General features: G+C 38.5%; 1 non-coding gene across 1 annotated transcript; it reads left to right on the top strand.

Moving 5' to 3' along the window:
- Positions 1-14,491: 14,491 nt before the first annotated feature.
- LOC141636611 (small nucleolar RNA R71) lies at positions 14,492-14,598 on the top strand. The gene has a single exon (XR_012541216.1). It is a non-coding gene; the product is annotated as a small nucleolar RNA R71 (small nucleolar RNA).
- Positions 14,599-72,089: the final 57,491 nt, after the last annotated feature.

Genomic DNA, 72,089 nt, shown 5'->3' on the forward strand with positions numbered 1-72,089 from the left:
TGGATCTTAAGGAGTGAACGGCACATGTGGTGTGGGGTAGGGTGGAATGGGTACGTAAGATGGTGGTGCATCCCCTCATTCTGGCAACTCATGAGGTCAGTGAGGCACTTCTTCCCTCGGTGGTGGGTGGTTAAGGATGTCGATGGGAAAGAGGTAGATTGGCCTTGGCGAGTATCGGCTCAATTGGGGCTCGGTGGGTGGAATGTTCCATCCCATGTAAACAAGTGGTGTGCGCCCCTTAGTGAAGCACTCTACACTCCTGGCACCATTGTATCTACACCACCGGTGGTGGTAGAAGATAGTATGCTCATCAATCAAAGTGCTCCCCTCGAGCTTTTCATATCTTCCGTCAAAGTTGAACCCGGGACAAAGTTCATTGGCCAAAATTGTTGTTACGCCTTCTATCACAAAGGTTTTTATTGGAGAATTTCCCTTTGCAAAGTCATTAAACCTTGTAATCATCTCAAGGGGGGTGTTAAAGTTGTAAGGCCGCGTCCCTTCTACATTCAAGTAAGACTCTAGGAAGGTCAAGTCGAGAAGGGTGCATTTATCTTGTTCTAGCCTCCCATTTATAGTTTCGGCCACGAACCGTTCGCTAATTCTAATCACCGGATGTTGTATTGCAAAAGTATAGCATTGTTTGTAAGAATTAAATTCTCTCCCGAAAATAGCCCTCCAAAGGTGGTTAACAGTGAAGTCGGAGGGCTTGTCGGTGTCACTCCTTGGTACCTCAAGACAAAAGATCCTTGCAAAGTGGTCTAAGGTGATTTTATGATCCGTATTGCAATGGCGGAATTCCATACCGACATTCTTTTGTCGAGTAGTGACAACACGGAGGCTATATAAAAACTCTAGTGTAAGGCTCACGTAAGTGTCCTCATGAGTATAGAACAACTTCTCAAGACCCATACCATTGAAGAATACTTCTGTTTGATGCCTTATACCAAGTGTTTCTAACACCTCAAGATCAATGAATTGAGTGGGTTCATAGGCCTTACCTAGCAATTGCTCAAATCGTTGACGGTGTTCATCCTTGACAAAATATACCTCCGGGAAATGCTCAAGGTTGTTCAACCTCCGGTATCGTCTCGTTCTCTCGGCCCCTTGCCTCCTGTGAGGTGGTTGAAGAAGCACCCTTCGGCACTTGGGTGCGGCCTCGGGGGCTTTATTGCTCTTGCTCCTTAGGTTCATTCTTACTTGATGTGGTTGTAGGGACTTTGATTCAAAAACCTTGGATTGATGAATGTGATGGGATTTTTGTGATGGAGATTGTAAGGAGGATGTTGAGATGTGGTTATGATGTTGATAAGATAAGGGAATAAGGATGGTGGGGGGCATTTATATCGAAGAAAAGATGTTGGGTCGAGCGGGCTGGGAATGGGTTTGGGCGTCCAGTAAAAGAGCCCTGAAATTTTTTTGTTCTGACCCGGGCAACTTGACATCGGGTCGAGCGACTTGTGGTTTGGGTCGGGCGTCCTGGTGAAAGTCCGGGCAGATTCCTATCCAGTGAAATTCTTGCCTTGAGTTGGAGCTCAGGTCGAGCGTCCTGATGAAAGTCCGGGCGACTCAGATATTGAGCCGGGCGTCTTAGGCATAACACGGGCGGATTTTAGTTCATCAAGCTTTTCTTCATTTCTTCCAGGTACGGGCCGAGTGTCTTGCTCTCGGGACGGGCGTCCTGGCCTATAATCATGGATTTTGAAGGCTTTGAGCCAAGCCCCCTTGTACCCTTTTGTGATTCCCCCTTATCTTTCCTTTCCTGAAAAATTGGCTCAAAGAGTAAATAAGATCTCTCCCTCACAACTCTCATATAAAGACTACAGGATATATACACAATGCAAAAATTATGGTACAATGTGGAGATTGGAAAGAATATATTGCAAACGGTGGTTTGAGGTAGGACTCCACCAAACTAAGTTGAAATGACGATTTTCATTATCCATAGTGCTCAACGCTCTCAATAGGCGATCAAAGGCTTGTGAATGGTCCTCAAGTAAGCATGAGTAGGTTTTGAACCATTTCAAGATAGAGTATGGCCAATTTATGAAGAGCCTCTCTTTAAACTTTTTCCCTTTCTCCTTTGCTTTGTCATGATGGCCTTCCCGATTCTTGTAACTAGCAAACTTAGAATTCTTAACGGGAGGCTTCCATTCTCTCCTGTTCCCCTCAATTATGGTGGTGATGATAGCATTTAGGTTTATCAATCCTTCAAGAATAGAAGGAGAATTATCATAGCATTGATGACTGGATAGCTTCGGAATTGAGATTCTGGGTGCCAAGTCTCCATAAGTAAGCTTATTCATAGCTTTGTTCTTGAGCTTCTCCACGAAGTACCTTTTGTATGACAATTTGACCACTTGGAGAAGGTTTACCATATCATCTCCAACAATCATAGGTTCCATGGTGGATGCGAAAAGGTCTTCATAGTCAATAGGAAAGAGACATTTATCTTCTCCATGGAAGCATGCCTCAAACTTCTGAAGGATAGGCTCCTCAAGTGAGGCAATCTCACAACTCCATTCCTCTTCTTTATTCCATAAGTCCTTGTAAGAAACATATTCCGCATAAGCTTCTTCCATAGGCTTGTCATCATCGCTATCTCCATACGAATCATAGATAGGGGCTTCACTCCTCTTCATTAACTCTTTCTCCAACACCTTAATGTTCACATCAAATGATACACCCTCATACTCACAAAGGCTAAGAGTACTTGGCTTACTCAACCTCATGTCTTCTTCATCAAATACCAAACTTTCATACTCATAAGAGCTCAAGAAGATTGGCTCTTCCCATTTCACATATTCTTCATCAAAGGTCATTACCTCAAATTCACATTCATGGTCAATGCTTAAGAATTCGTGAGGAGTGGTTGGTTGGGTTGCCTTCATTTGGGAAATTTGAATTTCCAACTCCTCACCTTGGGTAACAATGCTTTAAAGAACATTGTTTCTATTTTGGCTCTCTTCTAGCATTTGCGTGAAGAAATTTTGTTGGTCTTCCATCATTTGGAGAACCACATTTTGAATGTTAAAGTCGGTCTCATCTTCTTATTGTGGGTGGGTGTGAGAGTGGTTGTATTGTGGCATTTGGAATTGGTTGTAAAGTGGGTATTGGGAAGGTGGTTGTTGTGGATATTGGGAGTGGTGATTTTGGTGGGAAAAGTTGGGGTAGTAGTTTGGATTTTCATTGTATGAGTTGTAAGGTAGTTTTGTGCTGAGTTGCTCCTCTAACTCCCCATACTCAAAGTTATACTCAAAAGATCTACCACATACTCCATATGTCAAGACTTGAGCCATCATAGCCAAGACAAGGAAACAACTACAAGCATGGAAACTACAACAAAACGGTAAGAACGACCTTGAGGAACAAGTTTTTTAAGGTTAAAGCAAAATTAAAATAGACAAACAAACAAGAACTTAATCACAAAACACCATCCCCGGAAACGGCGCCATTTTGATGAGTGTGTCGTTGTCCGCTCTCAAACACATTTATATTCTCAACAAACAACTAGTTAGTGGTTAATTTGAGATCGATCCACGTGACGGTGTGCTTTGGGTTCTAAGTCTATCTATCTCAATTTATGCTAGTGTCACAATTTATTTGGGTTGAAGTTGTGTTCTAAGCTACAACAAGAAAATATAAACAAGACAAGTAAATAGAAATAAGGGTGTAAACAAATGATAAACAATACTAGGGTGTCATGGGTTTATAGGGGATTCATGGTGGAGATCATACAAACATGTTTACATAGTTGCAAGCAAATTATTGTTGTAGTGGAATCGAGTTAGTTTATGTCTTACGATTCCTAGGAAGATTTGGGTCCTGGAGTTGAGTCGGTCAAGACTGTACAACACCTACAAGTCAACTTACTTTCTTCCTATTCAGTTTAATGCATGGTCTAACAAGACTCAAGTTAGTTTATAACTTATAAGTCTTGTTGAATAGATAAGAGATCTATAAATGCAAGGTTTCATAGTCAAGAATTTTATCATAGATAACATGTGCATAGGTTCACACTTCAACAAGCAAGCATTCTTATGATAACATATTAGAGTAAGTATGGATCTACCCCCATGTTATAGTTACCCTAATCTCCCATTAACCCTAGCTAAGAGACTACTCACTCATGATCATGGAAAACATGCTAACAAGGGTGTCAATCATATTAACAAGTCTAAACATGATGAATGAGTAAGACAATAAACAATAAAGAATAAAGAGTAAAGGGATTATACCATTATTACGATGAACAAATGGAAAGGAAACAATAATAAAAGAAAACTTGATTGATTGATGAAGAGTTGTCAATTCTCCAATAATCTTCAATTACCCAATAATAAATCTTGAACAATAATTAAGGAAAGATTAATATGTAATTTGTGGAATGATTAAGTTCTAATCTATTCTAATCTACTCCTAATGAAAGCTTTGCCTCTACTAAGAGGGCTTAATCTCCTCTAAATACAAGAGGGGTATATATAGTATACAAGGATTACGTTAACTAAGGGCCTAAATGACGATTAGTTCCCTTAAAAGAAGATTTGAGCGTTGCAAGTCTCAGGAGGAGCCTTACGTATTGTGCAGGGGGGAGACGCTCGTCCTATGCTCGAGCCGCTCGAATTCGCTACTGAGTTGCTTGGATTAGGCTTGAGCCGCTCAGATTGTGAGCCATCACGATTTCTCCTTCGTTGACTGCCTCAAGATCCATGGGGATCGTTGAGGGGGTTGTTGGGGGTCTTCATCATTGCACCTTTTCTTTGCTTTATTAACTTAGGTTTTTGGTATTAATCTCCTCTTTGATGCTGTGTCGTTAGATATCATCAATTTAGCTCCGCTTTACTCCATTTAGGCAAGGTTTATGCTCTTCTCCTACAAAGGACCCCAAACCTCATAGAATACGCATAGAAGGAGGCTAAAGACAAGAAACGACCTTAATATATACATACTAAAAAGCATAGGAACTAGGCTAGTTATGAGACTAAATGTGCGTAATAGGAGTCACATCAACCAGTAGCTATGCTTAGATCTGTTTGGATAATGTTAGCGATTGCTGCATTTCATGATTATGAGATATGGCATATGGATGTCAAGACCGCATTCCTGATTGGGTTTCTGGAAGATGAAGTGTATATGACACAACCTGAAGGTTTTGTGGATCTTAAAAATCCTAACAAAGTATTCAAACTTAAGAGATCCATTTATGGTCTTAAGCAAGCATCAAGGAGTTAGAATCATCATTTTTATCATGTTATTAAACAGAATGGTTTTTCTCGAAGTGTTGAGGAACCATGTTTATACATGAAGTTTAGTAGGAGTAATGTTGTTTTCTTACTTTTATATGTGGACGACATATTAATCATTGGGAATGATGTAGATATGCTTGCTTCTGTCAAGGAGTGGTTAGGAAATCACATTCAAATGAAAGATTTCGGAGAAGCTCGGCGCATCTTGGGTATCCGGATCTATAGAGATAGATCTAAAAGGATATTAGCTTTGGTCAAGAAGCTTATATCGACAAGATTCTTGACCAATTCAATATGAAAAACTTCAATAGAAGTTTTCTGCCTATAGGCAGAGGGATTACTTTGAGTAACTCACAGTGTCCTAGACGCATGAAATCAATTCCCTATGCTTCCGCTGTTGGATCGATCATGTATGATATGATGTGCTCTCGTCCTGACGTCTCGTATGCTTTGAGTATGACGAGTCATTATCAGAAAACTCCAGGTGAGAGTCACTGGATAGCCGTCAAGAATATTCTTAAGTACTTAAGAAGGACTAAGGATTCATTCTTGGTATTTGGAGGAGAATCTTAATTACGTGTAAAAGGCTATACGGATGCCAGTTTCCAAACCGATAGGTTCACACTTCAACAAGCAAGCATTATTATGATAACATATTACATTAAGTATGGATCTACCCCTATGTTATAGTTCCCCTAATCTCCCATTAACCCTAACTAAGAGACTACTCACTCATGATCAAGGAAAACATGCTAACAAGGGTGTCAATCATATTAACAAGTCTAAACATGATGAATGAGTAAGACAATAAACAATAAAGGATAAAGAGTAAAGAGATTATACCAATATTAAGATAAACAAATGGAAAGGAAATAATAATAGAAGAAAACTTGATTGATTGATGAAGAGTTGTCAATTCTCCAATAATCTTCAATTACCCAATAATAAATCTTGAACAATAATTAAGGAAAGATTAATATGTAATTTGTAGAAAGATTAAGTTCTAATCTATTCTAATCTACTCCTAATGAAAGCTTAGCCTCTACTAAGAGGGCTTAATCTTCTCTAAATACAAGAGGGGTATATATAGTAGTACAAGGATTAGGTTAACTAAGGGCTTAAATGACGATTAGACCCCTTAGAAGAAGATTAGAGCCTTTTAAGTCTTAGGAGGCGCCTTACGTCTTGTGCAGGGGGAGACGCTCGTCCAATGCTTGGGCCGCTCGAATTGGCTGCTGAGTCGCCCGGATTAGGGTTGGCCGCTCGGATTGTGAGCCAGCACGGTTTCTCCTTCGTTGACTGCCTCAAGATCCATGGGGATCGTTGAGGGGTTGGTTGGGGTTTTCATCATTGCAACTTTTCTTTCCTTTATTAACTTAGGTCTTTGGTATTAATCTCCTCTTTGATGCTTGGTCGTTAGATATCATCAATTTAGCTCCGCTTTTCTCCATTTAGGCAAGGTTAATGCTCTTCTCCTACAAAGGACACCAAACCTCCTAGAATACACATAGAAGGAGGCTAAAGATAAGAAACGACCTTAATATATACATACTAAAAAGCATAGGCACTAGGCTAGTTATGGGACTAAATGTGCGTAAATAGGAGTCACATCAACCAGTAGCTATGCTTAGATCTGTTCGGATAATGTTAGCGATTGCTGCATTTCATGATTATGAGATATGGCATATGGATGTCAAGACCGCATTCCTGAATGGTTTTCTGGAAGATGAAGTGTATATGACACAACCTGAAGGTTTTGTGGATCCTAAAAATCCAAACAAAGTATGCAAAGTTAAGAGATCCATTTATGGTCTTAAGCAAGCGTCAAATAGTTGGAATCATCGTTTTGATCATGCCATTAAACAGAATGGTTTTTCTCGAAGTGTTGAGGAACCATGTTTATACATGAAGTTTAGTGGGAGTAAAGTTGTTTTCTTACTTTTATATGTGGATGACATATTACTCAATGGGAATGATGTAGATATGCTTGCTTCTGTCAAGGATTGGTTAGGAAATCACTTTCAAATGAAATATTTGGGAAAATCTCAGCGCATCTTGGGTATCCGGATCTATAGAGATATATCTAAAAAGATATTAGCTTTGAGTCAAGAAGCTTATATCGACAAGATTCTTGACCGATTCAATATGAAAAACTCCAATAGAGGTTTTCTGCCTATAGGCAGTGGGATTACTTTGAGTAAGTCATGGTGTCCTACTGAGCCTAAGGATATTGAAAGCATGAAATCAATTCCCTATGCTTCCGCTGTTGGATCGATCATGTATGCTATGATGTGCTCTCGTCCTGACGTCTCTTATGCCTTGAGTATGATGAGTCATTATCAGAAAACTCCAGGTGAGAGTCACTAGATAGCCGTCAAGAATATTCTTAAGTACTTGAGAAGGACTAAGGATTCATTCTTCGTATTTGGAGGAGAATCTGAATTACATGTAAAAGGTTATACGGATGCCAGTTCCAAACCGATAGGGATGATTTGAAATCCCAGGCTGTTTTTGTCTTTTTGATGAACAGAAGCGCGGTTTGCTGGAGAAGTTTTAAGGAGTCTGTGACTATTGATTTTACAATGGAAGCTGAGTACATTGCAGCCTCTGAAGCTGCAAAGGAAGCTGTTTGGATTAGGCAATTCTTAGAGGGACTGAAAGTAGTTCCAACCGCCAAGGATCCTATCACTTTATATTGTGATAATAGTGAGGCAATTTTCTAGGCAAAAGAGCCCAAGTCTAGTAACAAGTCTAGACACGTACTTAGAAAATTTCATGTAATTAGAGATTTAATTGAAAGGAAGGAAATTACAGTCTATAAGGTTGGGACAGCTGACAACATCGCTGATCCTTTAACCAAGTCATTGTCTCAAGCTAAACATGATAGTCATGTAGTTATTATGGTATTGAGATGAATGCCAAAACGGTTCTAAATTATGAGATATGTAATAATTAAGATATTGTATTTATTATTTCATATATGATAATTGCAGTTATCGTTTAACTCTTATCTTCAATTTTATCTGAATTTAAATACTTTGTTTTGTCCAAATAGGTTGTATTGACAATGTCGAACCCTTTTAAATTCAACTGGATTAACATTGTATTTTGTCCCTAGTTACTTAATGAGGTGACGTCTCAGAGTGACTAGATTGTAAGGCGATTGATGACAAGTTCGACTGTCATTTGGTTATAGTGATGGCTGGTCGATTACATAGGCAGATTGTGAGACGATTTGTTGGATAGTGACTATTTATATAGTCCTTTTGTTGCTGGGTCGTGGCGAGGATTTCTATTTATTCTTTCGAGTCAATTCTTTAGACTGGTGACTATTCGTCTGAGTTGGTGCGGTTTTTCGGTGGCTTAGGTTTTTGCTCTAGGTCGCGCCGTAAAAGAAGGCCAATGAGCATTTACTGGGTCATTGTGATCTGCGTCGAACAAAGAAAATAGGTCAACGTGATTGTCCATTCATGTCATATTTTATCTCAAGGCCACTCGAGGAGAGGTGACTGGAAATGCGTAGCCATACTCGGATGAGATCTGATACCGTCGTTTAGTATCAAAATTAAATTTATAAAACCGAACTAAACTAACAGAAGCTAGTGGTAGTACGGGTCGAACCACAGAGAGACAAGGTTAATTATGTTTGCTAATTTTTAATCTATAGAAATAACAATTTAAAAGGGGGGGTTTGATTTGGTTTGGAATAAAATTGCAAGTGAAATAAAATGCTGTAAAAAGATGAAAACAATAATAGAGAAATAGCTAGGACGATCGGTTCACTACAGTTTCGACGGCATTAATCTAAAGTAGGTCTGATATGGGTACGGTATTCGGGTAAATGACGAGTCCTCTCGGTCCACTGTCAACAGGGAACACCCTTTCGGTCTAAATTCCCTCCCTGAATCACACTAACTAACTTTCGTTCTGGTCAGTGTAACTAAGTCTGCAACTTCTATCTCCTTTCGGTCTCAAGAAATTCTTATTGCCTTTCGGTCTCAAGGGTAGACTAATTATCACAGTTTTCTAGGTCTATTCTATTCTAATCTCTCGATCTAGGTCTAGAATTCCCAAGTCAATTAATAATTCTCCTTTTGGTCTCCTCATTAAATATAGCAATTAAATAACTATGATAAAGAAATTACCGACCTAAACAATCCTACAACATCCTAAGCCGTCTACACCATAGATCCCCTCACATCCTAGCGAAGGAAATCTAGCTACTCATAATGATAATTGAAATAACAATAAATTGCGAAGTAACTAAATACGAAAACATAATAATTGAACTTAATAACTTGAAAGGCATAACAGAAATTAATCTAGAGTAATATCTAATAACAATAATTAAGTATGTAAGCAAAAGATTAATTATTGAAAGATTAAGAGTAGAAATTACAAAGGAAATTGGAAGAAGAAGAGGAACAAAGAGCCGTCCCTAAGCAACGTCCAGAGCAAACGTAATACCAAAAACTGAGTAAAGGAAAAATTCCTCTTTTAGGTTTTGGAAGTCTCTCTTATATATAATAAGAGATATTATTATTTCCTAAATAAATAAAAGATAAGACTAATTACTAAGTCTCGCGCAAACAAATCTCGCTGCAGCATAAACTGGTCGATAGACCACAAGACCCAGTCGATCGACTGAGCATAGCTGAACAGTAGCTTCTGGAACCCGCGCTCTGGTCGATCGACCAAGTAGGTCAGTCGATCGACCAAAGGTGCTGTACAGTAGTGCATTCTGACGAATCCTGCAGCGCGCAACGATCTTAAAACAGCTGCCATTTCTTCGTTACTTGGTCAAATCAGGCGTTCTACGCGGCGTTGGAAAGCTAAGAGGATAAGCTTTCACCTCCAATTAGAATCACTCGATTATCTGCTCTAGAACTCGAGATATAGCCATCTGAAGCAGGCTGCAACATCGTGAAGTGCTTACTTGCTTGTTAAACTCGTACGCACCCATGCTTTTGCTATCTTTAGGCCTTGAAACGCGCACCAAGCTCATTCCTCGAGTCACTACTCCATGTAAAATCCTATGCTAAACACTTTGGGACGGATTTGGCTCATTATCTACTAAAGTCCGCGATAATCTGCAATATTACATAAAAAGGCGGAAGTCGACGAAAAAGGGGGCAAATAGTAGAATAAACTACTAATAATAGACATAAAATGCGTGGAAATAAAGATGTAAAACATCATATTATAGACACGCATCAAACTTCCCCAAACCAAACCTTTGCTTGTCCCCAAGCAAACTAATGCAACTAATATGAACTAAAATAGAAAGGAGCAAACATGGACAAACTGAAAACCGTCTACTTAAACCAATTTAATGCAACAGATCAACTACTAACAAAGACAATGTCAAGCAAACGGATTTATACATATTTCAAAAAGATGTTGAACTTTCGACCTTGCAAGACTTTCAAAATCGGACTCTCACGGGTCGCTCAATCACACAATACAGCACAAGGTGAGTAAATTATGTAAGGATAGAAAGAAGTAAATTTTGTAGTGACACTCACCTAACTACGACCTATAAGAACATGCCTGCAGTCTAACATGAAAATGATCTCTACAACCGTACATATGCATTCCAACCAACAAATGACCATGACACATGCCGAGGTATATATATGGGATATGTGAGGTAATGGGTAAGAAGGGGCTAAAACGATTTGGATATGTGGAGTTAATAGGCCGAGCTAGCAACAACGGGATCCAAATAATACGCACTTTCCAACTTCAAACTCAATGTGAACGATACAAAACAGTGCCAAATTGACGCACAAAACTCACAATCTCCAACAAACTTCAACTCCCCAAAAGATATAATAACAACATGGGAGTACAAATCGCCATATAATGAAATTCCAATTCATGCGATTTTTTCAATTCTGCAGAACCTGGTCGACCGACCAGAGGGTGAGGTCGATCGATCAATATCGAATCGGTTTTCATTTTTTCATTTTCTGTTTCTCATTTTTTCTCTTTTTTTTTTTTCTTTTTTTTTTTTTCTTTTTTTTTTCTTTCAATTCTTTTCTTTCTTTCTTCCCCTTCAACATTTCACCACTCATCTCACATAGAGCAATATAACCAAAATGCAATAAAAACATTCCCAAAACCACAAGTACTAGCTCGGATAAGGTGGCTAATTTCGATGTAGGCTGATGGGACAAGAAGGCAATTTTGGCTATGTGGGGCTTATGGGTAAAATGAGAAAAGGAGACCTCTCCCACATGTGTCAACAAACCACAAACCGAATGCATACAGGCACTAAGCAGATCAAATTTATGTTTATGCAAATTAATGTAACATGTCAAATAAGGAGAACTACTCACATCCTACATGAAATCGGTCATGAATGTCACCGATTTATAAGGCTCTATTTCCTTAGAAAGATTTTGTAGTTTGCCAAAATTTTCAAGTCAAGTCTACTAGTTCAACAGATTTTGAAACGAAATTCGAGATATTGCAACAGACTTTTGCTAAAAGAGGTGATAAAGTGCAAGGCTTAAGCAAATAACAGTTTCAGCAATGAAATACTCCAATCAGACTCAACCTAAAATGCAAAAGAAACGTGAATTTTTTTTTGAATTTTATGACATTTTTCAATTTGTATGAATTTTTGAATATATAAGAAATAAATACAATGCAAACAGAAATGTGTAAACGTGAATGCAAAACAAATGCAAATGCAGACGCAAGTGTGCATTACCCTCCCCAAACCAAATCGGACAATGTCCTCATTGGACCAACTACTACCTAACAAAGAAAGAACCAAAGAAGAAAGATAAAAAGAGTTGGGACAAATGCAAACCGAAAATGCAAACTAGACTAAAGAGAGGAAATGAAATGGAGCAGGAAACTTACAAAATGTAACCTCCCCATACCAACCATGAAACGGGGGAGAGAAAAGCAATCGTGATACAGCAGGGATCACGAGCATACGTCGTCGCGGCAATGAAATAGGGCCACAACAGAATAGGTGCACTAGCGGAATCGCGTCAATCCAACCTCCTCTATCTCTAATTGCACAAATGGCAAGAAGAACTCGATCAAGAATCAGCAGGGCTCGATCGTGGCAACCTCCATGGAACGATTTCCTATTCTCTATCAACTCCATATTACCTGAAAATTTCACAAATATGCAAAATACAAAAATACCAATACCAAAACTTGTCCAAAGTCAACGCAAATAAACTAAACTAAAGCTAAAACTAAACGTCCTAATAAAAGCAGTAAATAGTTCAACAAAAACCCAAAATTACAAAATAATTACAGCCGAATAGCACTACGGCTCAAAAACAAGCTACCCCAAAGCAGGGCACTTGACCAAAAGAGGTCCCTTCAGCAGTATGGACCGCTACTCTAGGCTTCCAGACAACCGGCATGATCGGAGGAAGGGTATCTGGTGTCGCAAAATCAATGATACGCTTCTTCACTTTGCCCGGCCTCTCTCTCTCAGCAGCTTGCTCGAATTCCGTCTCACTAGTGTCACCAGGATCTCCTATGCCCTCTCTGCCATGACCTGCAGCAACAGAAATAACAGTATGGTCCTCCAATTTGCTCCCAAGTCAGCGGAGGTGTCGCATGTGAGAATATAACTCAATAATAGCACTAGGAGGATCCGTAATAGGATCTATAGAGGATATGGCGTCACAAGGTTTGACTTGCATCGGTACCTTATGAACGCCGTCCTGTAAAGGGTCAAATTTTTATCCCCTACCCGCATCATGGTCCTATCCCCCGAAATTTATCATCGCACCAACAACGGTGCGCAGAATGGTCGTCCTAAAATGATAGGAGTGTGTCGGTCTTCGGGAATATCCAAAACCAAAAAGTCAACGGAATAAAGAATTTCCCTATCTGCACGCACGTATGTCCTCTAAAATACCTATTGGCCGTGATTGGGTACGGTCGGCCATCCGCACGGTAATATCGATAATCGAAATTTAGTGAAACCAAGTCTCCTAGCAAGAGACAACGGCATAACACGACACTAGCCCCGTATCACATAGGGCGTTATCGACCAAGTGGGTCCCAATACAGCAAGATATGGAGAAACTACCCGGTCAAATTTTTTATTTGGCAAATTATTTTGAAGATGAGCAAAGGTCGCCGCAGTGAAGGCTACTACATGATGATCCTCTATATGTCGTTTACGTGATAAAATATCTTTCATAAACTTCATATAAGACGGTACTTGGGTAATTAAATCAGTGAAAGGAATAGTTACCTCAAGACTCTTGACGATCTCCAAAAATTTGTCGAACTGACGCTCCAACTTTGCATTCTCTAAACGCTCCGGATACGGGATTGCAACATTGGCCATAGGATCAGCGACCTTCGGCTTCCGTAAGTTTAAAACCTCCGTCAAATCATCAATAAGTATAGAATCATGCAAACTAGTTGGCGGAATTGCGTCTTGCGCTGAAGACCCAGTCGATCGACTGGTATTGGTGGTCGATCGACCATCTTGGCTGGACGTGAACAGTTTCTGTCCAGAATTGTCGTCATCAGGTATCTCAGTCGATCGACTGAGGATGTTGGTCGATCGACTGGATGTGCTGGGTGTGAATAGTTTCTGATCAGAAACTATTTTGTCCCAACGATTGATCGATCGATCGGGAATGCAGTCGATCGATCGACTCAATTATCGCATTCGACTCGTTTTGCATCAGAATTCAAACGAGCCTCTTCATCAATTCCCGAGTCTTCCTTTTGCTCGTCGGGGCTTTCATAAGAAAGGCCACTTCTGAGATTTATGGCATTGATCGTCTCAACTGGCCCTTCACATTTAATTGAAGAATTAGCGGCTTGCTTAGCCTCCATATTCTCCAATTGCTTCACAAAATTCTTTGAGGACTCAATTCCAGCTGCTTCCATATTCGCCACTTGAATCAAAAGAGTTTGGACCATTTCTCTCAACTTCGCGGTCTCATCTGAATTATGGATAGGAATTTCAACTCTTTCCTTGGAAGCTTCAGAGGCCTCGAGCTTCTCGAGACGGGCAGTAATAGAAGTAATAAGTGTCATAACGGCACTCATTTCATCACTTTGTTTTGGCGAATTTCCACGCGAACTACCAAACTCAGCTCTATGGACTGCCATCTCCTCAATAGTGTTCCAACCTTTACTTTGACCGGTGTTATTTTGGAACCTACCATTCGCAGCTGCATCCAAAATGACCTTGTGATCATCATATAAAGCATTATAAAATAGGTTGCAGAGATACCATTGCTGGAAACCATGGTGAGGGACAGCTCGGACCAAATGTTTGAAACGTCCCCATGCTTCACAAAAATCTTCGTCGGCCCCTTGCTGAAAACTCGTGATTTTACTCTTCAAGGCCTCAGTCTTCGAAGGCGGGAAGTACTTCTTGTAGAAGGCTAGTGCTAAAGATGTCCAATCCGTGACTCCAGCTGCTACCCTATCGAGGTAGCGATACCAATCTCGCGCCGAATCCTTCAAGGAGTATAAGAACATGAACCCCTTTACTTCATCTTGAGTTACCCCCTCCGGTATAGGTATTGAACAGCAATAGTCCGTGAAAATTTCCATATGTTTCAAGGGGTCTTCATCCGGTAGACCCGCTGAACGATTCCGTTCCACTAAATCAATATAAGAGGAACGAAACTCGAATTTACCGGTAGAAGGGGTAGGTAACTGTTGCCCCTTTGGAAGGTGGTGCTCCTTTGGCTGAAAGTTATCATATATCGTAGCCATGACCTCCAAAATGAGAGTACTCAAGTCTTCCTCTCAAAAACCTGTCCTCTAACTGTGCAAAAGCAAAACTAGAAGCAAAGGTAAGCAACGGCCTCAAGGAACAAAAGTTCCCTGAGACAAGGAAAATAAACTAAAATAGAGCAAACAGAATTACACCGTCTCCCCGGCAACGGCGCCAAAATTTGATACCCGTCGCTGTGAGTACCAAAGATAAAATTTATAAACTCCTATTAAGACTAACCTAGGCTAGTGGTAACAGGGTCGATCCACAAGGAGGCAGTTGTAAATTCTAGTTGTTCTATGATCAGTCTAAGGTAACTATTATGGGGGTTGATTGAATTTGTCTATAACTAATAACAATAAGAAGGAAATGAACTAAAGATAAGATTTAAACAGGTAGAAGAAAGGTACTAGGATGGTCGGGTCATTACAGCTTCGGCGGCAGCAAACTAGGTCGGTCTGAATTAAACACAAGTAAGGCGGGAAATAAGAGGTCCTCTCGGTCCACTCCTAGCAATTAGCATCTCTCGATCTCGCTAAAGGTCCCTAATGTCACTAATACTGACTCTCGTCCTGAAAAGCGACTAATGGTCTAAACTATACCTATCTTTCGATCTTAGCACAGTTTAGTCGAATTAATTGACGGTCAAGCAACCTACCCTACCTTTCGGTCTAATGGGTCAGTCACAAAAGAGGTATCTAACTGGTCGCATGCATTCGATTTGTTAAATACAAGTTTAAAAGCAATTAAAACGAGGGTAACCTTACAAGGTCAGTCGATCGACCAACTATGTCAGTCGATCGACTGACACGCGGGTTCAGTCCGTGTCTAACCTATTGCCGCCTAGCCATAAATCGCCTACATCCTAGCACAAGCTATTTAGCTACTCATGGTGAATGTAAAAACAACAATAAAACTAATGACTATTACGGAATTCATACTTGATGTAAACAACAATAAAGATGAAGCGATAATTGGCTTGGGATCGCTAACTATCAATTCTATACTAACAATGAAAGCAAAACAATGAACTTAAGATTAGGGCAGAACAATACCGAAAATTCCAGAGGAAACGATTAAGAATAAAGGCAGAATTCCAAAGCAAAAGTCGATATATCAAACCCTAATTACTCGGAAAATAATCTAAAACTATTGTGATCTGAAACTTAATGTATTCTCTGATTTAAGCTTGATGCCTATTCTGAATATCTCTGTTACGTTATATAGGAAATCAACGTAACAACTTATTCCAAAACCTAAAACTTCACGGGCTTTCTAAATCTCGTCTGGAATCGAAGTCCGTCGATCGATCAAGAGGCTGGTCGATCGATCGAATGTCGCAAAACAAGAGCTTCGGGAACCGAGCCTTGGTCGATCGACAATAAGCTGGTCGGTCGATCGCTAAGCTTTCGCTTGACTTCTTTTAACTCGTGGACTTGTCCTTTAGCCCTTGGATCGCGCACCAAGCTTGTTCCTTAAGCAGTTCCTTTACGTCATTTGCAATGCAGATTACTCGGGAACAGATTTGGCTTGATTTCCCGCTAAATTCTCCACATTTCTGCAATAAAGTATAAAAGCACGAAAGTAGAGGAAAATAGAGAAATATGGGCATATATGGCACAATTGAGCTCTGAAATGCGTGTAAAAAGAGATGTAAAACATCATATAAATGGCACGCATCACGGGTCTCAGATTATGGCCAATGTCATCGACTGCTGGTCTATACTACTCAATCAGCTTACGCATGCGAACACCGCAGCTGTTGCAAGTTCGCTGTTTCTTTGGCCTAGGTTACGCTGTAAGTGTGCTCGAACTCCGCAAGTTATTTTGGGACAAAATGTACGTAACTTGTGATATAAGCTGCCAACCCATGTCTATCATTTTTATAGGACCTAGCAATTGCAATTTGGCATAGCAGAAAAAAAAAACTTGGTTGTTGATCATTCTGAAGGCTTTTGTGCCTCGTGAGACATGTGGCAAGAGTCATGTTCTAGTCCATTCCAATTGGACTCTGATATGGTGAGCTCAGATATCAATATAGAGACATTTCCATACTGAAGTTATACATTATTTGCCTAGAGTTATACAGTATATGCTTAGAGTTATACAATATATACTTTGGAGTTATACATTAGATGCTTGGAGTTATACCTAGAGTTATACCTGGAGTTATTCCTGGAGTTATACACTATACTGTATATGCTTACAGTTATACATTTTATGGCTAGAGTTATACATTCTATGGCTAGAGTTATACATTATATAACTTTAGTTTTCAGAATGGCTAGAGTTATATATTCTATGGCTAGAGTTATACATTATTTGCCTAGAGTTATACAGTATATGCTTAGAGTTTTGATGAGTGACTAACTTCACTCCATAACTCTAGGCATAGAATGTATAACTCACTGCACATAATGTGCAACTGTAAGCATATGCCTAGAGTTATACACTATATGCTTACAGTTGTACATTATGTGCAGTGAGTTATACATTCTATGGTTAGAGTTATATATTTTATGCCTAGAGTTATGGAGTGAAGTTAGCCACTCATCAAAACCCTGAGCATAAATTGTACAACTCTAGGCATATAATGTATAGCTCTAGAAATAGAATGTACAACTCTAGACATATAATGTATAACTCTAACCATAAAATGTATAATTCCAATTATGCACAATATGTATACCTCTAAGCTTCTAATTATGTTTTATAACTCTTAGACTTTTGGTGCATGTTTGTAGGTTTTCGTCCCGGTAAGCACTGGCGATCAAGATCACTACTCTTGCATTTGCATAAATTTCCTCTCTGAGCAGATCGAGTACCTTGATAATCGTTCTTACGAGGACGGTCTTCTGAAATTACCATATGGAGGGATTGCGCGTATTACTGTAAGACTTATAAAACTGGTGACTAGATTAATTTTCAGCTCCATTGTTTTGTTAATTGGTCTTCCCCTTTTAAACGCCTTGCCTAACTTCTGCCAGGCTGATGCGATGGGAAAGTATATGCTCTCCAAAGGGAAGAAAGTTGAAGGGTTTCCTTTTGTAAACATTAAATTCAACTGGCAGGGAGCAGGGTATACTGACAATGACCGTGGTCTTTACGTCATGGTTCAAATGATGTTGTAGCGTGGAGAGCCATTCGAGTGTACCATAGGGACAAAGGACAGCAATGACCTCATGCGAGCGGAAGTTGCTGCCACCCTTGTCCTCAGTGACATTAACGTGGATAGGGAAGCTGTGTTATCTAGTGTAATAGCTTTTAAGGCGGTTAAATACCGTGAAATGGAGGAGCTGCGTGAGGCACAGAGGTTAGCCGGCAACACAAGTGGAAGGAAAAGAGGTATCGGAGTTGCCGGAGAGAACAGTTCTGCTAAATTCCCTTGCTCCAAAGTCAGTTCAACCTATCGGACTCCACCTTCCCATGTAGCCCTGGGCCGGACGCCATCTAGTCGGGCCCTCTCAGCGGTCAATAGCCGCACCCGGGGTAAGGGCGATGGCCTTGGTTGCACCACATATTGCGGGGAACCGGGCGCGACCTTACAAAGGGTCGCCAAGATGCTGAAGTTAAACAAGGCATTAATTAGGGATATCCCGGTGTATCGCAAACAAGTGGCTGATTACGTTTTCCATGATGACTACAAATTTCCAAATGGGTAAGCTGTCTAAAATCAACAGAACCACTTGAGTACTGTTTTATGCCTTGTATAACTTCAACTATGAAATGTATAACTTTACCAACTAAAGTTATACATATCGTTAATGGAGTTACACATTCCTAATCTTCAGTTATATGTTTCATCACTGAAGTTATGCAGTTATTTTAATAGCAGTTACCTTCCCATTTAGTAGACGTTATAGCCTGACTAACACTTGCTGTTTGAACCACAGTGAACTACTTGTGAACTATTCCCGGCACGCAACAATTAATAGGTTGCAAATGTTGTCCATGCTCCCTGAGACGCCAATGGATGATTCAGTGATTTGAGTGTTGGTCCTTGTTGCTTAATCGTTTGGAGGCAGAGGAGTGTGCGTTTTTTCGTTCGTCTTTCTTCGGTATCCGTCATATGGAATGATTGTAATCAATCCTTTAATATGCTATAAGAGTTTCACATACCCTCTTTAGAGTTATACTTTGAGGGTATGATATTTAAAACTTTCACATTGGAAAATAAGACTAAAGTTATACATACCCTTTATGGAGTTACACATTTTGTTTGGAGAAGTTATTAACAGCCAGTATGAACTTAGGCATACTTCAATATGCGATAAGAGTTACTGTGCAACTCCATTGCACAACCCCTATAACTCCTATGGTATTCTCATACATATACTTCTACTTGAGCAGGAAATAATCTTGAACTTTGTATGAAACCCTGTCCAACAAACACAGAACACCGAAAGGTTGTACAATGTGTGGGACGTCTTCAGAATCGACAGTGGAAAATATTTCAGCTTGAAGGCTGATTTAATCTTTGTACCCATTAAGATTGAAGCCCATTATGCATGTGCGTGTATCAACTTTAATTCACGTACGGTTGATCTTCTTGACAATAAGTACTACTCAAGTCCGGGCCAGTCGGAGATATGCAAAGCGTGTCACGTAATTGTAAATGGAATTAAATTGTAATTACGTTCAACTCAAAAGTGTTGTCACCGCTTTACAATTTCACTTTTTGACGTTTAATTTCTTTTTTGTGCTAGGCGAGCCTCATGAACGACTATCTGGAGTCTAGGGACGAGGACAAGGACAGAGGGAAAGACCTACCGGAGTTCTAGTTTCGTCAGATCCAGTTTGCTTGGCATAAGCAAACGATTAACGATACCGAGTCTGGCTTGTTCACCATGATGCACATGTTAATGTACGAGGGTGATAGTTTTGGTCACGTTGATCTTGAGAGGAAAGTGAACCGTCGATATTTAGTAATCCAGCTGGCAGCGACGCTTGTCCTAGCTGACATGAACATCATCGGGCAAGGAGTTCTGACCAAGGTCAACGGTTTCATTGGCGAGAAAGACCAGATCCTGAAGCAACTAGAAGCCAGACGAAAAATGGCGCGGAAAGCAGATAAAAAATCTGGGAAAAAATAGAATGTATTTCCATTCATTTTGTTTCAACTGTAGTATGTTGTCAAGAAACTCCTTAACAACTTAGACAACTTTTTTGGAATAGATTGTTATTATATCATCTTGGTCTGTCATAATTAAAATCAAGTTATACAGATAAGAATTAGAGTTATACACTCTGTGAAGTAAAGTTATACAAATTGTGTACACGAGTTATACAACACATGACTGCAGTTATGAAAAAGGCAAAATTTATTAGACAGTTATGAGTTATACAAAAAATAACAAGAGTTATACATGTGTACTAGAGTTATACAACACATGACTGCAGTTATGAAAAAGGCAAAATTTTTAGACAGTTATGAGTTATACAAAAAATAACAAGAGTTATACAAATTGTGTACAAGAGTCATACAACACATGACTTTAGTCAAATATATCAACAATTATAGAAACAAAGGCAAAAGATACACATAATTAGAAGTGTTATACAGAGGACAATAAGAGTTATATACTCTGTGAAGTACAGTTATCCATATATGGGTAAGAGTTTTACTTAAACCCACTGAAGTTATAATTCGTTCTTTATCAAACTTTTAAATATTGGATTTTTTTGCCATGAACAAAAGTCATCCAAATTGTGTAAAAGAGTTATACAACATTAGCTTGAAATTTCACACTCATATTACTGAAGTTATACAAGCTGTAAACAAATTAAATTATGAAGTTACTGTCATCTAAATAACGTCTCCATCCTTATAGTAGTCTTATACCTATAATAATAATAAGAGTTAAACATTATCAAGGTAGAGTTATACATATGGCAACAAGAGTTATACATTCTGCAAGTAGAGATATACATATAATAACAAGAGTTATACATTCTGAAAGCTAAAGTTATTCAAAATGTAATCAGATTAATACTACAAATAACTGCAGTTCAGTGAACAATTGAATAACTTCTAAAGTTATTCTGAAAGTAGAGTTATACATATGGCAACAAGAGTTATACATTCTGCAAGTAGAGTTATACATTTGTAGAGTTATACATATGGCAACAAGAGTTATACATTCTGAAGTTATACAATCTGGAAGGTGAAGTTACCAAATTACATCATTTAAGTGCAAACCCCATTCAAAATAGACAAAAGCTAGCTACTGAATACCCCTTCCATCTCACCAGATTTTTTACCTTTTAAAGAAAAAAGATTGTAAATAATTTGTTGAGACGGAGGTATTTTTCTACTGCCTACTACTACAGCATGTTAAGTTTCTCTATTCTTCTTCTTCGTCTTCTTCTTCTTCTTCTTCTTCTTCTTCTTCTTCTTCTTCTTCTTCTTCTTCTTCTTCTTCTTCTTCTTCTTCTTCTTCTTCTTCTTCTTCTTCTTCTTCTTCTTCTTCTTCTACTCCTTCAGATGCTGGTGAAGACGGTGGATGCTCAGAAAATGGGTTAGGGCAATTCCGTTTATCGTGGTGTGCCATTTGTTTACAGTTATTACACATGCGCTTTGGCTTACAAGTAAAGGCAATGGCTTTAGCCTTAGCTGACACCATTCTTTTACCGCTGCCTTTGTTTTTGGATTGTTTTGGTGGAAGTATTGTTACCTCGTCACTGGCGGGGCAACCAAGAATTTGCTCGAATTCCTGCTACTTAGTTAAATCTTTCTTGTACGGTAAAAGTTTCTCCTTGAACTCTCTAATTAAGGAGCTTAAATTCACAACTTCAGTCACACTCATGCCACGAAGTAAACCAATGGTCGCATGAACTTCTGACCACAACTTCACCATCTCAACTTGTTTTCCATCAGCGCTACTATTTGAATTCGTTTGTTCACCATCACATTCTGATAATCTGAATTGAAATGCATCTTTTCTCCATCTTGTAGAAACGTAATCATCTAGAATTGTCTTATTGCCGTTAGCCGACAAAATCCATACTATATATCGGCACAGAATTCCCATCCTTTCAAACATCATACAGCTGCACCGTGTAGCAGTGTCCCTGTAATCAAATTAAATTATGAAGTTACTGTCATCTAAATAACGTCTCCATCCATATAGTAGTCTTATACATATAATAATAAGAGTTAAACATTATCAAGGTAGAGTTATACATATGGCAACAAGAGTTATACATTCTGCAAGTAGAGATATACATATAATAACAAGAGTTATACATTCTGAAAGCTAAAGTTATTCAAAATGTAGTCATATTTATACAGCAGATAACTGCAGTTCAGTGAACAATTGTATAACTTTTATATTCAGACAATGTAACTTTGGCACTATATCTAGAAACTTCAGTCAACTACCACATAGGTAAAGATTATGCCAAAATGTTGTTACCTGGGTTGTACTCTACGTTGAAACTTTTCTCTCTGATTGAATCCTTAACGACAGTCACTTAAACTCCATCGACATCAGCATAGCCCCCGGTCTTACATGTATCGATTGAGCAAATGACCTCTAGTTGGAATTCCTTGAAAACCTCACAGGTATAAACATTTGACGCATATTCCTCTATGGGTAAATGCGTCCCCCTTGCTGGTGTTGAGTGTCGGTTTTCATGGTCAAGTCTCTTCTGCGTATGTCGTTGATGGTCCATAGAGCTTTCAAAACGCATCCAAAACTCCACTAACGTACCTGACTTCTGCTCAAACTTCTTAAAAAAACTATTAATGCTCTCTGATCTCTGGGTTGTCCTCATTACACCACCCATGTTCAAGTCCCTGCAATGCGCCATCACCCATTGGCTCCTTTTATCCTACGCTTCTGTATGTGAGGTAATATCCGTATAAGACCCTTTAAATTTAGGACTATAACGTAAATTTAACATGTGAAATATTGTCATAAACGAAAAACAACAATGAAACGATAAAGATTAAGAATCAACCTCGGGTCCTTTGATGCACGGCGTAAAGAACAGAAATCAACAGAGATTTCCTCCTAATTGTTGCACCCAAGACCGTCTGAGACTATGCCCTTGTGCTAGAAATGCTTTCTAATTGACTTGCAATATTGAGAAAGCTATTGTGAGTTTTGTCGATGTGAGATCTAGGAATTTCAGAGAAAATTGCACTTCAAAACCCTAATTATCATGTAAAATGAATGCTTAGGTCAAAAGGAGAGGGAGTCTCTCCTTTTGTTTGGTTCGGCCAAACCGAGAGCCCTAGGGGAGGGAGTGGGCTTTCACTTCCTCCTTCTTTTAAACTCGTAGTCTGACCAATTCCGCTAAAATGTATATGACGCGATTTTCATTATAAATCGTCATCGGTTATCGGCTATTAAAATATCAACTAATAATACGGGTTAGTTGAATTATTAATACATGTCCGACAAAGACGATATTGTATAATTTATTCAATATACATTAATTAAATATTATCGTTTATATTTAATTTACGAATTAACTGTTTAATTCGCCTTAGCCCATAATATTTAATCTGTATTAAATATAATATCTCAACATCACATTTTGACTAATTACTAGTCAAATAACTCGGACTAACTGGTTAGTCAAAATTGGCATCTATATGACTGTATTTCCATACTGTCACATCTCTCAAACGTATCCTATAGGTGTGACTTTTAGGGACCAGTTGATCACCGCCATCTGTATGACAATAACGTCAAACTTATCTAGCAAGCCAACCGTTATTGATAAACGTGGATCAACTGATAATAATACCAAAAGTATGCCCTTTGATCCTTTTAGAGATTTATAAGTCCTTGCACTAACTGTTAAGGACACCAGCCCCAACAAGCTCCCACTTGTCCGTATAAGTGTATGTGCAATGACGTTATCCGCACTAACTGGAGGACACAAGCTCCAACAAACTCCCACTTGTCCGTACAAGTGTATGTGCGATAACCGATTCTCATATTCATTTAAAATTTCTCCCACTCAATGTAAAACAATTTGCAGATCCGGATCCGCAAAGGTCGTATTTTACAATCGATCTGGATCAAGAGTGGTTTCCCCGACTAGAGAGTAACTTAACTGATAAAACGAATCCGTATCCGAGCATGGCCATGCATTTCGATTCTGACTCCTCGAGTGGCCCCGAGAAATATCGAGTACATGATAAAGGCTGAATATTTCCTTCAACTCGAACTCCTTCCGAACTAAGCGCAGCATGAAATGACCAAAAAAAATCTACTTGGCCCCTGTTACGGATGACCGTGAGAAAGAAACCAAAGTCACCCAAAATCTGCCGTAGTCTCAAGAGACAGTCGATAGTCAAAAGAATCGACTCTTAGGATCACTATGGAGGTCCTATCCACGACCGGGCACCGAATGTTATAAAACATTTAGGACTCCACGTCGATGTCACAATTGTGTCCTACGAGATATCCGTATAACTCGCCTCTGTGATTGGTCAGTCAACCGGTTGACTTATGGCTCGTTGAACCCACCATCAACCAACGTCACAAAATAATTGCCAGAGTTATCAGCTCATGTGGGCAATTAAGGACTAAAGAATATAATGTTTGTTCAGTTCACTTTGTGGTGTTCAAAATTGTCGTACAATTCCACATGAAAAACAAAATGTATAAATATCAAAACGATGATGTTGTATGGAGTACAAAAGGGAATGAATCCGATCCATAAAAGAGTACTACAACTTAGGAACACATTTAATTCCCATGGAATTGACGTGCCCTTCATGCTTATCTTGTCGTAATGGTTTAGTGAGAGGATCTGCTATGTTATCATCTGTAGCAATCTTTTCTATCACTACTTCCTTTTGCTCCACGTAATCTCGGATTAGATAAGCTTTCCGTTGTACATGTCTAGACTTGTTGCTAGACTTAGGCTCCTTAGCTTGGAAGATGGCACCACTATTGTCGCAATAGATGGTAATCGGGTCATTCGAACTAGGCACTACAGATAGCCCATGTAAGAATTGACGCATCCATATCGCTTCCTTTGTAGCTTCAGACGCGGCATAGTACTCGGACTCGTCGTAGAATCTGCTAAATGATTTGTTTCGAACTCTTCCACCGTGACTAGCGGCATTAAGAGTAAAAACGAATCCAGACTGAGATTTCGAGTCATCACGATCCGTTTGGAAGCTAGCATCTGCGTAACCGGTTGCGCATAGCTTTTGTTCGCCTCCATAAGTCAATGCCCAATCTTTAGTCCTCCGGAGGTACTTAAGAATGTTCTTGACAGCCAACCAATGTGATTCACCTGGATGCTGTTGGAATCGACTTGTCATACTCAATGCATATGCCACGTCCGGACGTGTGCATATCATGGCATACATGATTGATCCTATAGCCGAATCATAAGGAATCCGTGTCATGCGCTCTTTCTCTTCCGGTGTCTCTGGTGACTGAGACTTGCTCAAATGCACCCCTGGAGCCATAGGAAGAAACCCCTTCTTGGAGTTAGTCATGCTTTGAATCTCTCTAGGACTTTGTCTATGTAAGACTCTGACCGAGAGATAACATCCGTCGTGATCTATCTCGATAGATACGAATGCCTAGAATTCTTTGTGCCTCTCCCGGATCTTTCATCCTGGAAATGGTTTTTCAACCATACTTTCACCGAAGTTAAGAGAGGTATGTCATTCCCAATCGGGAGTATGTCATCGACATACAAAGATTAGGAAAGACAATCTTGCTCCCACTCGACTTGATATAAAGACATGGTTCCTCGACCGATCGAGTAAATCCATTCTCTTTAATCACTTGGTCGAAGCGATGATTCCAACTCCGAGATGCTTGCTTAAGTCCATAAATGGAACGCTTAAGTTTGCATACTTTCTTAGGATGTTGTGGATCGATGAAACCTTCGGGTTGTACCATGTACAACTCTTCCTCCAAAAAGCCGTTTAAGAAGGCGGTTTTCACATCCATTTGCCAAATTTCATAGTCATGAAAAGCGGCAATCGCTAAGATGATCCGAATGGAACGCAACATGACTACGGGTGCAAGAATTTCATCGTAGTGCAAACCTGGCACTTGGGTGAAACCTTTAGCAACTAGTCGTGCTTTATAGATATCTTGTTGACCTTCCACAGAATGCTTTATCTTGTAAAGCCATTTGCATTGAAGGGGACGAACCTTAGCAGGTAAGTCAACAAGATCCCATACGTTGTTCTCATACATAGAGTCCATCTCGGATCGCATGGCCTCAAGCCATAGCTTTGAGTCAGAACTAGTCATGGCACCTTTATAGGTTGCGGGTTCACTACTCGTTAAGAGTAGAACGTCATCTATGTCATGTTCCTCGACCATACCAATGTATCTGTCCGGAGGAATAGAGACTCTTCCCGACCTCCTAGGTTCCTCAGGAATGTTCACCGCAGCCGGGATTGAAGGAATTAGTTCCTCCAATGGTTGCTCGGTATTTGGTTCTGGAATCTCCGACAGGTCAAAGGTTCTATCACTCTTTGCATTCTCGAGAAATTCCTTCTCTAAGAATGTCGCACTAGCCGCAACAAAAACACGTTGTTCGGTTGGCGAGTAGAAGTAATGACCAAGGGTTCCTTTAGGATAACCTATAAAGTATGTCTTGACCGATCGCGGGCCGAGCTTATCCTCGTGTCTCCACTTGACATAAGCCTCGCAGCCCCAAACCCGTATAAAGGACAAGTTAGGGACCGTTCTCTTCCATAGTTCATATGGAGTCTTGTCAACAGCTTTAGACGGACTTCGGTTAAATATTAGAGCGGCTGACAAAAGAGCATAACCCCACAATGAGTCAGGCAACACGGTGTGACTCATCATGGATCGAACCATATCAAGTAGTGTTCGATTTCTCCGTTCGGACACACCATTCAATTGAGGTGTTCCAGGTGGAGTTAACTGTAGGGCAATCCCACAGTCCTTTAGGTGTTGATCAAACTCGTGAGAAAGATACTCGCCACCACGATCTGAACGTAGTGTTTTAATCTTTCTACCCAATAGGTTCTGTACCTATTCTCGGTATTCTTTGAATTTCTCAAAGGATTCACTTTTGTGTTTCATTAAGTAGACATAGCCATATCTACTTAAATCATCCGTGAAAGTGATGAAATACCTATAGCCTTCTCGTGCGGTGATTGACATAGGTCCACATACATCCGTGTGTATGAGTCCTAATAGGTCAGCAGCGCGCATTCCAACACCTTTGAAGGAAATACGAGTCATCTTACCAATGAGACATGATTCACACGTGCCAAATGATTGAAAATCAAAGGCCGAGATAGCTCCATTCTTGATGAGCTGTTTAACGCGTTTCTCATTAATGTGTCCCATACGGCAGTGCCATAGATACGTTTGATTTTTGTCACCAACCTTTAACTTTTTATTCATTACGTGTAATATTTCGGTGGTCTGATCTAAAACATAAATTCCGTTCATGGAAACTGCCTTGCCATAAATCATATCGTGTAAAGAGAAAATGCAAGTATTATTCTCTATTACAAATGAAAAACCAAGTTTGTCAAGTGCGGCCGAAATAATGTTTTTCGAAAGACTGGGTACATAATAGCAATCATATAATGACAACTCAAATCCGCTAGGAAGCTGGATCACATATGTCCCCTTTGAGATGGCGGCTACTCTTGCTCCATTCCCAACACGCAGTCCACCTCACCCTTTACGAGGGGTTCGATGTTTCGAGCCCCCGCACATGATTACACGGATGAGAACCACAACCAGTATCAAGTACCCAAGTTCCGTAACTTGCGTGGTTAATCTCAATCATATGAATAAAAGTAGAAGAAGAAGACATACCAACGGGTTTAACACGACTGCCTTTAAGTCCTCATGATAAACAGGACATGTACGCCTCCAATGCCCAGTCTTGTGGCAATGATGGCATTCCATGTTTTCATTCTTGCTCTTTGTCGCGCCTGATGAGGTGCTCGACTCACCAGGCCCACTCTTACCTGAACCCGACTTCTTGAACTTCGGTTTACCTACTGCTAGGTTTGCCTGAGCTTTGCCCTTACCTTTCCCCTTGTTTGTCACAACGAGAACATCCTGTTTCAAGCTCCCACTGAACTTCATGTCCTTCTCGGTGCATACGAGAAGGGAGTGCAATTCATGGGGACTTTTCTTCAAATCATTCATATAGTAATTCGCTCTAAATTGCGAAAAACCATCGTGGAGTGAGTGAAGCATGCGGTCGATCACAATGTTCTCGCTGATCTTACAATCAAAGGTCTCCAGCTTCTCGACATTCTCAATCATGCTGAGAATGTGTGGGCTAACTGGTTGGCCCTTCTGGAGTCTCACATCAAAGAAGCGAGTGGTATGCTCATAGGTCACGATTCTCGGTGCTTTCGAGAATTCCTTGGTGAGCGTGGTGAAAATCTTGTTCGCACCATGGGCTATGAAGCGTTTCTGCAAATTGGGTTCCATTGCAAAAATGAGTACGTTTTTAATCGCACCCGCTTCCATACAGAAATCATTAAACTTGGTGATTTCAGCAGCTCTAGCCGTGGGACCTGGGTTTGCCGGGATGGGCTCTAATAGATATTTGAGCTTCCCGTAGCGGCGGCAAGATTCCGTAACGCCGCCTCCCAGTCCGCGAAGTTTGATCCATCATTCTTGATCCGAGTAGACTGATTCATCTGATTCATGAAGATCCGAAGCCGGGACTCACGGTCCAATGTGGCACTTGGCATTGGGTTATCGGTAGAACCACCATTTGTTATTAGCGCTTTAAAAGTTCGTGATCTACACTGAAAAAAAAGGAAAACAAGAACGAAATAAGCAACTCATCGAGGTGATTTAAGTCTATTTTAAAATTCATTTTAACGTGTAGACTCTCGCACTTGCATAATTGATCTCCCTCAAGAATAATACAAGTGATCCCAAGACTCAATTTACGTAAATTGATAAGCCAACTGTTTAGCTAATTCTTCCGTAAGAACTCTTGGTCGATAGATTTCCGTAAATCCTATCTATAGTCCACCATAGTCACAGATCGTTTGTTGACCATAGTGTTGAGATAAAATAGGTCAATCGGTTCCAACTTACCCGACGTAGAAGGGGTCATATTATGCCTACCGACGAAGAAGGGACTCATTGGAGTTTGACCTATAAAGACCGTTCTCAATTTTTGTTTATACGAGGAAGATCCCATCAACTAAATTATAATTCATATTAAGTGAACGAATAACTAGCGTCTGCGTGAATGAATTAATTTGGGTGATGGCTTAAAAAACGTGTGACATGAGAATGTCAAAGAAAACTAACTCGTGACCTCTATATGTGTCAGTTTTCATGCAATAATTAGGTGGTTTTGTTTATAGGCGGAATATGATGCATATTATCGTTACGAAAAATAAATAAAAGAATGCAATACGTAAATAAAAATTCCTAGTGTGGCCTATCCTAATAAAAAGAACATAAAACAACTTTGGAATCCACCGTTGGACCCGAGAAGCTGGTCTTGATGTTCCATCTTGATCCATGTAGCGGGAGTGAGCATCCGGTCTCCATCTTTGGTCTTCTCAAAAATTACAATTTAAAATTTACAAATATAAACCTATTTACATTCTAAATAAAAACTGTAATTAAAAGAAATAAAAATGGAGATACGAGATCTCAAAATACAACCAAGACCGTGTTCCATCATTACGGTAACACGTTCTACTAAGGCCACACTAAGTTACAACCGTTTGCAAAAATAAATAAATACGTAATTAAAAGCATTCAAATTAAACAAGAACGATAAATGAAATGCATCAACTAAAATTTAAATTTATTCGTGACATAATTCCGTAATTATGTTAAATTTATCCAAACCACCAAAGATAATTAAAATTATATGACAAAACCGCTTTAGTCAAGTTAATTTTAATCCGAGATAATCCGTTACTATAAATCGTTTTAAAGTAACTTAATATTACGTGGGTGAACCGTTTCACTATCAAGCGAGTGTACAATATCCGTATAAAGTACATATTAAGGCCAAAAGAAAATTTAAAACAAAAGAATAAATTTTCAAAGCTGCCAGAAACAAAAATCCCTCGATCCAGGGACAATAGTGCTCGATCGAGGAACAAAAGGGCTCGATCGACTGAATTGCGAGTCGATCGAGAGATATGCCAATCAGAAAGTACTCGATCGACAGTACTGGAGGTCGATCGAGAGCTTTTATCAGCAAATCTGCTCGATCGAGTACGAGGACATCTCGATCGAGCAGTGGGGTTTTGAAAGTGGTCGATCGAGCACAACAAGGACTCGATCGAGTGAAAACAAAACAGAAAAACCTCTCGATCGATAAAAAACATGCTCGATCGAGAATCAAAATTTCTGAAAAATCAAAACCCTCGTGAAAATAGTTTTGACGAAACAAAAACTGATGCAATTTTGATCAAAAACGCATAAGAACAATTTTACAATCTGACAAAACTTGACATATTGTTATAATCTCCGTATAAAACAACAATATGCACAAAAACAAAACGAAAATAAGATGAAACAACCGTGTAAAACATGTCACGGTTTCAAAAAAAAATTCAGCCGTGTAAACAAGACACGGTTTTCGAGACAAAAACAACCGTTTCAAAACGTTTTATGAAAAATCACAATGAAAATTTATGTGGCCTCGCTCTGATACCACTTGTGAGGTAATATCCGTATAAGACCCTTTAAATTTAGGACTATAACGTAAATTTAACATGTGAAATATTGTCATAAACGAAAAACAACAATGAAACGATAAAGATTAAGAATCAACCTCGGGTCCTTTGATGCACGGCGTAAAGAACAGAAATCAACAGAGATTTCCTCCTAATTGTTGCACCCAAGACCGTCTGAGACTATGCCCTTGTGCTAGAAATGCTTTCTAATTGACTTGCAATATTGAGAAAGCTATTGTGAGTTTTGTCGATGTGAGATCTAGGAATTTCAGAGAAAATTGCACTTCAAAACCCTAATTATCATGTAAAATGAATGCTTAGGTCAAAAGGAGAGGGAGTCTCTCCTTTTGTTTGGTTCGGCCAAACCGAGAGCCCTAGGGGAGGGAGTGGGCTTTCACTTCCTCCTTCTTTTAAACTCGTAGTCTGACCAATTCCGCTAAAATGTATATGACGCGATTTTCATTATAAATCGTCATCGGTTATCGGCTATTAAAATATCAACTAATAATACGGGTTAGTTGAATTATTAATACATGTCCGACAAAGACGATATTGTATAATTTATTCAATATACATTAATTAAATATAATCGTTTATATTTAATTTACGAATTAACTGTTTAATTCGCCTTAGCCCATAATATTTAATCTGTATTAAATATAATATCTCAACATCACATTTTGACTAATTACTAGTCAAATAACTCGGACTAACTGGTTAGTCAAAATTGGCATCTATATGACTGTATTTCCATACTGTCACATCTCTCAAACGTATCCTATAGGTGTGACTTTTAGGGACCAGTTGATCACCGCCATCTGTATGACAATAACGTCAAACTTATCTAGCAAGCCAACCGTTATTGATAAACGTGGATCAACTGATAATAATACCAAAAGTATGCCCTTTGATCCTTTTAGAGATTTATAAGTCCTTGCACTAACTGTTAAGGACACCAGCCCCAACACTGTAAACCACTCTTCGTTCACAAGACCATGCGCTTCCATTATTTATGCCCACCTAGCATCAAAGTCGTCTGCTTCTAGGTTGTCGTCCCATATAATGTTATTCAATTTCTGAAGGAACTCCTTATAATCCTCCCTTGTCACCCCGAACTTTGATGGCACCTTGTTCATTATATGCCACATGCAAAATCGGTGGCGTGCAATCTTGAAGGCAAGGGGTACGGCCTTAATAATGCCCGCATCCTGATATGTGATAATATACTTGGGTTCCTTTCCACCGATAGCATTCAAAAACCTGTTGAAAACCCACTGGAAGGATTCATGGTCTTCATGGGCAATCAATGCCCCCACAGAATGTTACTGATCGCTTATGGTGATCTATGCTAGTGAATGGCGTGAAAATCATATCGTACTTGTTTGTTTAGTATGTTGGGTCGTACGACACTACATCTCCAAAAACGGAGTAGTTCCTTCTAGCGGTTCTGTCAGCCCAGATTGCCCTTCGAAGGCTATTATCCTTGTCAACTTCATAATCAAAATAAAACCTCTGCCTATTTTTTGCCATATTCTTGAACCGATCTATGAACAATTGACCGTCCCGTTTAAGGATGAAGCATTTCACATCTCGGTGGAAGTTCTTAAAATCAGTTAAGGATGCACCAATGTTCTCGAACCCGTTTACGAGTTCCTTACACATGTTGTACGTCCTAGTTGCTCCTATCCTCAACTGCAGTGGACAACAAATCCTGATCAGTGCTGAGTAATAATCAAGGATTCCTCGACTATAACTCTTACACCTTTTCATATAACTTCATGAAACATATGCATAACTCCATTGATTGATTGTGCAACTTCTTATTATTTATAACTCTTACATATGAAAGTATAACCTTACTGCGAATATGTATAACTCTAACAACTTTCTATATAACTCTAAGGCTGTTATAAATTATTCTAGAAATTTAAAAAATATTTAGAAGTTTCACAATCAATTACTTGAGGTTTCCATAACTCTAAGATCTCGGTGTATAACTTTAGAAGTTTGTCATTCAATTAGTGGAGGTTTGATTAATAGTAAACTAACCCTTGAGTTGTACATTATCAAGTACTTGTGAAAATCTTCTATGTTCCGCGACATCTTTTGAAACTGACGATCCTCACTAGATACAAGCTCGTGATTATGCCCCATGTGGAATCGGTCAATTACTAATACTCCATTCTTCATAAATAGCCTGATATGTGCTTTACACCCTACCCTCTTGACTGTATATTTCCTCTGTTTCGCAGTTGTTAATCCCTATTGCATTTCTTCTTCCCTAATCCCGGTCTCATTTTTTTTAATTACTGCCTCGCCTTTTGGGACATATGTGAATCCCTCTCTGTTGCAAACCAACAACTTTGACTTGATTTCACCGTCGCGCCATGTTTTCGTCGAATACTTCCGAACATCGAACCCGGACGCCAATGCATAAATTTTATAGAATGTCACTGCCTCGTCGATTTCAAAAAATTGTTGTCCTACACAAGGTGTAAACTCCGCTGCGAAATGCTTACAATACTCAGTTTCCGCTTCCTTACGACCATCTGATTAGAATCAAACATCCATGAAATATTTAAGAAATATATAACTCCAAGCTACTTAGCATTTACCCTGTAACTCCAAGCATAGAATGTATAACTCTAGGCATAGACTTTATAACTCTAGTCATATACTGTATAACTCTAGACGCAGACTGTATAACTCTAGGCATATACTGTATAACTCTAGACACAAACTGTATAACTCTAGGCATATAATGTATAACTTTGTGTCTAGAAATATACATTTGTTTATATATTTTCATTATATGCTAAGAGTTATACATTATATGCTAAGAGTTATACATTATAGACTGTATTACTTTAGTTTTCAGAATGTATAACTCTAGTCATACAATGTATAACTCTAGGCAGAGACTCTATAACTCTAGGCATATAATGTATAACTCTTAGCATATAATGTATAACTCTAGACACAGTCTGTATATGCTAAGAGTTATACATTATATGCCTAGAGTTATACATTGTAGACTGTATTACTTTAGTTTTCAGAATGTATAACTCTAGTCATACAATGTATAACTCTAGGCAATGCATCGTATAACTCTAGGCATATAATGTATAACTCTTAGCATATAATGTCTAACTCTAGACACAACAGTATAACTCTAGTCATACAATGTATAACTCTAGGCACAGACTGTATAACTCTAGGCATATAATGTATAACTCTTAGCATATAATGTATAACTCTAGACACAGTCTGTATAACTCTAGATACAGACTGTATAACTCTAGGCATATAATGTATACCTATGTGTCTAGAGTTATACATTATATGCTTATATATTTTCATTATATGCTAAGAGTTATACATTATATGCCTAGAGTTATACATTGTAGCATGTATTACTTTAGTTTTCAGAATGTATAACTCCAGTCATACAATGTATAACTCTTAGCATATAATAAAAACTCTACAACATATAATGTACAACTTTATACACAGATTGTATAACTCTAATTATATAATGTACAACTCTAAGTAGAGAATGTATAACCCTCCACATCCTATAACTTCACTTAATGAATGTATAACTTAAGCTATAACATGAATAATAATATCAAAATTGGTTGTTTAGTAATATTTTTTATGCAAAATTTACGGTTGAATTACTCTGTTACCTGAAGCTGCAGGAAATTGTCAAAGAGTTATACAAAAAACCAAGGGAGTTATAACACGATGAATATAATAACTGCATGAGTACACAAACTGTATTATTGAAGTTATACATATACGGTTAAGAGTTTTACTTAAACCCACTGAAGTTATAATTCATTCTTTATCAAGCTTTTAAATTTCTATCATTTTTTGCCATGAACAACAAACTACCAAAATGAAAGAACAAATCTGATGAACACCATGAAAATACAACACCATTAAGAATAATGAACACAAATGAAATAACAACAAGCTACAACAAGCTACAATAATGAACATCAATCAAAAATTACATATATCACTTTATTCTTGAACATCAAGCTACAACAATAACCAAGACACAAATAAGAAAGCAAATAACTTACCATCGACGACAACTTCAATCTGCATATGATCCATTTCACAAACACTGACTGTCATTTTGAGCGTCTTTCTCTGATGAACAATGAAAATTTATTTATCTTCAACAAAGCGAATGAAATTGAACGGCAACATGAAGTAGTTTTACAGTTGGAATGAAATTTCTCTTATTTTTTTGATGATTTATAATGCATTTTACAGGATTTAGGATCGTTTGTATGGTGATTTTTATGGGTTTTGCTTGTTGAGAGGTTTTGAATGGTGAATGAAGAGGGAAAGCATGCAAAATGAATTATTAGTGTTTGTTTATTCCTTTTGTCCGCGGGATTGTACTGAAAGAAGTACATAAACAGTGATATGTGGACCCTCTCTCATACAACAAGCATTTCCTTTTTTTTTGCTCTAAAAAAGGTGCCCTCTGTCCTTATCTCATCCATTCAATCCCTTCATCCAAGAGTTCTTATAAAGACTTAGGGCCTTATATGATATAATGGCCTTATAAGAACCCTTCTATATATATATATATATATATAGATTTAGGATCCTATAAGAACTCCCTTCCCATGAGAACCGTGAGAACCTCGGGTTCAGAACCTTTGTAACAAAGGTTCAGAACCTTTATACCAAAAATTCAGAACCTTTGTACCAAAAAGATGTATTCACGAGGAATTTCTTGGTCGTTTATTCAGCGACAATATTCATTTTGGTGATACTGATACATACACTAGTATTGCTGAATTAACTTATGCCATCTTACGACACCGAGTTGGATTATGAAGTTTAATGTTTATCCTGCTGTAAACCTGCATGTTCCTGGCGACCTTATTGTAACCACTCATTACTTTATGTCGGTTTTTAGCGGGGATAGTACTGTGTCGATTGATTATTCTTGTGGGGATAATAGTGTGTCGAAGATTATGGGCAGCTCATTACTTATCCGCTTGTTACATCTGATAGAGTTTTATCTAGAAAACAAATTTGGATGCTAGTTTATTGCAGAAATTTAACCCGGCTATGATTTTGGCACGCGCGGAGCTGGTATGGTATTCATTACGAGAACAGGTGAAGACTTGTTCCTTATATGGCTGTACTTGAGCTATTTCTACTTGATTAGATTTTGACTTTCTAATTACTTGATGTCAATTTTTAGTTGGTTTATCCATGGGTGCTAAATCGGTTGGTTGGGTTATTTAAGTATTGGATATTGTGCTCCTTTTATCTGTGGAACATGAGTTAGTCTTCTGCTATTTTATTCACATCTATCTTGCTACTGTTGTTTCATCCTCTCGGGTTTCATTTCCCCCGCAGCAAACATGTTATTTGAGATTGTCTTATCAGATCCGCATGTACCTTTGGCACAAAGGTTCTTAACCTTTAGTTTAATATTGTTGTATTTTTGATACAAAAGTTCTGAACTTGTGGTTCTCACGGTTCTCATGGAAAAGAGGTTCTCATAGGATCTCAACCCTATATATATATATATATATATATATATATATATATATATATTGACTAGTGTGTAGTCGAGTATGTGTTTAAAAGAAAATTAAATATATTTATTGTTAATTATACGATAATTAAGTAATAAATATAATGCCTTATTTGATAAGATAAATTTTAGTAATTAAAGGTTAATTTACTAATATTGTATCATTTATTAATAAAGTATTAATAATAATACGATATGTATTTATAATATGCGAGGCGGAGGTAATCGGTAAATATTAATTACAAGGAGTTGTAATTGAGTCGTATAAGACGAATTGTATACTAGTACAATTGTCTAATCGCCTTAATAGTTAAGTGTATGATATTATATCGGATATAATATCGTATTAAAATTAATAGTTACTTATATAAGATAATTAAATATAAGACTTATAAGCATTTGCGGGACAAATGTCGGAAATTGAAACGTACCCAGAGGGGTCCATTTGGACCGGTTTTTATACACCTACTAATACACTCATTGTGAGCGGAAAAGGTAGGCCACTCCCACTATCATTTGTATGTGAATTGTTTACATTTTCATGTATATAAATACCCCACTCATTCCATCATTTCTAAGGTTGAAAAATTTGAAGAAAAATTGGTCATTGTCTCTTGTCTAAGCCGATTTTCATCAACCATGATTGACCATATTTTCTTCTTATTTTTGTTCATCCTTTTACAGTAAAACACATATAAAAGCAGACTAATAATATTATCAAGGTTATAATATTAATTAGTATCTCAAATATACATACATAATACTCAAATAATATCTAGTTAATATTATTTGTAGTAAGCTTTGGGTGAATTCTTGGGTGCAATCTAGAGGAGACCATCTTTTTGGTGGTTGGGTTTTAGGAGGATCATCCATACACACTAAGCTCAAGAACTACTTAGGCAGGAGACCTAGTAGTGCCCATATTTTGCCTAACAACCAATGTAAGGAATTTTCGTCTTAATTATCTTTGCATGCATGTAGATTTGAGACCGTCTTATAAAATTAGCTAGTAATTTTATTGTCATAAGATGAGTCTAATATGGTCTAAAATACTAACAGCATCTGCAACCATATTGGCCTCCATATCATAGGCCCCAATCAGCTCCCTCCACCGTCTCTGACGCATGTTAAACTCTTTCTGAGTGTAGATGTAATTCAAGCTCTTTTGATCTGAAAACACCTTAAAGGTTGCCCCGTACAGATAGTGCCTCCAAATCTTTAGAGCAAAAACAACCGCACCCAGTTTCAAGTCATGAGTAGGATAGTTCTTCTCATACGGCTTCAATTGCCTCGAAGCATAGGCAAAGACCTTCCTATTCTGCATCAAAACACAACCATCCATTCTTCGAAGCATCGATATAGACCCCAATGTTCTCACTTCTCTCAGGTAAAGCGCCTAGCCAGAATGGGAGCTGTAGTCAAATGCTCCTTTAATGTTTGGAACGCCGTCTCACAACTCTCATATCAACAAAATTTGGTCTCTTTCCTTATTAAAGTTGTCATAGGTCTAGTGATCTTAGAGAAATCCTTCACGAACCTCCTGTAGTACCCAGCTAAACCCAAGAAACTCCGGATCTCAGCAACATTCTCAGCAACCTCCTGTAGTACCCAGAAAAGCCACCTTTTCCAACCAGAACTCACACTTGGATAACATAGCATATAGCTGATTATCTCGTAAGGTTTGCAGTACCAACCTCAGATGCTCCTTGTGTTTTTCCTTAGTCTTAGAATAGACCAAGATGTCATCAATGAAAACCACCAGAAACCTATCCAGAAACGGACTGAAGATTCTGTTCATAAGATCCATGAACACTTCCGGTTCATTAGTCAAAACAAAAGGCATCACCACATACTCATAGTGACCATACCGCGATCATAAAGGCATCTTAGGAATATCCTCATCTGCAATCCTCAGCTGATGATAAACCGATCTCTGATCAATCTTAGAGAACACCCCAGCTCCACTCAACTGGTCAAAAAGATGGTCAATCCTCGACAAAGTATACCTGTTCTTCACGGTAACATGGTTTAGCTCTCTATAATCGATGCACAACCTCATACTACCGTCTTTCTTCTTCACAAATAGAACTGGTGCACCGCAAGGCGATACACTAGGTTGAATGTATCCCTTATCCAATAACTCGTTCATCTGTTTCTTCAATTCCTCCAATTTCTTTAGTTCCATACGGTACGGAGCCTTAGATATAGGTCCCGTCCTGAGTTTAAGTTGAACTCTAAAATCAATGTCCCTCTTACGAGGTAACCCCGGTATCTCCTCCGAAAAGATATTACCGAACTCACTAACCACTGGTATCTCTACTGATGATGACTCCTCTACCCGAGTATCCCTCACATGGCAAAGGATCAACGAACACTTCTTCCTCAAACATGACTTTAAAGTCGTCAATGCAATCAACTTCATCTTGGGCTTTACAACAAACCCACTTTATGACACCTTGACTCCCTTAGGACCCTTTAAAGACATTTTCTTTTGGCTACAGTCTATCTTGGCCCCATACTTACCCAACCAATCCATCCCAACTATGACCTCAAACCCATCCATAGGAAAATCAAGCAAGTTAATAGGTAAATCCACTTGCACAACCACCAAAGACACTCTTTTATACAACTTGTTACAAGACACTAACTCTCCCAACGGTATAAACAAGTTATGTTTTACCAACTCATACTCCCCCAAACCCATGGATAAGGCATGACCCCTAGACACAAACGAATGGGTTGCCCCTGACACAAACAAAATAAAAGTCGGCGTATTATTAACAAAAAAGTACCGGTGATCACATGTGCATCCTCCTCAACCTCTTGCTTGCCCATCATAAAGAGTTTACCACTGTTTTTATGTACTCCTCCCTGAACTGTGGTCACTGACGTACTAGGCTTAACCGCCGCATTCTGAGTCACACTGTTGGTCAGACGCTGATAGGACCCTCTATTATTGCGGTTATAGCCGCCATTGTTGTTACTTTGGCCTCCTTGATTATTCCACGACCTGGCTGGCATGTTACTTGCCAAACTCTGGCTCGGAGTTTGCGAGTAGTTCCCCTGATATGATCTATGGGGAGTTAACGATATTGTGGTGGTTAGTGAGTTTGTGTGCTACACATTGGCACTGCTTTGCATTGATTATATTGAGTATGAAGTCGGGAAGTTTTAAAATTTGGATCCGTTGTTGCTAGCTTGGCTATTAACCCCATATCTCCAAATTTATTTTTGCCCCTTCTTACCCATTACCTTACATACCCAAATATAAGTCCTCGGCATGTGTCTTGGTCATCAGTTGGTTGGACTGCATATGTACGGTTGTAGAGACTTTATTCATGGTAGACTACATGCATGTTCTTATAGGTCGAGTTAGGTGAGTGTTTATACTTCTTTCTATCTCATACTTATATACTCACCTTGTGCTTAATTTGAGTGATGAGCGACCTGTGAGAGTCCGATATTTATGAGTCTGGAAAGTCGACGGTCCAATAGTTTGAGTCATTGATTTAACTCGTTTGCACTTGCTTATTGCCGCTTTGTTAGTTGTTGCATTAAATTGGTTTGGGTGGATAATTTGTAGCTGATGAGTTGGTCCCATTCTATTAGTTGTCTTTAGTTGCATTCATAGTTTGCTTGGGGATAAGCAAAGGTTTGGTTTGGGGAGATTTGATGCGTGTATTTTATATAAGGTTTTTACCTCATTTTTATACGCATTTCTTTATTTTTACGTGGCATCTAGCTACAAATGCCCCCGAATAGTCTAATTTGGTTTGTCTTGTATAAATTGCAGGTATGAACTAGAAAGGAGCGAAATCGAGCCTGAACTTGTCCTAATCTCATGCATTTTGGTGAACAAGGAATCAGAGCTTGGAATCTATCACTTATATATGCATGAAGTGGCTTCGGAAGGTGCCAAGGAGTCCACCCGTGCTTATATAGCTCGATCGATCCATTTTGCTACTCATAATGGTCGATCGAATGCTTTATCCTCCAGGAATCATTCGATCGAGCTCTGCCTTTTCTCGATCGAGATAGCCATCCTCTGAAGTCTTCGATCGAACGCCCTGTGTACTCGATCGAACTGATTGTCGAGCTTTCTCCTCGATTGAGTGGTTTCATTTCACTCGATCGAGAGCCTAGGTGTTTTATGCGGATCTTGAGTTAATTTTCGAGATTTCCTTTTGTAATTATGATAAATAAGTATGACGGCAGTCATGATCCTCTCCTTCTTCTCTTCCTCTCTTCTTCGACTTCTCTGCCCTTGCTCTCCCTTAGGATTGGAAACTTGGAACTTATTTCTCCTTTACTTTTCCTTGTAATCGGTACTCTCTATTCTTTATTAATTAATTTTTCTTATCTTATTGCTTTTGTTCTCTCAATCTCTATTGTTTCTACTCTCCCTTTTAGATCATCAATTATGCTTAATTTGTATAGTTTATGTGTTGTTATTGTTCATTCAATAGTCATGCATAGCTAATTCCCTTTGCTAAGACATAGGGGAGCCATGATTTTAAGGGAATTATGAATAGGTGATTAGAACTTGATGTGAATTAGATCTATGTTGTTAATCGCTGCATATAATTTTTCTTAGTCTACTTGAGTCAACGAAATCAGATAATTAACCTCGGTACACCTTGACCTGGATCGGAAGATTAGAAAAGGTAAGACCTGAAGTGAACATTAGGGCATTCTAATGAGGGCGGAAGCAAAGTTGAAACTGTTTTAGGGCGAATAGTGGACCAGAAGGACCTTTCCACTACCCTGTAGATCGAATTTGCATTGACCTAAGACCCTAGACTACATTTCTTAATAGTCATGGTGAACCAACCGTCTTAGCTATTTCCTCTGTCTGCTTGGTTGTTATTAACTTTCTTCTTTGCTTTTCTCTACTCTATTCTCTGTTTTGACCTCTATAGATCAGAACAAATCTTCAAAACCCCCAAGAAATAGTTACTCAGATGTAATTAGTTTAGCATGCATTTTCCCATCTCCCTGTGGAGATCGACCCTACTTCCGCTAGCTTCTGTAAGTAGTTTTGGTTATTTATTTTTGATACTAAACGACGATATCGTACAGTTTTGAGAATTTCTATCCATACAGGTGGGAGTGTTCGCTTCGATGCGAGATGGTGTGTACCTAGTGACACTCACTTGAAGAAGTTGATCATGACGGAGGCTCATTGCACTCCTTATTCGGTACATCCGGGCGGGGATAAGCTCTATAAGGACTTAAAGAAGACGTTTTGGTGGCCCGGTATAAAGAAAGATGTCGCATAGTTCGTGTCTAGGTGTTTGACTTTCCAGAGGGTAAAGGGAGAGCAACGGAGATCACAAGGTACAATTCAGTCACTTGAGGTACCGGAATAGAAATGGGAATCAATTTCTATGGATTTTGTCGTGGGGTTACTGAGGACTGAGCAGGGTAACAATATGATTTGGGTTATCGTCGATCCTTTGACAAAGACAGGTCATTTTATTCCAATGAAAGATACTTGGAGTAAGATTCAGTTGGCTCTGAGATACAGAAAGCATGTGGTACGGTTACACGCGGTACCAAAGGATATAGTGTTGGATAGAGATGCGAGGTTTATATCACGGTTTTGGCAAGAGTTGCAGGCCGGAATTAATGGGGTCTACCTTGTGTTATGGAATTTGGTGGAGTTGGGAGGATAGACTGGATCTGATAGAGTTTTCATATAATAACAGCTATCACACGAGCATTGGGATGACACCTTTTGAGGCGTTGTATGGGGGAAGTGTAGGAGTCCGGTGTGTTAGGATGATAACGCTGAAGCTGTGGTTTTGGGACTATAGGTGGTACAAGATATGGTTGAAAAAGTGCGCTTGATTCGACAAAAGATGAAAGCAGCCTAAGATTGACAAAAGAGTTATGCGGACTTGCATCGAAGTGACATTAAGTTTGCAGTGGGTGACAAGTTTCTCTTAAAAGTGTCACCTAACTGGGGTGTTATGAGGTTTGGCAAGAGAGGGAAGTTGAGTCAGAAGTTCATCGACCCATATAAGATTTTGGCTCGGGTTGGTGAAGTAGCTTATTGGCTAGCCTTACCACCTGTAGATACCCATTATTTGTTGAATCCCCAACAAACACCTGATGATTATCGGACTACAACATGCTTAGGAATCGCTACGTTTAATAGACAGTTTATATAACTATACGTCGGAAAACTCAAAACGATTTAGAAAACAAAACATTTTTAAAAATTTTCAAAAGTACCTGGAGTGTTTTATGCACGACGACGGCGTCACAATGACGCTAACTAGAGTCAAAATCGACACCGGACCAAAAACCGACTCAAAATTCAAATCCCGACTACAACAACGAGTCAAACCGAGTCAAACACAAAAAGCAAACATCACAAAGCTTCCATGCTAAGTATACACGGTATACTTGTGTTGGAGCTCGTGTCCTCCACAGTTAGTGTGATAACGTGTATAAATCTCTGATAGGTTCACAGGGCATACTTAGTATTTTATCAGTTGATTAACGTTTACTAATAACGGTTGGCTTGCTAGAAGTTTGTCGTTATTATCATACTGATGGCGGTGATCAACTGGTCCCTAAAAGTCACACCAAAAGGATGTGTTTGAGAGATGTGATCATATGAAAATATAATCACATTGATGCCTTATATGACTAAAAGGTTAGTCCATGTATTTGACTAAAAGATTAGTCAATGTGATGATGAGTCGATTATTTAATACAATTAAATAATATCAGCTGAGACGAATTAATTGTTAATTTGTAAATTGAATATAAACAGTTATATTTAATTAATGTATATAATGTTAGCTTAAACTAATTAAGATGTTAATTCGTAATTAAACATAAACGGTTATATTTAATTAACAAATTATAAATATGCGATATTTATAGTTAATGTATATATTATACGAAATTGTCATAATAAATGTTGATGATGGTATTAATAAATCGACTACAAACTATTGTGTGTGAACTTATTAAATACATGACGACATAAATGACAATTGATATATATACACATTTTATAAAATATAAAACCAACCTAAAATAAGAAGATTTCTCTCCTTATTTTTGGCATACACGTTTGAAGGAAAAAAAGGAAGAAAATTTCCTCCTTATTTTTCCTCCCATTTGGACGGTTAAAAGAGGAGAAAAAGGGGATCATTTTCTCACTTGTTTTTTGACCTAATATTTCTCATCACAAAAACCCTAAAAATCAATTAGAAATTAGGGTTCTTATTCTAGCAAAAGAAAGGCATTTCTCGGAGCATTTTGGGTGCAACGATTAGGAGAATATCGATCTCGATATTTGTTCTTAGGCCAAATTTCTAGGACCGAAGGTTAATTCTAATCTCTATTCTTTTGTTTATGCAATTTCGTTTATGACTCTTAATTTCATATTTATAATTTCGTTATAATCCAAATTTTCTTGATGAGCTATACCGATATTTCCCACAAGTGGTATCAGAGCCAGGTTACGAAATTATTTTATATGATATTCATAAATGGATTGAAACAAAAAAATTTTGAAAGAATTTTTTTTTTTTACCATTTTTTTTTTGCCGAGAGTTTTTATTTTTTTGATTCCTTATTTCCATTTTGATTTATTGATATTGTTGTTTTAATATGTTAAGATGATAATATGATAAATTTGTAGATGTTTTTATTTAATAAGAATTAAATTGAAATGTAAATGGAAATTGTTTTTGATTGATGATATTCATTTGTGTTTTTGCTATATAGTTTTGGCATACATGGTTTTAAATTGTTGTTTGGAATCATGATTCATTAATTTAATAATGTTCAAATCAATTGTGATGAATCAAATATTCGAATAATCGATTTAATCATAATTTAGATATTCATTTTAAGAGGTTAAATTGAATCATCTAGTTTGGATCTATGTTTAAATTAAATGTTGATGATTATGCCAATCTTGTTCTAGTAGCAAACATTAAACAAATTTGTTCATATTAAAAGGGTTGTTTTTTAAAAAAAAAAAAACTTTTTTTTCAAATTTTGGGCAAAATGCATAAAGCCATAAATAAAATAAAAATAATAAAAAAAACTGTTTTTCGTTTTTTGGGAATGCCGAGAGTCATTAAATAAAAAAAAAAAAATCTGTATTTCGTTTTTGTTTTGGCCAATAATTATTATACATTATATCAATAATGTATGATTGTTTTGTTGTGAAAAAGTTCACAAATTAAAGATACTCATTTATTTTAAAATGGTTTAAAATAATGTTAGATTAATTCATATGACAAGTTAATGTGTATTAAGATTGGAATTATTGTGAGTAATTGAGGAATTGTCACATAATTTTGATCATTTTAAAATAGGTGGTTTGGATAAATTACTCTATATAATTAAGGAATTATGTCTTGAATGATTAATTTAATGTTGATGCATTTTTATTTAGTTGTATGAATTGTTGAATGGTTTATTTACATATTTTTGCAATCGGTTGTAATTTGTATTACCTAGTGTGGTCTTAATTGATTATGTTTTCTTAATGATGGAAACATAATCTTGATGTAATTTTGAGATCTCGAATCTCCTTTGGTTTTCTTTAGTATTATGTTTTTGAAATTAGAATGTAAATAGGTTTATTTTGTAATTTATTAATTGTAATTTTGAGAAGACTAAAGATGGAGATTGGATTGCTCACTCCCGCTACATGGACCAAGATGAAACATCAAGACAAGCTTCTCGGGTCCTAGGAAGGATTCCAAAGTTGTATTTATATTCATTTTGGTAGATAGGCCACACTAGGACTTTGCTTTTGTTTTACGTTTTTCCATTCTCGTTGCTTTTCTTCGCATGATAATTAGTGCATCATATTCCGCCTAAACCAAACCACCTACTTATATGCATGAAAATTGACTCATATAGTTTGGATGTTAGTTATCATGGACATAAAGATGTCACACAATTTTAACCCATCATCTTAGTTTATTCATTCTCGAATGCTAGATATTAGTTCACTTAAAATGAATTAAAATAAAGTTAATGCGATCTTCCTGTAAAACTAAAATTGAGACTAGTCTTTATAGGCCAAACAACTATGAATCCCTTCTTCGTCGGTAGGCATATAGGACCTTACTCTCCATGTGACCCCTTCTACGTTGGGTAAGTAGTTTGTGTTGACTTATTTTACCTCAACATTATAATCCGAAGAGTTTCTCGTGATTATGATGGACTATAGATAAAATTTAGTGAAATTTATCAACCAAGAATTCTAATAGTAGAATTAGCCAAGAGGTTGGCTTATTAATTTACAGATAATTGAGTCTTGGGATCATTTATATAATTCTTGAGGGAGGTCAATTGTATAAATGCTTGAGTCTTCGCATTATAACAGTTTTTGCATTAGACTTAAATCATAACGATGAGTATGCTTATTATATTTTTCTTCTTCTTTTCGCAGTGTAGAATTCGTTTTATATTGATAATACTGCTTACAACAAATGGCTGGAAATAATGATATCCCTATGCCAAGTGCCACACTTGCACACGAGTCCTGGTTCAAAACTTCCATGTACCACATGAATCAGTCCACACGACTGAAGAATGACGGGTCCAACTTTCGGACTGGGAGGCATCATTAAGGAATGCTGCCATTGCTGACGGTAAGCTCAAGTACTTAACTGAGCCAATACCGCCAAACCCAGGCCCCAATGCAAGAGCTAACGATTCACTTGCTTATAGTGACTTCGTCATGGAAGCGGGTGCGATAAAGAACGTACTCATTTTTGCAATGGAAACCAATTTGCAAAGACGCTTCATTGCCCAAGGTGCAAACAAGATTTTTACCACGCTCACTAATGAGTTCTCAAAAGCACCGAGAATCGTTACTTATGAGCATACCTGTCGCTTCTTTGATGCGAAACTCCAGAAGGACCAACCGGTTAGCCCACACATTCTTAACATGACTGAGAATATCGAGAAACTGGAGGCACTTGATTGCAAAATTAGTGAGAGCATAGTCATTGACCGTATGCTTAATTCACTTCATGATGGTTTTGCCCTTTTCAGGGCAAATTACTACATGAATGACATGAAGAAAAGTCCTCATGAGCTACACTCACTTCTCGTACAGACCAAGAAGGATATGAAATTGAGTGGGAGCATGAAGCAAGATGTTTTCATGATTTCCAACAAGAATAAGGGTAAGGGCAAAGCTCACGGCGACCTAACTGTAGGAAAGCCAAAGTTTAAGAAGTCAGGAAACGGTAAGAGTGGCCCTGGTGAGACTAGTGGCTCGCAAGGCAAGGAAAAGAGCAAGGGCGGTAACGTTGAGTGCCACCATTATCACAAGACTGGGCATTGGAGAAGGAACTGTCCCGTGTATCGTGAGGACATAAAAGCAGGCCGCGTCACTCCTGTTGGTATGTCATCTTATATTCATATGATTGAGGTTAACCATGCAAGTTTCGGAACTTGGGTACTTGATACTGGTTGTGGTTCTCATCTGTGTAATCATTTGCAGGGCCTAAAAAACATCACACCCCTCGCAAAGGGTGATGTGGACCTGCGAGTCGGGAATGGAGAAAGAGTTGCTGCAGTCTCAATGGGAACATACGTAATCCAGCTCCCGAGTGGTTTTGAGTTATATTTATATAACTGTTACTATGTACCCAATTTATCTAAGAATATTATTTCTGTTTCCGAACTTGATAAAGACTGTTTTTCATTTTCAATAAAGGACAATAGCTGTATTTTCTCTTTTAATGAAATGGTTTATGGCAAAGCAGTTTCCATGAATGGAATTTATATCTTAGATCAAACCACAGATATATTACATGTGAATAATAAGAAATTAAAGGTTGGTGACAAAGATCAAACTTATCTATGGCATTGTCGAATGGGACACATAAATGAAAAACGTGTAAAGAAACTCATTGAGAGTGGGACTATCTCCACATTTTATTTCTCATCATTTGGCACGTGTGAATCATGTCTTATCGGCAAAATGACTCGAATTTCCTTCAAAGGTGTTGGAATGCGCGCTAATGACCTATTAGGACTCATACATACTGATGTATGTGGACCTATATCAATCACCGCAAGAGACGGCTATAGATATTTTATCACTTTCACGGATGATTTGAGTAGATACGGATATGTCTACTTAATGAAGCATAAAAGTGAGTCTTTTGAAAAATTCAAGGAATACGAGAATAAGGTTGAGAACCAACTGGGAAGAAAGGTTAAAGCACTCCGTTCAGATCGTGGTGGCGAATATCTTTAAAATGAGTTTGATCAACACCTTAAAGATGGGAATTGTTTTACGATTAACTCCACCTGAACACCTCAATTAAATGGTGTGTCCGAACGGAGAAATCGAAAACTACTTGATATGGTTCGATCCATGATGAGTCACACGGTAGTACCCGATTCATTATGGGGTTTTGCTCTTTGTCACTCCTCTTATACTTAACAAAGTCCGTCTAAAGTTGTCGACATGACTCCGTATGAAATATGGAAGGGAACGGTCCCTAATCTGTCCTTTATTCGGGTTTGGGGCTGCGAGGCTTATGTCAAGTGGAGACACGAGGATAAGCTCGGCTCGTGATCGGTCAAGACATACTTTATTGGTTATCCAAAAGGAATGTTTGGTCATTACTTCTATTCGCCTACCGAACATCGAGTTTTTGTTGCGGCTAGTGCAAAGTTCTTAGAGAAAGAATTTCTCGAGAACAAGTCAAGTAATAGAACCTTCGAGCTGTCGGAGATTCAAGAACCAACAACCGAAGAACAGATGGAGGAAGATGTTCCTTCAACTAATGATACGGTTAACATTCCTCAGGAACCTAGGAGGTCGGGTAGAGTCTCTAATCCTCCCGCATGGATAGGTGCCATGACCTGTTCCGACTCTAAGCTATGGCTTGAAGCCATGCGATCCGAGATGGACTCCATGTATAAGAATGACGTGTGGGATCTTGTTGATTTACCTAACAAGGTACGACCTCTTCAGTGCAAATGGCTTTACGAAATAAAGCATTCTATAGAAGGGCCACCAAATACCTATAAGGCACGACTAGTGGCAAAAGGTTTCACTCAAGTGCACGGATTGCATTATGATGAAATCTTTGCACCCGTAGTTATGCTACGTTCCATTCGGATAATCTTAGCGATTGTCGCTTTTTATGACTATGAAATTTGGAAGATGGATGTGAAAACCGCCTTCTTAAACGGTTATTTGGAGGAGGAATTGTACATGGTACAACCCGAAGGTTTCTTAGATCCTGAAAATCCTAAGAAAGTGTGCAAGCTTAAACGTTCCATTTATGGATTTAAGCAAGCTTCTCGGAGTTGGAATCATCGTTTCGACCAGGTGATAAAAGAGTATGGCTTCACTTGATAAGTGCATTTTATATACATTTTAACCCCTTATATTAGTTTGATTTTACATATCATTTTAGCACTTATCAAAGTGTTTTTAAGCTAATATTGTGTTTCTAGTGCAATTGTGTGTTCAAGTGTGTTTTGTAGGAAAATGAGCTAAATGAGCTAAAGTACTATAAAATGTGCCAACACTAGAAGCAAGGCTAAGTATGAGAGCAAGATTGGACTAAGTGTTGGAAGTGCATGGATTTTGCATGAAGAAAGTGTTGGATCAAAATGAAAATGCAAGCAAGGTCAATATGCAAGTCAAGCCCAAATTCAAAGTCCAAATTATGGTGGAAAATATTGGATGCTAAGAATAGCTTAGGATGCTTGAAAATTATTAAGATGCTCACTTTAATGCTCTTAATCACACCATTAAACAAGGGATTAATGGCTCACATGGGATTCTTTAGGCAATTACTCAAGAAATTAAGAGAAAATATTTGGGGTTGACCCCTTGTATTTGTTCTAAGTTTCACCCCTTATTTCCTATATAAAGGGTGTAGACTTCAACCCTTTTTACCACCATCTTTCTACACAATTTCTCATAATTCTCTCTAAGTTTAGTAGTTAGATTAGTTTAGTTATTAGTTTAGTTTAGTTTAGATTTAATTTATGTTAATTACATTTCCTATTTACATTTCAAGTTATAAAACAATTTACATTTACAAGTTATTTATATTACAAGTATTGTTCTTCCATTTCCATTTCCATTTCCAATTGCAAGGTAATTTCTAATTCATATTTTCATTATGTTTTCATTTATCATTAGTTTAATTTACATTTCCACCATGTTAGAGTAGTTGCATTTGTCTAAGGAGTAAGGGAAACCATGCATGACTAAGTAAATTGTAAATGTTAAAATGAGGCTAAGTTAAATTGATAGATTGTTTCTATCACATGTTTGCATCGTCACGTTTAATCTATGTTTAAAGGCCTTATTCATTGATTAAGTTTGTTCATTCGTTCTAAAAGTCGAGAGGCACGGAATTGAATTAGACTAAGCATGTGTAGTGGGACGACCTAGTCATGGACGAGAGTTTCTCTAGGACCCGGTCTATGGTTGACACTAATATCGTAAGGTGGGTGTCTTTAAGCCTAAACATTTATCGTAAAATCAACTTCCTAACTTGACATGAGCATTTACATAATTAGCATGTGTGACCCGACCTCCCTAGACATTTTCTTTATTATTGTTTTATCATCACATCAAACCAAACCAATCAATAAATCGATAATCCACCAAGGTAAAATTCAATCCATAACAATTAATTAATAACTCCCGTCTCCTTTGGGTTCGACCCCTACGTACTACATTCATTTGTTGTCTAGGGTATAAATATTATCTTTGTATAGGTGTGCGATAGCCTATCAAATTTTGGCGCCGTTGCCGGGGAGACGGTTTTGTTTGCTAATTAGTTGTTGAATTTTATCTTATTTTATTTTGTCTCGAGGAACACTTGTTCCTTGGGATCATCTCACGGTTTCTTTGTAGTTTTAGTGCCTATTTTTGTAGGTGATAAAGCTATTGGCCTTACATAATGAGTTACGAATTCATCCCACAACTCCAAGATGAGCCTTTTCCTGACTATCTTGACCGATTCTACTACTTTTGCGATAGTATCATCTCCTTTGGACATGTCCTTGATGGGGATTACTTGGGTCATTTCGTGCTTGGCGGCATGGATTTCGAGACCCGTGGATTGGCTCTAAAATTGAGTAATGGGAGTCTCTATAATATGATTGGGCCGGAACTTTGGAATTTCTTAAATTTCATGGCTTCCGAATGTAGGGAATTAGCACGCCAATACCATTATTGGCGCATCGAAGAGGAGCTTAGAGTGTTACAGGCTCGTTTGGGAAAAAAATTCTCAAGAGAAACCGAGACGACGTGAGCCTATCTTCTCTCATTTTGCTTTTTCACCTCCCCAATGTGAGTCTTTTCAATCTAATGATTTTGATTTATTGGATGATGATGATGGTCCGATTTTATCTTTTAAAGTCCCCCCTAGTTTCATTCAAATAGAAAATGTAGAGACTCATGTTGATGACATTAACCCCATAGTAGATAAGTCACCTTCTACAAATGAATTTGTCGAGATTCCTTGTGATTCTAATGAGGTTTTTCCCGAGTCTTTTGACCCGCTTGACAATCCATTTGTAGAGGATGTTGTTGATCTATTCGAGAAAGATAGAGGGATAAACAATTTTGATATGGAAATTAAGTGGGATGAACCCCCTATTTTTAAAAATTTTCAAAAGTACCTGGAGTGTTTTATGCACGACGACGGCGTCACAATGACGCTAACTAGAGTCAAAATCGACACCGGACCAAAAACCGACTCAAAATTCAAATCCCGACTACAACAACGAGTCAAACCGAGTCAAACACAAAAAGCAAACATCACAAAGCTTCCATGCTAAGTATACACGGTATACTTGTGTTGGAGCTCGTGTCCTCCACAGTTAGTGTGATAACGTGTATAAATCTCTGATAGGTTCACAGGGCATACTTAGTATTTTATCAGTTGATTAACGTTTACTAATAACGGTTGGCTTGCTAGAAGTTTGTCGTTATTATCATACTGATGGCGGTGATCAACTGGTCCCTAAAAGTCACACCAAAAGGATGTGTTTGAGAGATGTGATCATATGAAAATATAATCACATTGATGCCTTATATGACTAAAAGGTTAGTCCATGTATTTGACTAAAAGATTAGTCAATGTGATGATGAGTCGATTATTTAATACAATTAAATAATATCAGCTGAGACGAATTAATTGTTAATTTGTAAATTGAATATAAACATTTATATTTAATTAATGTATATAATGTTAGCTTAAACTAATTAAGATGTTAATTCGTAATTAAACATAAACGGTTATATTTAATTAACAAATTATAAATATGCGATATTTATAGTTAATGTATATATTATACGAAATTGTCATAATAAATGTTGACAGACTGGTATTAATAAATCGACTACAAACTATTGTGTGTGAACTTATTAAATACATGACGACATAAATGACAATTGATATATATACACATTTTATAAAATATAAAACCAACCTAAAATAAGAAGATTTCTCTCCTTATTTTTGGCATACACGGTTTGAAGGAAAAAAAAGGAAGAAAATTTCCTCCTTATTTTTCCTCCCATTTGGACGGTTAAAAGAGGAGAAAAAGGGGATCATTTTCTCACTTGTTTTTTGACCTAATATTTCTCATCACAAAAACCCTAAAAATCAATTAGAAATTAGGGTTCTTATTCTAGCAAAAGAAAGGCATTTCTCGGAGCATTTTGGGTGCAACGATTAGGAGAATATCGATCTCGATATTTGTTCTTAGGCCAAATTTCTAGGACCGAAGGTTAATTCTAATCTCTATTCTTTTGTTTATGCAATTTCGTTTATGACTCTTAATTTCATATTTATAATTTCGTTATAATCCAAATTTTCTTGATGAGCTATACCGATATTTCCCACAAGTGGTATCAGAGCCAGGTTACGAAATTATTTTATATGATATTCATAAATGGATTGAAACAAAAAAATTTTGAAAGAATTTTTTTTTTTCGGCCGCACCATTTTTTTGCCGAGAGTTTTTATTTTTTTGATTCCTTATTTCCATTTTGATTTATTGATATTGTTGTTTTAATATGTTAAGATGATAATATGATAAATTTGTAGATGTTTTTATTTAATAAGAATTAAATTGAAATGTAAATGGAAATTGTTTTTGATTGATGATATTCATTTGTGTTTTTGCTATATAGTTTTGGCATACATGGTTTTAAATTGTTGTTTGGAATCATGATTCATTAATTTAATAATGTTCAAATCAATTGTGATGAATCAAATATTCGAATAATCGATTTAATAATAATTTAGATATTCATTTTAAGAGGTTAAATTGAATCATCTAGTTTGGATCTATGTTTAAATTAAATGTTGATGATTATGCCAATCTTGTTCTAGTAGCAAACATTAAACAAATTTGTTCATATTAAAAGGGTTGTTTTCGAAAAGAAAAAAAAAACTGTTTTTTTCGAAATTTTGGGCAAAATGCCGCAAGCCATAAATAAAATAAAAATAATAAAAAAAACTGTTTTTCGTTTTTTTGGGAATGCCGAGAGCTGTTAAATAAAAAAAAAATCTGTATTTCGTTTTTGTTTTGGCCAATAATTATTATACATTATATCAATAATGTATGATTGTTTTGTTGTGAAAAAGTTCACAAATTAAAGATACTCATTTATTTTAAAATGGTTTAAAATAATGTTAGATTAATTCATATGACAAGTTAATGTGTATTAAGATTGGAATTATTGTGAGTAATTGAGGAATTGTCACATAATTTTGATCATTTTAAAATAGGTGGTTTGGATAAATTACTCTATATAATTAAGGAATTATGTCTTGAATGATTAATTTAATGTTGATGCATTTTTATTTAGTTGTATGAATTGTTGAATGGTTTATTTACATATTTTTGCAATCGGTTGTAATTTGTATTACCTAGTGTGGTCTTAATTGATTATGTTTTCTTAATGATGGAAACATAATCTTGATGTAATTTTGAGATCTCGAATCTCCTTTGGTTTTCTTTAGTATTATGTTTTTGAAATTAGAATGTAAATAGGTTTATTTTGTAATTTATTAATTGTAATTTTGAGAAGACTAAAGATGGAGATTGGATTGCTCACTCCCGCTACATGGACCAAGATGAAACATCAAGACAAGCTTCTCGGGTCCTAGGAAGGATTCCAAATTTGTATTTATGTTCATTTTGGTAGATAGGCCACACTAGGACTTTGCTTTTGTTTTACGTTTTTCCATTCTCGTTGCTTTTCTTCGCATGATAATTAGTGCATCATATTCCGCCTAAACCAAACCACCTACTTATATGCATGAAAATTGACTCATATAGTTTGGATGTTAGTTATCATGGACATAAAGATGTCACACAATTTTAACCCATCATCTTAGTTTATTCATTCTCGAATGCTAGATATTAGTTCACTTAAAATGAATTAAAATAAAGTTAATGCGATCTTCCTGTAAAACTAAAATTGAGACTAGTCTTTATAGGCCAAACAACTATGAATCCCTTCTTCGTCGGTAGGCATATAGGACCTTACTCTCCATGTGACCCCTTCTACGTTGGGTAAGTAGTTTGTGTTGACTTATTTTACCTCAACATTATAATCCAAAGAGTTTCTCGTGATTATGATGGACTATAGATAAAATTTAGTGAAATTTATCAACCAAGAATTCTAATAGTAGAATTAGCCAAGAGGTTGGCTTATTAATTTACAGATAATTGAGTCTTGGGATCATTTATATAATTCTTGAGGGAGGTCAATTGTATAAATGTATGAGTCTTCGCATTATAACAGTTTTTGCATTAGACTTAAATCATAACGATGAGTATGCTTATTATATTTTTCTTCTTCTTTTCGCAGTGTAGAATTCGTTTTATATTGATAATACTGCTTACAACAAATGGCTGGAAATAATGATATCCCTATGCCAAGTGCCACACTTGCACACGAGTCCTGGTTCAAAACTTCCATGTACCACATGAATCAGTCCACACGACTGAAGAATGACGGGTCCAACTTTGCGGACTGGGAGGCATCATTAAGGAATGCTGCCATTGCTGACGGTAAGCTCAAGTACTTAACTGAGCCAATACCGCCAAACCCAGGCCCCAATGCAAGAGCTAACGATTCACTTGCTTATAGTGACTTCGTCATGGAAGCGGGTGCGATAAAGAACGTACTCATTTTTGCAATGGAAACCAATTTGCAAAGACGCTTCATTGCCCAAGGTGCAAACAAGATTTTTACCACGCTCACTAATGAGTTCTCAAAAGCACCGAGAATCGTTACTTATGAGCATACCTGTCGCTTCTTTGATGCGAAACTCCAGAAGGACCAACCGGTTAGCCCACACATTCTTAACATGACTGAGAATATCGAGAAACTGGAGGCACTTGATTGCAAAATTAGTGAGAGCATAGTCATTGACCGTATGCTTAATTCACTTCATGATGGTTTTGCCCTTTTCAGGGCAAATTACTACATGAATGACATGAAGAAAAGTCCTCATGAGCTACACTCACTTCTCGTACAGACCAAGAAGGATATGAAATTGAGTGGGAGCATGAAGCAAGATGTTTTCATGATTTCCAACAAGAATAAGGGTAAGGGCAAAGCTCACGGCGACCTAACTGTAGGAAAGCCAAAGTTTAAGAAGTCGAGAAAGCGGTAAGAGTGGCCCTGGTGAGACTAGTGGCTCGCAAGGCAAGGAAAAGAGCAAGGGCGGTAACGTTGAGTGCCACCATTATCACAAGACTGGGCATTGGAGAAGGAACTGTCCCGTGTACCGTGAGGACATAAAAGCAGACCGCGTCACTCCTGTTGGTATGTCATCTTATATTCATATGATTGAGATTAACCATGCAAGTTTCAGAACTTGGGTACTTGATATTGGTTGTGGTTCTCATCTGTGTAATCATTTGCGGGGCCTAAAAAACATCACACCCTCGCAAAGGGTGATGTGGACTGCGAGTCGGGAATGGAGAAAGAGTTCTGCCTCAATGGGAACATACGTAATCCAGCTCCCGAGTGGTTTTGAGTTATATTTATATAATCATTACTATGTACCCAATTTATCTAAGAATATTATTTCTGTTTCCGAACTTGATAAAGACTGTTTTTCATTTTCAATAAAGGACAATAGCAGTATTTTCTCTTTTAATGAAATGGTTTATGGCAAAGCGATTTTCATGAATGGAATTTATATCTTAGATCAAACCACAGATATATTACATGTGAATAATAAGAAATTAAAGGTTGGTGACAAAGATCAAACTTATCTATGGCATTGTCGAATGGGACACATAAATGAAAAACGTGTAAAGAAACTCATTGAGAGTGGGACTATCTCCACATTTTATTTCTCATCATTTGGCACGTGTGAATCATGTCTTATCGGCAAAATGACTCGAATTTCCTTCAAAGGTGTTGGAATGCGCGCTAATGACCTATTAGGACTCATACATACTGATGTATGTGGACCTATATCAATCACCGCAAGAGACGGCTATAGATATTTTATCACTTTCACGGATGATTTGAGTAGATACGGATATGTCTACTTAATGAAGCATAAAAGTGAGTCTTTTGAAAAATTCAAGGAATACGAGAATAAGGTTGAGAACCAACTGGGAAGAAAGGTTAAAGCACTCCGTTCAGATCATGGTGGCGAATATCTTTAAAATGAGTTTGATCAACACCTTAAAGACTGTGGAATTGTTTTACAGTTAACTCCACCTGGAACACCTCAATTAAATGGTGTGTCCGAACGGAGAAATCGAAAACTACTTGATATGGTTCGATCCATGATGAGTCACACGGTAGTACCTGATTCATTATGGGGATTTGCTCTTTTGTCAGCTCCTCTTATACTTAACCGAAGTCCGTCTAAAGCTGTCGACAAGACTCCGTATGAAATATGGAAGGGAACGGTCCCTAATCTGTCCTTTATTCGGGTTTGGGGCTGCGAGGCTTATGTCAAGTGGAGACACGAGGATAAGCTCGGCTCGTGATCGGTCAAGACATACTTTATTGGTTATCCAAAAGGAATGTTTGGTCATTACTTCTATTCGCCTACCGAACATCGAGTTTTTGTTGCGGCTAGTGCAAAGTTCTTAGAGAAAGAATTTCTCGAGAACAAGTCAAGTAATAGAACCTTCGAGCTGTCGGAGATTCAAGAACCAACAACCGAGGAACAGATGGAGGAAGAAGTTCCTTCAACTAATGATACGGTTAACATTCCTCAGGAACCTAGGAGGTCGGGTAGAGTCTCTAATCCTCCAGACAGATAGGTGCCATGACCTGTTCCGACTCTAAGCTATGGCTTGAAGCCATGCGATCCGAGATGGACTCCATGTATAAGAATGACGTGTGGGATCTTGTTGATTTACCTAACAAGGTACGACCTCTTCAGTGCAAATGGCTTTACGAAATAAAGCATTCTATAGAAGGGCCACCAGATACCTATAAGGCACGACTAGTGGCAAAAGGTTTCACTCAAGTGCACGGATTGCATTATGATGAAATCTTTGCACCCGTAGTTATGCTACGTTCCATTCGGATAATCTTAGCGATTGTCGCTTTTTATGACTATGAAATTTGGAAGATGGATGTGAAAACCGCCTTCTTAAACGGTTATTTGGAGGAGGAATTGTACATGGTACAACCCGAAGGTTTCTTAGATCCTGAAAATCCTAAGAAAGTGTGCAAGCTTAAACGTTCCATTTATGGATTTAAGCAAGCTTCTCGGAGTTGGAATCATCGTTTCGACCAGGTGATAAAAGAGTATGGCTTCACTTGATAAGTGCATTTTATATACATTTTAACCCCTTATATTAGTTTGATTTTACATATCATTTTAGCACTTATCAAAGTGTTTTTAAGCTAATATTGTGTTTCTAGTGCAATTGTGTGTTCAAGTGTGTTTTGTAGGAAAATGAGCTAAATGAGCTAAAGTACTATAAAATGTGCCAACACTAGAAGCAAGGCTAAGTATGAGAGCAAGATTGGACTAAGTGTTGGAAGTGCATGGATTTTGCATGAAGAAAGTGTTGGATCAAAATGAAAATGCAAGCAAGGTCAATATGCAAGTCAAGCCCAAATTCAAAGTCCAAATTATGGTGGAAAATATTGGATGCTAAGAATAGCTTAGGATGCTTGAAAATTATTAAGATGCTCACTTTAATGCTCTTAATCACACCATTAAACAAGGGATTAATGGCTCACATGGGATTCTTTAGGCAATTACTCAAGAAATTAAGAGAAAATATTTGGGGTTGACCCCTTGTATTTGTTCTAAGTTTCACCCCTTATTTCCTATATAAAGGGTGTAGACTTCAACCCTTTTTACCACCATCTTTCTACACAATTTCTCATAATTCTCTCTAAGTTTAGTAGTTAGATTAGTTTAGTTATTAGTTTAGTTTAGTTTAGATTTAATTTATGTTAATTACATTTCCTATTTACATTTCAAGTTATAAAACAATTTACATTTACAAGTTATTTATATTACAAGTATTGTTCTTCCATTTCCATTTCCATTTCCAATTGCAAGGTAATTTCTAATTCATATTTTCATTATGTTTTCATTTATCATTAGTTTAATTTACATTTCCACCATGTTAGAGTAGTTGCATTTGTCTAAGGAGTAAGGGAAACCATGCATGACTAAGTAAATTGTAAATGTTAAAATGAGGCTAAGTTAAATTGATAGATTGTTTCTATCACATGTTTGCATCGTCACGTTTAATCTATGTTTAAAGGCCTTATTCATTGATTAAGTTTGTTCATTCGTTCTAAAAGTCGAGAGGCACGGAATTGAATTAGACAAAGCATGTGTAGTAGGACGACCTAGTCATGGACGAGAGTTTCTCTAGGACCCGGTCTATGGTTGACACTAATATCGTAAGGTGGGTGTCTTTAAGCCTAAACATTTATCGTAAAATCAACTTCCTAACTTGACATGAGCATTTACATAATTAGCATGTGTGACCCGACCTCCCTAGACATTTTCTTTATTATTGTTTTATCATCACATCAAACCAAACCAATCAATAAATCGATAATCCACCAAGGTAAAATTCAATCCATAACAATTAATTAATAACTCCCGTCTCCTTTGGGTTCGACCCCTACGTACTACATTCATTTGTTGTCTAGGGTATAAATATTATCTTTGTATAGGTGTGCGATAGCCTATCAAATTTTGGCGCCGTTGCCGCGGAGACGGTTTTGTTTGCTAATTAGTTGTTGAATTTTATCTTATTTTATTTTGTCTCGAGGAACACTTGTTCCTTGGGATCATCTCACGGTTTCTTTGTAGTTTTAGTGCCTATTTTTGTAGGTGATAAAGCTATTGGCCTTACATAATGAGTTACGAATTCATCCCACAACTCCAAGATGAGCCTTTTCCTGACTATCTTGACCGATTCTACTACTTTTGCGATAGTCTCATCTCCTTTGGACATGTCCTTGATGGGGATTACTTGGGTCATTTCGTGCTTGGCGGCATGGATTTCGAGACCCGTGGATTGGCTCTAAAATTGAGTAATGGGAGTCTCTATAATATGATTGGGCCGGAACTTTGGAATTTCTTAAATTTCATGGCTTCCGAATGTAGGGAATTAGCACGCCAATACTATTATTGGCGCATCGAAGAGGAGCTTAGAGTGTTACAGGCTCGTTTGGGAAAAAAATTCTCAAGAGAAACCGAGACGACGTGAGCCTATCTTCTCTCATTTTGCTTTTTCACCTCCCCAATGTGAGTCTTTTCAATCTAATGATTTTGATTTATTGGATGATGATGATGGTCCGATTTTATCTTTTAAAGTCCCCCCTAGTTTCATTCAAATAGAAAATGTAGAGACTCATGTTGATGACATTAACCCCATAGTAGATAAGTCACCTTCTACAAATGAATTTGTCGAGATTCCTTGTGATTCTAATGAGGTTTTTCCCGAGTCTTTTGACCCGCTTGACAATCCATTTGTAGAGGATGTTGTTGATCTATTCGAGAAAGATAGAGGGATAAACAATTTTGATATGGAAATTAAGTGGGATGAACCCCCTATTTTTGATGACCCTCTCCTCTTTTATTCTTTATGTCACCCATTTGAGACCATATATGATTATAATTTGTGTTCTGACGATTTATTTTATGGTCTTAAGCATGATGCTCCATCTCTTGCTGGCGAGTGGAGTGATACGGTGGTAATATTTGAAGTCTCTCTTGCGCCCATCGATAAGATTTATAAATTTCTACCCTTACTCTTTCATGTTTTAATCTTATCAACTGCGTACATATGTTTTCATGTTGCTCATGCGCAGATATATGATAGACTTCTAAGGGCATTGACGTGCTTTTTAGAGGATGATGGAAGATTCATTAGAAAATAACTAGTTTGTTTTTGTTTTATTTCAATTTTTACGCAATTTCATTAGGAATAAATATTAGACTATTAGCTATTTTGAGTTGTGATTTGTAGGTGTTTGGAGAGGAGAAGAGACGTTTTGAAGGATAGCATACTACCCCATGTTTGTAACCCCGTTCGGGGTCGTAACATTAGGTTTTTTTTCAAAAAAAAAAACAAAAAAAAATTAAATTTTTTTTTTAAAAAAAAAAAAAAAATTTCTGTTCTTTTTTTTTTTTTTAAAAAAAAAAGTCAACGGTCAACCCCGATCGGGGTCGTGACTTTCTTCCTTTTTGCGCGGTTTAATAAAATACGGGATATGCTAAATCTTTTCCATATGCTTCAAAAGCAAAGGACGGTACTCCTCCTATCCATTTTTCTTCATTTCCCAATCAAATCACCTCCGAGAACCTCTATTTGCATCAAGGACAAAGTACCCACCGGAATTTTGACCCATTTTTTTTTTATGAGATGCTAAATGGAGGAATCTCCCAATGTTTATGCTAGCTTGGGGGAGGCTCGTTAGTCTAGTAAGTTTCCTTTGTTTTGCATTCTAGTTTATTTCTCGCAACCAATTAAATTTGACCTCTTGTCCTTCTTGATTTATGTGCTTTGAGCCATTTTTATGGTTTCATTGGGTAATTTAATTGTTGGCACATTGAGGACAATGTTGTGTTTAGCTTGGGGGGAGTTTGCATTCGCATATTAGTTAGTTTGCATTTAGTTAGTATTGATTTAGTGAGAATTTTTGAAAACTTTGTGTGAATTTTTTGCTTCTAATTCTTTGCTTGTCCTACTTATGCCCTCTTGTTTGTCCCATTTTTGGCTTGATAGCTCTTGATTCGCTACTTTTGACGGGATATAGCATGCATGGGGATGTCTTGACATAGTAGGTGGAAGATGGAAATTAAACCAATTAGGCTTGGTCTTGTGTAACACTACGGATTCTCTTTGGAGCATACTCGACCGAGTAGAGCCTACTCGGCCGAGTAGTGCTCTTTGTGTGAGTAATTTCGGTTCTGCCAAGGAACACTCGGCCGAGTATAGTGAATACTCGACCGAGTGTCGGCCACTCGGCCGAGTGTCGGTACACTCGACCGAGTGTCCGGTTTGGCGAAGTTATATTTCGACGGTTTGATTAAAGAGTGATTAGGGTATTTTATATTCTCCGCGTCAGTTTCTTATATCACTTTTCACACATTATCATTTCTACGTTACCCTAATTCTACCCAAATCATTCCCTAATCCCTTCCTTGAGCATTTCGTGGCATATTTGTGTGGATAGTTGCGGTGATTATTCCGTATAAATTCTTGTTGCATTGTTGGTAAGTTCTATCTTTGTAATTATTGCATCTTTTTGGGTTACTGTACATTTATATGGGAAGGGAATGTCGGGAATTGTACAAAGTGTAATTGTGTTGTGTGATCATTGTATAGGAGAAGACTTCGTAGAGGAGCCTTTTTGATTGTCCGTGCTTGCATACTGCTGTGATTGCTAAGGTAGGGTTTCCCTACTCGATTCTTTGTGCTTTACATGACATATTATTGTATTTATCGTTGTCTATTGATCATCGTAATATGGAGATTGTTGTGACAGTGTTGGTGTGAGGGGATTGAGATGACAGTAGTGTCATGTGATTGTGATTGTGGTGGAGTCACTTGCGGGAGTGGCTTCACACCCTAGTTCGCCCTCCGTGGAACCCGCCACGGGAGGGGATGTGCACATTAAGGGACAGGGATTGTTGTCGCTCTTGAGGAGCTGGACTAGGTGGGCTCGGCTGCGGTCACCCACTGGCGGCGAGGATTACCTGTTGCGATGGGTAATCTGGCAGGGCTACACACTTTAGTGTGTAGTCGGTTACTACGTGAGATTGGGTGATTGGGAGTGATGATGATCAGACGAGTATTGCATTTTGTTTGTCTTATTTGTTGCATAATACTGACCCCGTTGTTGTTTGTGGAATCTGCGGTGATCCATTCGGGGATGGTGAGCAGGCTTGACAGGTTTTGCTAGTGAGAGCTTGGGGATTTCATTGGGAGAATTGCCACCACGAGTCATAGCATCACTGTCTGAGTCTTAGCGAGTTTTCTTTTATTAGTAAGACTTTGAAGTTGTATTTCATTAGACAGTATTTGGTTTCAGATATTGTAAACCTTGCATTTTTACATTACTTTAATAAATGTGCTCGATTCGGGCGCTTTTGATATGTACTAACCTCGGGTAACAAGATGGTAACTCACTCTCATGGTAGGGTGGTCCTGGTAAGGCACCCTGGTATGAGGGGTGTTACAAAGTGGTATCGAGCCAAGATTCCGGCACCTAAACAAAATGAATTAATGAACCTAGGAGTCTAAATAAAATGAACCCGGGGAGAGTTGTCTGGAGCTACCGCAAAGACTCGGGAGACGTCCCGGAGTCGCAACTTGGCCCTCACTAACTCAAACCGGTAACATGGGGAAAAGTGGTGAGAGTAGGTTTTGCATGTACATGTATGTGATGATGAAGGCTAGTAAAAGTTGATAGTTGAATATATATATGTGTTAAAGTTGTGAAGGTGATGAAGGGAGAAATGATGGAAGAGATGGATTGTAAATGATTGTTATGTTAGAAATCGAATAAGCATGAATAGTATGCTGATATGTTTACAATGTGGCATTAAAATTTTGATATATGCATTCCATGTTGATATGTTTATAACATGGCTTTTGCTTCCTTACGTATTGTTATGAGAATAGTGAGCATGATAGAGGAATCGTAAACTGCTAACCTGTTTATAGTGTTACTCGGCCGAGCCAGGTAGGCACTCGACCGAGTATGGAGTACTCGGCCGAGCAGACAAGAACTCGACCGAGTGTTGTTTGACAGAAAGTAGCCATCGCTACTGTTTATGATAACTCGACCGAGTATGGGGGTATACTCGACCGAGTATGGTCCACTCGGCCGAGTGTTGCTACACTCGACCGAGTGCTTCTTTTTGTGCTTTGATGTTTGTCTCTGGAGTCGATACTCGACCGAGTATCTGATAAGATACTCGACCGAGTGATCTTTACTCGACCGAGTATGATTTATACTCGGCCGAGTGTTCTTATGGCGGAGGGATGTTATATTTTGAGCATGTGTTTACTTTTCTTTCATTCTTACCAGCTCAAAATGCCGCCCAAAAGAACTCCCGCGCAGATCCAAGCTTCGGAGATGTCTGTTGATGAGGTTGCTCGCATGATTGAGCAACAAGAGGCTCTCCTTGAAGCTCTCAAAAATGTGGGAAAAGGAAACGAGAGAAATATGGATGCAACCCAGCTTAGCATCAACATCGCTCGTTTCCACCCTCCCACATATGACGGGGTAGGCGAACCAAAGCTGCTCGAGAAGTGGCACCGTGAGATTGAAGCTCTCATGGAAATGGTTAAGTGCCCCGAGGATATGATTGTTGAACAGGTTGTATACTACCTAAGAGGAGAAGCTGCAGTTTGGTGGCAGAACGTCAAGGATGATGCTAGAGCTTACTACCAGGAGGAAGGGGCCATTCCGTGGTCTGGGTTGAAGAGTGCTATGAGGGAACAGTTTGTGCCGGAGCATATCCGACACAAGATGAGATCTGACTTTGAATCTTTCACTATGTCTGAGGAGATGACGGTCACTGATTACTATCATCGGTTTATGGAGCTTTCTCGTTATGTGGAAGATTTGCAGCTTGGACAGAGAGGTTTGGCTCTCCGATTTGAGAGGGGTTTGTCTGCTAAGATCGTGAGTCGTATCTTTGCTGGGGTTGCTACTGACCTCAAGGAAGTGTATCTGAGAGCGGGTCAAGCTGAGAGAATGGTGGATCTCTCAAGGGAGATTGAGGAGAGGATCACTCCGAAAAGAGGAAGGGTGATAGTGGGAACAACAATCAGAACCAACAAAAAAGGGAATTTCAACCATGCTAAAGCTTTCTCTAGTGGAGCTGGTTTCTCTGGAGGTTCTCGTGGCTGGGGAAAGAATGGAGGTTGGGCTGTAAGTGACAACACCAACCTTACGTGCTTCAACTGTGGTGGTATAGGCCACAAAAGGCGGGAATGCACGAGCTACAAGCCCGGCAATGGTTCAGGAGCTCGATCGGAAATTTCTCTCGGGGCCGACTCGAGTTTTGCTAGTAACCGACCGGGAGGTTCATGGGGCAACAGAGGTGGACGGGGTAACCAGGGCGGTTACAACCGCGGTGGTGGTGGATCTTATCGGCGTCGGAATAACGGTGTCACCCGGGATTCGGCGGCTAAGCCTAGTACCTCCAATGCTTGATTCGGGGTGGAGGACGGAAGAATAGTGGAAAGCTCTTCATGATGGATAAGCAGGAAGCACAGGATGATGCTCATGTAGTTACCGGTACCTTTCTTGTTAATAATGTACCGTCCTTTGTTTTGTTTGATTAGGGGCTACACATTCTTTTGTGTCTAAAAAGTCATCTTTGTGTCTATGGGTTTGGGTAAGTTTGAGGTTGTAAAAGACGATGTGTTCATACCTTCGGGGGAGTCTGTGTCGTGTCTCAAGTTATACAAGGGTATATCCATGGTGATTGGAGGGGTAGATTTACCAGTAAACTTGTTAGAGTTTCCTAAGGATGGGTTTGAGGTGATCGTTGGGATGGATTGGCTAGGTAGGTATGATGCCAGGATAGATTGTAGACAGAAGAGAGTGTCTTTAAAGAGTCCCAAGGGTGTTAAAGTGTCCTATAGAGGGTTTGTGGTAAAGCCTAAGTGTAGGTTTATAGCGGTTATGACTTTAAAGTCATGTTTAAGGAAAAAGTGTCCCTTAATCCTTTGTCATGTGAGAGATCACCGAGTAGAGCCGCCGACAACTTCTGAGATTCTTTGTGGTGAAAGAATTTGAAGATGTATTTCCTGAGGAAATACCGAGTTTGCCTCCCAAGAGGGATGTCGATTTCAGGCGTGGAGCTTAAGCCGGGAACGGGTCCTATATCTAAAGCACCTTATCGTATGGCACCTAAAGAGTTGGCTGAGTTGAAGAAACGATTACATGAGTTGTTAGACAAGGGTTATATCAGGCCTAGCGTGTCACCGTGGGGAGCTCCAGTTCTTTTTGTAAAGAAGAAAGATGGGAGTATGAGATTGTGCATTGACTACAGAGAGCTCAATCGGGTTACAGTGAAGAACAAGTATCCGTTGCCGAGGATTGATGATTTGTTCGATCAGTTAAGTGGAGCCGGTGTATTCTCTAAGATTGATCTGAGGTCGGGGTATCATCAGCTGAGGATAGCAGACGAAGATATTCCTAAAACAGCGTTCCGATCTCGCTATGGTCACTACGAGTATGTAGTGATGCCTTTTGGATTGACTAATGCGCCAGCAGCTTTTATGGATTTGATGAACCGGATCTTCACACCGTTTTTGGATAAGTTCGTGGTTGTTTTCATCGACGATATCCTGGTTTATTCCAAGACTAAAGAAGAGCACGAAGAGCACTTGAGGATAGTTTTGCAGACCTTGAGAGCAAATCAGTTCTATGCCAAGTTATCCAAGTGTGAGTTCTGGTTAGAGGAAGTGGCTTTTCTAGGCCATGTAATATCCAAGAAGGGGGTATCTGTGGATCTTAGTAAGATTGAGGCCGTTACCAAGTGGGAATCGCCGAAGAATGTTGCTGAGATACGGAGTTTCTTAGGCCTTGCCGGCTACTACCGGAGATTTGTGAAGGATTTCTCTACCATAGCACGGCCTATGACATCCTTGATGAGGAAAGAAGTCAGATTTGTTTGGGATGAGAGTTGTGAAACGGCGTTTCAGACCTTAAAAGAACGCTTGACCACAGCTCCTATCCTAGCCTTGCCAGAGGGTTGTGAGAACTTTGAGGTCTATACCGACGCTTCAAAGAACGGTTTGGGTTGTGTCTTGATGCAGGGAGGGAGAGTGATAGCTTATGCTTCAAGGCAGCTGAAGCAATATGAGGAGAGCTACCCTACTCATGATTTGGGTAGGTGCGATTGTGTTCGCTCTTAAGATTTGGAGGCACTACCTTTACGGCGCAACTTTTAAGGTGTTCTCTGATCATAAGAGTCTAAAGTATATCTACACTCAGAAGGAGCTTAACATGCGACAGAGGCGGTGGATGGAGCTGATTGGAGATTATGACATGGAGATCATCTATCACGAGGGTAAAGCTAATGTTGTCGCAGATGCTTTGAGTAGGAAGAGCGTTCATTCGCTATGTACAGCTATGTCTTTGCTGAAGCTGAGAGATGAGATGTCTAGATTGGGAATCTTTATGATTCGAGAGGGGAATACCATCGGGGATTTGACGATCGAGCCAGAGTTGTATGAACACCTCAAAAGTAAGCAAGAACTTGATCCTAAGATCCAGGAGTGGAAGTCAAAGGTAGAGAGTGGAACAGCTGCCAGGTTCTCTATACATCCAGATGGGAGTGTTCGTTTTGATGGGAGATGGTGTGTCCCTGACGATGCAGAGTTAAGGAGAATGATCTTGTCTGAGGCTCATTGCACTCCTTATTCAGTTCACCCGGGTGGTGACAAACTTTACAGAGACCTTAAGAAGACTTTTTGGTGGCCGAACATGAAGAGAGATGTGGCTGAGTTTGTGGCTAGATGTTTGACTTGCCAAAGGGTCAAAGGTGAACAAAGGAGACCTCAAGGCAAGATTCAGTCTCTGACAGTGCCCGAGTGGAAGTGGGAATCGATCTCTATGGACTTTATTGTGGGGTTACCTAGGTCACAACAAGGTAACAACATGATTTGGGTGATTGTTGATCGGCTAACCAAGTCAGCCCATTTTGTTCCAATGAAAGATACTTGGTCTAAGATGCAGCTGGCTTTGGGTTACAGAAAGCATGTGGTTCGGTTACATGGTATTCCGAAAGATATTGTTTCCGATCGTGATGCGAGGTTCATATCAAAGTTTTGGCAAGAACTGCAAGAGTTGATGGGCACAACGCTGAAGATGAGTCTGACAGCTTTTCATCCGCAACCGATGGTCGACGAACGGACCATCAAGACCTTAGAAGACATGCTAAGGGCATGTGTTATGGACTTTGGAGGCGATTGGGAAGACAGACTTGATTTGATCGAGTTTTCATACAATAATAGTTATCATACAAGCATTGGGATGGCACCTTTTGAAGCTTTGTATGGCCGGAAATGCCGAAGTCCAGTTTGTTGGGATGATAGTTCCGAGGCAGTGGTTTTAGGGCCACAATTGGTTCAAGATATGGTTGAGCAGATCCAGTTGATTCGCCAAAAGATGAGAGCAGCTCAAGATCGCCAGAAGAGCTACGCCGACCTACACCGTAGTGACATTGAGTTCGCGGTAGGGGACAAAGTACTTTTGAAAGTGTCACCCATGCGAGGTGTTATGAGGTTTGGGAAAAAGGGTAAGCTAAGCCAGAAGTTTATAGGCCCTTATGAGATTCTGGACCGTATTGGCGAGGTAGCCTACAGGTTAGCTTTACCACCAGCTTTGGATAGAGTGCACAATGTTTTTCATGTGTCTCAACTCCGGAAATATGTGAGTGATCCGTCACACATCCTCGAGATGGAGAACATCGAACTTGATGAATCCTTGTCCTATGCCGAGATTCCTAAGGAGATTCTTGATCGTAAGGTTCGTAAGACCCGGACTGGTGAGACGGTCTTACTCAAGGTCCTTTGGTCTAATCATAATGTGGAGGAAGCCACATGGGAACCTGAGGAAGCTATGCGAGAACGTTTTCCTAACCTTTTTGATCAGGTATGTTTGGTTACGGGGACGTAACCGTTGTCTTTTTAAGGGGGTAGGAGATGGTCGCGATAGTGTTTTGTGTTTTCTTTGCTTTGTTTGATTCGTGTCGGGAGATGTGTCTGGGGTAACTTGTTGTGATGCTTGTGTAGTTCCTTGGAGTTGTCTCATGTGATTGTTAGAGTCTTGTGTCGTGGTGTTGTGTTTGTGTGTAGTTGAGTGTGAACTTCGGGACGAAGTTCTTTTTAGGGGGAAAGATTGTAACACTACGGATTCTCTTTGGAGCCTACTCGACCGAGTAGAGCCTACTCGGCCGAGTAGTGCTCTTTGTGTGAGTAATTTCGGTTCTGCCAAGGAACACTCGGCCGAGTATAGTGAATACTCGACCGAGTGTCGGCCACTCGGCCGAGTGTCGGTACACTCGACCGAGTGTCCGGTTTGGCGAAGTTATATTTCGACGGTTTGATTAAAGAGTGATTAGGGTATTTTATATTCTCCGCGTCAGTTTCTTATATCACTTTTCACACATTATCATTTCTACGTTACCCTAATTCTACCCAAATCATTCCCTAATCCCTTCCTTGAGCATTTCGTGGCATATTTGTGTGGATAGTTGCGGTGATTATTCCGTATAAATTCTTGTTGCATTGTTGGTAAGTTCTATCTTTGTAATTATTGCATCTTTTTGGGTTACTGTACATTTATATGGGAAGGGAATGTCGGGAATTGTACAAAGTGTAATTGTGTTGTGTGATCATTGTATAGGAGAAGACTTCGTAGAGGAGCCTTTTTGATTGTCCGTGCTTGCATACTGCTGTGATTGCTAAGGTAGGGTTTCCCTACTCAGTTGCTGTGCTTTACATGACATATTATTGTATTTATCGTTGTCTATTGATCATCGTAATATGGAGATTGTTGTGACAGTGTTGGTGTGAGGGGATTGAGATGACAGTAGTGTCATGTGATTGTGATTGTGGTGGAGTCACTTGCGGGAGTGGCTTCACACCCTAGTTCGCCCTCCGTGGAACCCGCCACGGGAGGGGATGCGCACATTAAGGGACAGGGATTGTTGTCGCTCTTGAGGAGCTGGACTAGGTGGGCTCGGCTGCGGTCACCCACTGGCGGCGAGGATTACCTGTTGCGATGGGTAATCTGGCAGGGCTACACACTTTAGTGTGTAGTCGGTTACTACGTGAGATTGGGTGATTGGGAGTGATGATGATCAGACGAGTATTGCATTTTGTTTGTCTTATTTATTGCATAATACTGACCCCGTTGTTGTTTGTGGAATCTGCGGTGATCCATTCGGGGATGGTGAGCAGGCTTGACAGGTTTTGCTAGTGAGAGCTTGGGGATTTCATTGGGAGAATTGCCACCACGAGTCATAGCATCACTGTCTGAGTCTTAGCGAGTTTTCTTTTATTAGTAAGACTTTGAAGTTGTATTTCATTAGACAGTATTTGGTTTCAGATATTGTAAACCTTGCATTTTTACATTACTTTAATAAATGTGCTCAGTTCAGACGCTTTTGATATGTACTAACCTCGGGTAACCGAGATGGTAACTCACTCTCATGGTAGGGTGGTCCTGGTAAGGCACCCTGGTATGAGGGGGTGTTACATCTTGACTTTTGGCAAGCTACAAAATTGGTAAGGTAGAACCTCCTTAAAGGCCATTTCATCTTTATTTGGTCTCACTTAGGTGAGAGGTAGGTCTCCTTATGGTGTGTGTTACATCAAAACGCACAAGTATGGTCTTCTTTTCATCTCTTTTAAGCATTACTTTCATTTTGCTATGCATTTTTGAAGCCAAATTCACATTGATAAATTTGCCCATTTTCTAGCCCTCTTCACATGTTCTTATTCCTTAGCTACATTAAAAATAGCCTACCCTTGTTAAAGTTAGTAGCTATGTCTTTTGGTGATGGGATGCTCAAAATTGGGATGTTCTTTAAAATTTATGTCATTGTGAATTTGTTTGCCGGATGTCATTGTTTTCCGGTTGTGCTATGAAAGAAAGAATTAGAGTTGAAGAAGAAGAAAAAGAAAAAAAAAAAAGAAAAAAAAAAAGAAAAAAGGATGAGGAAAAAAATGAAAAGAAAAAAAAAAAAGAAAAGAAAAGATTTGTTTGATGAAGTTGAAGTTAGTAATAAGTGGTAGAAGAAAAAGAAGTTAAGATTTCTCATATGGTTAATTATATATTTTGGAGAAATTCTTAAGGTTTGTAATGTAAGAAGTCATTTGTCTTCTAATTGGGCTATTTTAGGTTGGAATGAGCATTTTCACATGGTTTTGTTGCTAGCTTAACATTAGCTCCACATATCCATAATCATTTGTCCCCCTTATGTCCCATATCACAGTAAAGCCTTCTTCTAACCCTTTGGCTTCACTATTTGCTTGCATTTGATTGTTTTGGCTTATGATTTGATTGTTTACCATATTAGATTGCGGGCACATTCTCATGAGTCGAGGATAGCTTGAGTGATTATTCACAAAAATATCCTTTACACAAAATTGAGTTATGAATGGATCGTGAGAGTTCGAAAGTCAAAAGATCATGCAAGAGCCAAAAAGTTTACTTGAAGTCGACCACGCTACGCCGTCGTGTAAATCTCAACCATGACTTTGCTTATCCTTATGCCAATGTTGTTTAGGGATTTGAATCATTTTGCTTGTTAGCTACTTGGGATTTGCAATGCCGGGATGATCTTGCTTGAGGACAAGCAAGGACTTAGCTTGGGGGAGTTTGATAAGTGCATTTTATATACATTTTAACCCCTTATATTAGTTTGATTTTACATATCATTTTAGCACTTATCAAAGTGTTTTTAAGCTAATATTGTGTTTCTAGTGCAATTGTGTGTTCAAGTGTGTTTTATAGGAAAATGAGCTAAATGAGCTAAAGTATTATAAAATGTGCCAACACTAGAAGCAAGGCTAAGTATGAGAGCAAGATTGGACTAAGTGTTGGAAGTGCATGGATTTTGCATGAAGAAAGTGTTGGATCAAAATGAAAATGCAAGCAAGGTCAATATGCAAGTCAAGCCCAAATTCAAAGTCCAAATTATGGTGGAAAATATTGGATGCTAAGAATAGCTTAGGATGCTTGAAAATTATTAAGATGCTCACCTTAATGCTCTTAATCACACCATTAAACAAGGGATTATTGGCTCACATGGGATTCTCTAGGCAATTACTCAAGAAATTAAGAGAAAATATTTGGGGTTGAGCCCTTGTATTTGTTCTAAGTTTCACCCCTTATTTCCTATATAAAGGGTGTAGACTTCAACCCTTTTTACCACCATCTTTCTACACAATTTCTCATAATTCTCTCTAAGTTTAGTAATTAGATTAGTTTAGTTATTAGTTTAGTTTAGTTTAGATTTAATTTATGTTAATTACATTTCCTATTTACATTTCAAGTTATAAAACAATTTACATTTACAAGTTATTTATATTACAAGTATTGTTCTTCCATTTCCATTTCCATTTCCAATTGCAAGGTAATTTCTAATTCATATTTTCATTATGTTTTCATTTATCATTAGTTTAATTTATATTTCCACCATGTTAGAGTAGTTGCATTTGTCTAAGGAGTAAGGGAAACCATGCATGACTAAGTAAATTGTAAATGTTAAAATGAGGCTAAGTTAAATTGATAGATTGTTTCTATCACATGTTTGCATCGTCACGTTTAATCTATGTTTAAAGGCCTTATTCATTGATTAAGTTTGTTCATTCGTTCTAAAAGTCGAGAGGCACGGAATTGAATTAGACAAAGCATGTGTAGTAGGACGACCTAGTCATGGACGAGAGGTTCTCTAGGACCCGGTCTATGGTTGACACTAATATCGTAAGGTGGGTGTCTTTAAGCCTAAAAATTTATCGTAAAATCAACTTCCTAACTTGACATGAGCATTTACATAATTATCATGTGTGACCCGACCTCCCTAGACATTTTCTTTATTATTGTTTTATCATCACATCAAACCAAACCAATCAATAAATCGATAATCCACTTCCTCAAAAAAAAAAAAAATCGATAATCCACCAAGGTAAAATTCAATCCATAACAATTAATTAATAACTCCCGTCTCCTTTGGGTTCGACCCCTAAGTACTACATTCATTTGTTGTCTAGGGTATAAATATTATCTTTGCATAGGTGTGCGATAGCCTATCAAATTTTGGCGCCGTTGCCGATCGGTCGAGGAACCATGCTTATATGTCAAGTCGAGTGGGAGCAAGATTGTTTTCTTGATATTGTATGTCGATGACATACTCTTGATTGGGAATGACATTCCTCTCTTATCTTCGGTAAAAGGATGGCTGAAGAACCATTTCCAGATGAAAGATCTTGGTGAGGCACAACGCATATTGGGAATCCGTATCTATCGAGATAGATCACGACGGATGTTATCACTGAGTCAGGAGTCTTATTTGGATAAGATTCTTGAAAGGTTCAGCATGACCAACTCCAATAAGGGACACCTTCCCATGACTTCTGGGATGCATTTGAGCAAGTCTCAGTCATCCAAGACACCGAAAGGGGTCGAACGCATGAGTCATGTTCCTTATGCTTCAGCCATAGGATCAATCATGTATGCCATGATATGCACACGTCCAGACGTGGCATACGCATTGAGTATGACGAGTCGGTACCAAGGCAATCCAGGTGAAACACACTGGATGGCTGTTAAAAACATCCTTATGTACCTACGGAGAACTAAGGATTGGGCATTGACTT

The sequence above is a fragment of the Silene latifolia genome, chromosome Y (genome assembly GCF_048544455.1).
Source record: "Silene latifolia isolate original U9 population chromosome Y, ASM4854445v1, whole genome shotgun sequence".
Lineage (NCBI taxonomy): Eukaryota > Viridiplantae > Streptophyta > Magnoliopsida > Caryophyllales > Caryophyllaceae > Silene > Silene latifolia.